Genomic DNA, 72089 nt, shown 5'->3' on the forward strand with positions numbered 1-72089 from the left:
CGTACTTTAGCGTAGACCATTGCACTTTAGCGTGGCCATCGCACTTTATAGTACCATCGCACTTTAGAGTCCTACATATACAATATGTGTTAATGTAATGTCATCTGTTGATGTAAAGGGTAGCTTAATTTCGGAACATTAAAAAAATCTTAAAATGCCACTAAACAGATAGTCATTATATCAGAAAAAACAAACAAAATATGTGTTTCATTTCTTATTGAAAATTGTCGCATTGATGTATACTCCTTAAACTACAATTACTCAATCTTGTATAAATATAAAGCAAACTGATTTAAAAAAAAATTCTACATAAACATATTATAAATTACAGTAAAAATATAGAAAATCGGGTCGGCCTTTTATGGTTTACTTTTTACAAAAAGAAAAAATGAAAACAACACGTTTAATGCTTCCGAAGCACTTTTCTTGATTTACCTTTATTCAGGAACGCTCAGAGCCAAATATTTACATTGCCATCCCTTTAAACAGAACAATACAATATCTTTTTAAATATAAGTATAAAAACAGTAATGGCTATTTAAAAATATTGTTTTTTTTTAAATAATCCAAATGATATTTGGGTGGTAATGTAAAGTATGTTTGGTTGAATCTAATAAGAACCCACAGCAGTTACATTTTTAAATACAAGAAATTTTATTTATTTATGCATTTAATTTGTGTCACTCATCCTAACCTTTATTTCGATTTGTTCGAATTATTTTACCTGTTAAAATAGGTAATTTTATACGAAATAGATTTAGGTATAAGGAAGTAGTATTTGAAATGAAAGAAAACCGTTATCGTTTAAATTCACATCAACTTTACTATTGCATGCTACGTTGTCACATCATGTTAGAATATTTAAGTGTTAAATCAAACATGTTTAGGGTTTTGATACCCTTAAATGTGATGCTATTTATTGAACTGGTATGGCTGAGAATAACAGATGCGTTGATGAATTCAAGCGAAGACGGAAATCGTATAACGATATCTTCTGTGTTGCATATGTGTATGGGAACTCAACTTTTGTCCTGATGGCCAAGGTTACATTGTTTATTATATCTCTTTTGTATTGGTATATTCTTAGTGAATCTTCCATTTATAGATGAAAAGTCTACTCTTCTGAGATTTGTAAACAAATTGAAATATACGATCAGCCAAGCTTAATGATAATCGAAGTTATTATTATTTAGATTGAAATTCTCAAGACAATGTTTGTACTTCATCTTCTGAAAGGCTGTTGCATCTATCAGCCTTATACCATTTCCAGTTAAAGATATTTTCTTTACGCAAATATTACCTATATATGCAAGTAGTTCTGTTGTTATAACATATTCCCCGTAATGTCTAAAATTATTGTTCAAATCCAATTCATCCATTTTCCGATTCTCAAACACTCGCAAGGCTGGTAATGTTTTTGATAATATTAGATAATCTTGACTTGGAATAATGAGACTAGAAAGAACTTTTAAAGGTGAAAAAGCATGTATTTCTATCGCCCGTAATCTGCCCACTATACTTAAATATTCCAACGGTGTACTTTTAAATGCGCTAAAAGAAGAGTTATGTAAAATATTATGTTCATAATCACTGTAGAAGTACTTTAGATTTTGCATAACAGAAAATATCTCCGCGAATGATCCATAAGCTGATTTATCTATTGCACTAATATTACAGCTGCTTATATCCAGATATTTAAGTTGTGTATATCTAGTAAATATTTCCTTACCTAGACTGTTAAGGTTATTTCTAACCAGAAGTAAATCTGTTGTGTTTCTTGGACATTCTGTTGGTATAAATGTTAAACGTCTTGAACTGCAGTCACATCTTATAACCTTTTCACTAAATATTACTTCACATTGCCTTGAATAAACAGAAGAACTGAAAAAAAGAAAAACTAAAACGTCAATCGCCAACATTTTGTTAAAATATTTTATCGGTAGCAATTCCGTTTCAAAAATTACCTTAACATCTTAATACAAGGACAATTTAAACATAAATTCATTCATAGGAATTTAAACATTCCGAATCAATGAGGCGTATTGGATTACGTTTTAATTGCCACAAAATAAAATGACTTTCTATTTAAAAAAAAAATATCCAATAACTCGTCTATTCACGTTTTTTTAGTGTTAGTCAGGTATTTATAACTGTACTGATAAATTGTTGTTAGTATTATACCTGATGATGATTTCTCTCGAAAGCAACTAATTGCAGTTTACCGAGAGAATGAAGAGGTTCGTGTAATATTTCATCTACAAAATCGATTAAACGAAATTATACTATTTTTTAATAGAACGGATATCGAGAAAATGGCTATTAGGGAATATATCTTGTCTTTTTGTTCTCTTTCATACGCTACTTATTCAAGGTTAATTAGAGAAGGATTGGTATCTTCAAACGATTTAAACCTGGCAACATTATGTGTGTCTGTCGCAAGTCATGAGTCTGTAGTGGCTATAGTTTGCTGCTATCCAACATATTTTTAATGTCGTGTGAAATTGAGAATTCATCTTGAATAATCCCTACTATTCTTTTTAGCTATATTTCAATAATTTCAAATACTGTCATCTTCTTACGTGAAGTCTAAAAAGCACGGTAAAATAATACTGAACAAGGTTATTGAATAGCCTATTATTATGGTTTCATCCACGTCTGTTTATCTGTAGTTGAGGAGTAGTTCCAGTAATAACCCTTTTTGGCTCAAAAATATATTACAAAATCTGTTTCCATGGTTACACAGGAACTTATCCATGATATAGAATGTTTGCTTAGCAACATCGCAATTCAGATATATTTAAGTATAGCTCTTTAACGAACCAGACAGAGTGCCATTTACATGTGACATATGAGAGTTTCCTTTTTTCTACACATGACCTGGTAAAAGAAGTAATTAAATTGATGAATTTTTATATAAAAGAGAATCAGAAGATACCTGAAGAATGTCCGTTGGATAAATTTAGTTGTATGAATGTTATATACAGTTATAAGATCTGTGAATATTTAAATTAATAATTATAAAAGAGGGACGAAAGATACCAAAGGGACAGTCAAACTCATAAATCTAAAACAAACTGACAACGCCATGGCTAAAAATGAAAAAGACAAACAGACAAACAATAGTACACATGACACAACATAGAAAACCAAAGACTAAACAACACGAACCCCACCAAAAACTAGGGGTGATCTCAGGTGCTCTGGAAGGGTAAGCAGATCCTGCTCCACATGTGGCACCCGTCGTGTTGCTTATGTGATATCAAATCCGGTAAATAGTATAATTTGGTAGGTCATATTCATGAAAGGGAAGGGGATTGTAGTTACGACGTAAGGAACACATCCGATATCATTTGTGAAACGGTTATTCCATAACGGTCAACCAACTCGTGATGGCGTCTGTAAAATTTACGAAGGGATGATTTCACCTTCACCATTTGAAACTCTTGGTTTAATAGCTTCCTTGTGAGCAGTAACCCTCTATCAAGAAAATCATGATAGGAAATGCAAGCACGGGAACTGTTTTAATTGGGAGATATATACCCCGTATGCAGGTGCTGCTGGAATGTTGCTACTTAGAAATGGAAAGTTCACAAATGGAAAGCTGAAATCATCTCTTTTGTCGTAAAGTTTTGTTTTCAACCGACCCTCATGGTCAATTTCTAGATGTAAGTCAAGATATGAAGCCGACTTAACTGTATCTGTAGTATCCTTTATCTCTAGTTTAATGGGATAGATGCGTTCAACATAGTCACCAAATTTTGAATTAATTAGTGAAAGAACATCATCTATATAGCGGAAAGTAGAGTTAAAGGATATTGCTTACTTCTTATCTTTCTTCCTAAGAAGTTCCTGCATGAAGTCAGCCTCATAATAATAAAGAAAAAAGTCGGCAAGTAGAGGGGCACAGTTTGTTCCCATTGGAATGCCGACAGTCTGTTGAAAAACACGTCTATCATTGTCTATGCTCTTTATAAGTGGGCATTATAACAGAGTAATACTTTATAACTGTTAATCGCGTTAAAGACGTCATTCGAACATTGATAGTTAGATGCTTCGGACGGGTAGCAAATTATGCTTCACATTACGTACCAGTGTAGTTGCTGTAGTTGCTCATGTTAGTATATAGCAGTTTTACAAAATCTCTTTCCATGGTTACACATGAACTTATCCATAATGCTTAGCAACTATTGCAATTCAGATATATTTAAGTACAGATCTTTAACGACAGAGTGCCATTTACATGTAATATATGTGAGTTTCCTTTTTTTCTATACATGGCCTGGTAGAAGAAGTATAATTAAATGTTTGAATTTTTATATAAAAGAGAATCAGAAGATACCTGAAAAATATCCGTTGGATAAATTTAGTTGTATGAATGTTATATACAGTTATCATGGTTATAAGATCTGTGAATGTATAAATTAATAATTATAACGTTGACTATGCTCTTTATAAGTGGGCATTATAACAGAGTAATACTTTATAACTGTTAATCGCGCTAAAGACGTAATTCGAACATTGATAGAATTAGATGCATCGGACGGGTAGCAAATTCTGCTTCACATTAGGTACCAGGGTAGTTGCTCATGTAAGTATATAAATGGGTTCGTGTTGCTTTTTCTTTAGTTTTCTATGTTGTGTCATATGTACTATTGTTTGTCTGTTTGTCTTTTTCATTTTTAGCCATGGCGTTGTCAATAGATATAGGAAGATGTGGTGTGAGTCAGTTTATTTTCGATTTTTGAGTTTAACTGTCCCAAAAGTCGACTTCGGGAGGTCACATACGTGAAAAATTAACGGGAAGGTTGTAACGACAATAGGAACATATATGACGCCTCTGGTCTGTGTTAGTCTTGTATGATTTTTAATTTTAGTTTCTTGTGTATAATTCGGAGTTTAGTATGACGTCCATTATCACTGTACTAGTATAAATATTTGTAGGGGCCAGCTGAAGGACACCTTCGGGTGCAGGAATACTCGCTACATTGAAGACCCATTGGTGGCCTTCGGCTGTTGTCTGCTCTATGGTCGGGTTGTTGTCGCTTTGGCACATTCCCCATTTCCTTTCTCAATTTTATGATGTCTACTATGAAACAGATATTCCATAGCTACATTGTAGCAACCAACTCGTGAAGGCGTCCGTATAAATTACAAAGGGATTATTTTAGCTTGATCATTTGTAAAGATTGGGTTAATCTTTATGAGCAACACTCTCTATCAAGAAACTCATGAAAGGAAAAACAAGCCCGGAAATATCGTAGAAAGTCGGATATATATACTCCCTATGCAGGCGCTGCTTGATGTTGCTACATATAAACTTCACAATTTGGAAGCTAAAATAATCTCTTTTGTTTAATATTTTGTCTGCTACCAATCCTCAGTGTCAATTTATAGATGTAAGTCCAGGTATGAATGCTTAACATTTAATCATTTGTTTTACATCGGCTGCTTTTATAGCCAACTACATGTATACTATATTGATTCAAAATTAAGAATGGAAATAGGGTATATGACAAAGCGACAAAAACTAAACCAAAGAACAGAAAACACCCGAAGACCACCAATGTGTCTACAATATAGCGAGAAAAAAAACGCCAACGAGGCGTCCTATAGCTTGCCCCTAAACAAAAGTATGTACTAGTCCATTGATAATGGACGTCATACTAAACTTCGAAATATATGAACTTTTCATGTGCGTTAATATCCGCATCATATATAAATGTACCAGAATATAACTTTTGCATTTGTGCAAGATGCGCGTTTGGTCTACAAAGACTCAGTAGCGACACTCGAATCAAACAAAGTTAAAAATTTAAATAATGTAAAAGGCATTGCTTATGGTCTGTAGTAGTCGTAAGTATTTGCAATACTACTACATTTTATTTGATTTTCATGCATAGAATTTAAAACAAATATTATGGGTTTTTCTAAACGTCCAAAAGTAAAGTTCTACTTTTTTTATGCGCATTGAATTATTGCCATGTTAAACGCTAGTCATTTGTACTTTCTATACATAGGTTGAACAAGTGAATCTTATATCAATACATTTTTCGGAATGAACAAACTAGTATGCATTTAAATTTTAAACGTTCTTCTTTGTAACTTCAATTTTTAAGAGTAAGAAATTATTTTAAACAACAAAAACATGTTTTGTCCGTGAGTTTTTGGTTCAAGTGAATACATTTTCAATATTAAATAGCGTACATATGGAGCGACCTTGATAAAGTTTTAGTGAAAAAACATTTTAGTGTCTTTTTAACATTTTAAATCAAGCAAATCCACAGTAATTGGTGTGGGCGTTTTGACAGAAACATTGTCAGGGTTTAAGGTTTCTTTCTTTTGCATATGGTTGTATTATTGTTTTGCATGATTGTGAATTGTATAATACAGTCTTATACTATAAACTAGGGATATCAAAAGATCTGAAATTTAATACTCGGATACTCGGTCAAGATACTCGAGTACTCGCGAGTACTCGGATGAATCTTAAACGTCTATTTAAAAGTTTACATTTAAGGTTTGATGCAACATTTTTGTTACTACCTTTCATAAACATATAAATGAAAGTCAAACGTACTTCAAACAAAGCTTGGTCCTCTGTTTTTTTTTTTGTCAATTAAACAATGAATTACCGACTGCCGTTTCTACAAATAACCTATCATAATAACAATAATTGTTTGTGTTCGTGTTAACAATAAAGTCCGACAAAGTAGACACTATAAGTAGCATCTGTTCCTGATGAGTTGGTATTTGTTATATTACGACTTCTCCATTAATTTGTCAGCAACAATATTGGACTTCAAATTACTTGTGCAGTTTTGTGTTGCTCAGTCTTACTTTTTCTGTGTTGTTTTGTTGCACTTTCGTCTTTCTGATTTTCTTTTTTTTGCAATGACGTTGTCAGTTTATTTTCGATGTTTAGTTTTGAACGTCGCTGTCGTACTTTCGCCTATCTTTAAATTGTAAATTAAACAATTATAGTTTCAAATACAGAGGAATTAAATCAATTTTATTATACATCTTATACCAGTCAAATTTACAAAGAAGTCTTGATAAACAAACAACGGTAAGTTTTTACGGCTTGTGATGTATTGAATATTAATCCATGAAGGTGTTGATCCGTGTACAAACACCGTTAAAAATGTCTTTACTAAGATGCGTAGGGTTCACCGCAGGTCACTTTGATTTTGTTCTTGTTTAGAAATATGATCTGGTGAACAATTTCAGACGAAAGACTGTTTGACTTTTTATTTTTGGTTTCTAAATGAGCACGTGAAAACATTCAGTGAAGGAAGGGGTGTTGCTGGTACTACTATAGCAAATAGTAGCCCCAGATAAACATATATTTTTGTTGTTAATTGATTTTATTTAGTATTACGAGGGTGATAATTCAACGGAACTAAAGAGAGTGGAAATTTGAAGAGAAATATCTCAAGATGTATAACAGGCCAACGAGTATCCGAGTACCAAAATTGTACTCGAGTACTCGTTGACATTCCTACTATAAACAAATATAAAAAGTAGTAATAACTTTTTACTAATACTGCATTAAATATTCAAAATGATATTTGGTTTGTAGATTTAAAGTATGTTAACATACTAAACATGACAAATAAAAAAGAATGTGATAGGAAGACGATGAAGATACTTTTGATCATTAATAAGAAATTTCATTTATTTTTTGTATTATAATGGTGTCATTCATTCAAACCTATCGACACATTCGAATAATTTTACCTGTTATATAAGGTAACTTTATACGAACTAGATTTGGGTATAAAGAAGTGGTATTTAAAATGTCGGAAAACCGTTACCGTTTAAATCACATGACACTTTCCAATTACATGCAACGTAGTTACATCCTGTTAGAATATTTAATTTTGATTGAACAAAATACATATGGTTTGCCTGCATCTTAAGAAGCACAGTCATCCTATTAAATATTTAACAGTTCAACCTTTAGAAGTAGTAAATAAGCAGCCTGGTGAATCTCATTCCAAGTTTGTACGATCACGAAAAATAAATTAATTAAATTGGATTAAAAAATTACAGACAGTCTACCCTCTCGGTCTTAATGATAATATCATGGGAATTGGCAATATATCAAGAACCGATTCTGTTAACATTTTGGATATAGTTTCTAAAACTGTTCGTAAAAATCGTTCTCATGGACGCAGAAAAAATCGCAATCAAAGAAAATTTCGGACCAACCATACAAATATTTCGGACCTAATTTCCATTTCAAAAAACAACGGCAGACATTATCTGTTAACCAAGCTTTGTTCTATACCTATAAATAAATTAAATAAAATTTTAGAGGATTGCAACACAATTTCATATTACAGTCCTAAGTATGAAATTGTCCAAATTATAATGGCATATTGTTATTCTAAACTGTTTCCAAAAATTGATCGCCCTGAAGATCATAAAAAACATTTTATTAAAATAAAGTATGTCAATAAAGGTTTGATTTTGTAAATATTGCCGGTATTTTTAACGACCATTCTGTTAAAGACCAAATTCCTGGATATTTTGATAATACTGAACTCCCTCTCATTTGTTATATTTACAAGAAATCTACCCGAAAATATGTGTTTAATTATAGCCAATTGTGTAAAGATGTAAATATCACTGAAAATACACCTATGTCGTGTAATTGCAGTAATTCAGAATACACCTATGGACCAATTTCCCATGTTATAACAGGAGACCTTAACATCGTTCGCGACCGAGAGTTAAAATCATTCCTCAGTAAAGGACCTAAATATCGTCCCCCGTCAACTATTAACTGGAATGAGTGTCGTAATATCATCAACGATTCACTTCGCGCCTACTGTTTGAAATGGGTAAAACGGGAAAAAGCTGACAAAAAATCTTTGGACTCTTTTTTTAATTCAGTAATGAAGATAGTTGATATTCGAATACAACATTTTAAAGAACATTTTACCCTCAACAAAAACTATAAAAACCCTATTTCGCGTATCAAAAATAAACTAACAGAACTAGCCAAGGAATTTGTTTTTGTCCCGGCTGATAAAGCTGCTAATAATATCATTATTGTTTGACGTAAATTTTATATAGAGGTTCTGCAAAAGGAAATCACGAATTCACCAACATTCCAACTGACTTCATTTTCAGAAAACGACATCTGTAACAAACATAAACTTTTAGCTACTTCTTTACAAGCAGAACCAAACACAATGAAAGTCCCAACTATGTACTGGCTTCCGAAGCTGCACAAAAAACCTTACAAATATAGATTTATTTCATCTTCCAGCCATTGTTCAACTACTAAATTGTCTGTTTTACTTACTAGTACACTTGGTACAATAAAAAACCTGATAATAAATTGTTCAAATAAGGCCTTTGAAAATAGTGGAATTAATTACTTTTGGAGTGTCAAAAACTCGTTGGAAGTACTTGATAAATTGCATGCATATATTGGTGATTTTGAATCTGTTCAAAGTTTTGATTTTTCTACCCTATATACTACTTTGCCTCATATTCTTATTAAGAAAAAATTCACATCCCTAATTAACTGGGCATTTAAAAAGTCGGAATGCGAGTACATATGTTCAAACTCTTTTAGATCATTTTTTAGTAGCAATAAACAAAAGAACTATGTCAATTGGACATGCTTTGATACTATTTATGCACTTGAATTTTTACTTGATAACATTTTTGTTCGCTTTGGAGATTCCGTATATCGTCAAGTTATTGGAATTCCAATGGGGACTAACTGTGCACCACTTATTGCGGACCTGTTTTTGTATTGTTATGAGTTACAATTTATGACTAAAATTAGCAAAGACCCATCAAAACAACATTTGATACAAACATTTAACAATACTTTTAGATATTTGGATGATATATTGGCTCTAAATAATGACGACTTCAGTATGTATACTAAAGAAATCTATCCTGTAGAACTTACTTTAAATAAAGCTAATGATAACAATGACCACTGCCCTTTCCTAGATCTTGATATCTATATCATAAACGGGAAGCTTAATACAAAAATTTATGATAAAAGAGATGATTTTTCATTTCCTATTGTTAATTATCCATTGTTAGATGGTGACGTTCCCTTGTCACCATCTTATGGTGTTTATATATCTCAACTTGTACGATTCGCTCGTGTATGTAACAATGTATTAGATTTTAGCGAGAGAAATTTATGTATTACTGAAAAATTATTACACCAGGGTTTTCGATATCACAAACTGGTCAAAACATTTACTAAATTTTATCACCGGTATAAGGAAATAATTCGTAAATATAACTCAACATGCAGACATCTTATACGTTCAGGTATTTCACATCCAAAATGTTATGGAAATATTCTTTATAAAGCACAAAAATGTCAGTATTCTCCTCAGAAACTAACAAAACCTTTAAATAGACTTATTAAAAGGGGATATAGTTACGATACTGTTGTCATGTCATTAAAGATTGCATATTTTGGCTTTAACATTGATTCACTGATAGGGTCTTTGCATCGGAACTTTTATTTCTAAAAAAACAGTTGTTGGCATGACACGGGTTATGTTCTTCTCATATATTTTATGATAGTATGATACTAAACCCCTAACGGGAGGGATTGTACCTGATATTCATATGATGAAGACATAATCTTTCAATCAGTTTAATTGAGGTCTGGAGCTGGCATGTCAGTTAACTGCTAGTAGTCTGTTGTTATTTATGTATTATTGTCATTTTATTTATTTTCTTTTGTTACATCTTTTGACATCAGACTCGGACTTCTCTTGAACTGAATTTTAATGTGCGTATTGTTATTCTTTTACTTTTCTACATTGGCTAGAGGTATAGGGGGAGGGTTGAGATCTCATAAACATGTTTAACCCCGCCGCAATTTTGCGCCTGTCCCAAGTCAGGAGCCTCTGGCCTTTGTTAGTCTTGTATGATTTTAAATTTTAGTTTCTTGTGTTTAATTTGGAGTTTAGTATGACGTCCATTATCACTGTACTATTATGCATATTTTAGGGGCCAGCTGAAGGACACCTACGGGTGCGGGAATTCTCGCTACATTGAAGACCCATTGGTTGCCTTCGGCTGTTGTTTGCTCTATGGTCGGGTGGTTGTCGCTTTGACATATTCACCATTTCCTTTCTCAATTTTATCACAGTACAATGAACTTATATAAAACACAATTTTACAAAAAAATAATGTTATATATTTCAATAACTGTCATCATGATCATGTGATATTTAGCTTGTTATTTTCGCCGGACATTAGGATCTTAGTGATTGATGCGTTGAATTTTAGTACTTCCTGTTATCCTTGTCCTGATAAATGAAATCTTTTAACTTTACATGATTTTATAAATATTTTACACTGCTTCAGCCTTCATTTTCTGAGTCATTCCGCATGAAAAAAGTATAATAAATGCAGAAGGAAATCTAGTGAAACAATATTACCTCCTCTGTCGATATGAAAAACTAGATCTTGTCAATGTTTGTCTCATTTTAGCAAGGACGGTATCAGTTATGTTTTTACGGAAAAACGTTCTTGTAAATAGTTAAAAAAGAAATGAGTAAAAATAAAAACAAAACTTCCATTCAAAATTATCATTTCCCCCCTTAAGTAGCAAACGATGACAACAGCTGATTTTGCGGATATACATATATAGATCGATCAGAGCAAATACGGGAAACAATTTAAAGGAATCGATAGATATGCAGAAAAGACTGGCACTTTTTAAATTAATATAAAAAAGAGTATGTGGTATGATTGTTAATGAGATAACTCTCCACAAGAGACCAAACTGACACAGAAATTAACAACTATAAGGTTACTTAGCCAAATAAATCATGCTCTATATCGATGTAAACTTTAAATGTGAATAGATCGAGAAAACGTAAATAAAAATATCGACGTGACATTTTCTTAAAATTGCACACAGATTAATAGGAAGATAATACTGTATAAAACTGGTTAACCTGCACAAAAAGACTTTTAAATGGTTATTTTCACGAAAAGACAAATAAATGTACACGTGACAAAAGCAGATAGGTGTGCTCGACAACTAAGGTTTAAAAATAAGTATACTTTCAAAATGTGTATCATGCTAATGATTTTTTTTTTGGAACACTCTGAAAATGGATGACTCGAAGGACCTTTCAATTAGGAATGTACATGATTTTTTGCCAAATTCTTTTATTAATAAAAGATTGGCAGGTATTAATTTTCAGGTTTTTAAGCTTCTTAAGCAATTATCTTAAAAAATACTGAACATAAACCATCGTGTATTTGCATGTATATTTCAAATAACATAGTTTAACATGTACATGGTTAACAAATAATAACTTTAAAATGCACAATCATTATTCAGATATAACTTTTGATCAGTATCGTCATCGATATTGCTTTGTTATTGTCTTTCTCCACCCTATCATAAAACGAATTTTCTATTATTTTCGTTCACTGAATGTATCAAACTGTTGTCTTTTTCTTCTTTTTTTTCTAATACAAAGCTCACTCATTAAAAGAGGGACGAAAGATACCAAAGGGACAGTCAAACTCATAAATCTAAAACAAACTGACAAAGCCATGGCTAAAAATAAAAAAGACAAACAGAAAAACAATAGTACACACGACACAACATAGAAAACTAAAGAATAAACAACACGAACCCCACCAAAAACTAGGGGTGATCTCAGGTGCTCCGGAAGGGTAAGCAGATCCTGCTCCACATGTGGCACCCGTCGTGTTGCTTAAGTGATTACAAATCCGGTAAATAGTCTAATTCGGTAGGTCATATTCATGAAAGGGAAGGGGATAGTAGTTACGACGTAAGGAACATATCCGATATCATTTGTGAAACGGTTATTCCATAACGGTCAACCAACTCGTGATGGCGTCCGTAAAATTTACGAAGGGATGATTTCAACTTCACCATTTGGAACTCTTGGTTTAATAGCTTCCTTGTGAGCAGCAAACCTCTATCAAGAAAATCATGATAGGAAATGCAAGCACGGGAATATCGTATCAATTGGGAGATATATACCCCGTATGCAGGTGCTGCTGGAATGTTGCTACTTAGAAATGGAAAGTTCACAATTGGAAAGCTGAAATCATCTCTTTTGTCGTAAAGTTTTGTTTTCAACCGACCCTCATTGTCAATTTCTAGATGTAAGTCAAGATATGAAGCCGACTTAACTGTATCTGTAGTATCCTTTATCTCTAGTTCGATTAGATAGATGCGTTCCACATAGTCACCAAATTTTGAATTGTTTAGTGAAAGAACATCATCTATATAGCGGAAAGTAGAGTTAAAGGATATTGCTAACTTCTTATCTTTCTTCCTAAGAAGTTCCTGCATGAAGTCAGCCTCAAAATAATAAAGAAACAAGTCGGCGAGTAGTGGGGCACAGTTTGTTCCCATTGGAATGCCGACAGTCTGTTGAAAAACACGTCCTCCGAACGTAACAAATATGTTGTCAATCAAGAAATCAAGCATCTTGATAATATCAGTTTCAGAGCATTTTTTGTTTGAATCAGAGTGATTCTTTACAAAGTAGGATTTATCCCTCCCTAAGACAAGATACTTGTATCTACGTTGGCCATTCTTTTTTATGAAGCAAAGTAATATCAACTCTTTCAATTTGTCTTTTAGTTTGGAATGTGGAATACTTGTGTACAGGGTAGAAAAGTCAAATGTTTTAATACTGTTACAAGATGAAAGAGAGTTAGATTGTATGTACTCTAAAAGATCTTTTGAATTTTTAAGTATCCACAACTGATTCACGCCACCTCTAGAATAGGCAGTTTCACAATAACTTTGAAGCCCGTCTTTGATTGCTGATAAAATAGATGTTAATAATTTAGAAAGAGGTTTCGTGGAGCACTTGGAAGACCCAGCAATATACCGTTGTTTGTAAGGACACTTATGTAGTTTAGGTATCCAATATAGTGATGGAAGATCCAGTTCTTCATCTTTGGTTGAAATTCCAAAGGAACATAGAACAGACCTATGATTATCCAGGATTTCCTCTTTGGTAAGTGTCGTGAGGGTATATGTTGAGTTACCAAGTGAATTGTCAATACCTAATTCGTTTATCAAGCAGTTGATGTAGTGACTTTTACACACAAAAACGATGTTATTTGGGGCTTTATCTGCATTAAGATAGCCCAGAATATTCAATGGAACCAGTTTAAATGTGGAAATTGTTTGATATTATAATGTTATCATCTATCATTTATTAATGACAAAGTTGTTATCATTAACGTTCCATGGATTTATCCAAACATTTCCAGAAAATGTTATTTTCATTCAATGTGTCTGTTTTACGAATGTGGTCATTGGCATACAATGACATCATTTGAAGAACACATTGCGGTATTTCTGTTTTGGTTATATTTTTTATGTTTATAACAATTATTCTTGCTTGTTATCCCAGAAAATGTTCAATCCCAACAGTAGCCTCATAGTATGCCCAATAATTGTTCAAAAACTCTTCTGAAATTACTAAGATTATCTTTTTGCATTTTGGAATTGAAATGTTTAAAGCGAAAAGTCTATGTTTTCCAGCAAGGACATCTTCTCTATCTAACAAAAGAAGTTTATAATTTCGTCTCTCTTCGAGAAATAAGCGCAAAGGTCCATATAACCATTTATAGTCGCCATCGCAATAAGCTACATATTCATCATATTCAAGTGCTTCTTCTTTTGACTTCCGGAAAAGTGGATTGGCCAATCCGATAAATAAACAGTATTGTAGGTGCAATTTGTAGCGATATCCAATTAGAATAAACAAAAGAAGCACACCGAATAAAGTTGCAGAAAAGATAACCCATACTGTCGTAATACATCTTATTCTTATAATTCGCACTTGATTGTAGACAACATTTGTTGTTGTAATGTTTCCATCGAAACACGAATAACTGCAATTGCTGTCTAGAATTTCACAATTATCATTCAATGATTCAACCTGGATTATTCTTCATGGAATTCATAAATTCGTGGTTTACTGTGACCCACGAAAACCACAAAAATTTGTATACCACGAATAAAAAAAAAATCCACAGTTACCGTATTATATTTTAGGATTTTTGTGGTAAACCGGGGGGTTTACTGTCACAAATATCCGTTTACCTGTCTCCGCGTCGCCAGGTAAACTCAATTTGCGACAATAAAACCCCTTGTTTACCCCCGCAAGTCCACAAATACAATACGGTTGTCTCCTAATTTAGACTTCTGTGCTGACATTTACTGTCATTGATATGGTTATATTTATAAATTTACTGTTTACAACCCTTTTGAAATTGTTCAAATACTAAGGCTTTTCTACCGCAGGAATAGATTACATTAGCTGTATTTGGCAAAAACGTTAAGGGGGGTTTTGTCTGATGCTTGGTCCGTTTCTGTGTGTGTTAGTTACATTGTAGTGTTGTATCGTCGTTCTCCTCTTATAATTATGCGTTTCCCTCAGTTTTAGTTTGTTACCCCGATTATGTTTTTTGTCCATGGATTTATGAGTTTGAACAGCGGTATACTACTGTTGTCTTTATTTAGGAATTTTGGTCTTCAATGCTCATCTTTGTACTTTATTGGAACTTTGTAATTTGTTTGGATTTGAGCGTCACTGAAGAGTCTTTTGTGGACGAAACGCGCGTTTGGCGTAAATACTAAATTTAATCATGGTATCTATGAAGAGTTTATATCAACACTTTGCAAGGAAGTCCATTTACCGACATTTATTACCGCTTTTGTTAAACATTGCGGAGACACAGAAGTCTCGGTTGCATATATAGGAGTACAAAAGAGGCAGATATTCCAGTACCTGTCTAATATTTAACAGAATGGACTGCTATCGTCTGATATCCTTTACATAATTAAAATTTAACTATTGAGAGTAGAAAAATATCGTATAACAAGAACAAACATTTCAGTATTGATGCGAAATTTGTTTCTTACACCGATCAAGACATGTGAAAAAAGCACCCTGTAATAACTCAAAAATCAACCCATGTCTGTAAGAATAGGCTTATTTATTTTCATATTACAGCAGCAATTACATGTAGGTTGCAAGTTATAGCGTATACAATTGCGATCTACGCATCTCAATATGAATTTCGTATGCTCCATCTCTCATCTCTTTAATCACCAACATAGTTATAATAACTTTGATTTTATCTATGCACAAACATTAGGTCAACAGAATGCACAAATCTTCAATTCAATAATAAAGTCTTTTTGCAGCAAACTTGCCGAGCATGACCCTCTATTTTGTTCTCGAACATGTTGTTTTCTGAAATGAAGTAACGTAAGCAAACAGAGTGCTCGACACAATAGACTAGCCCAAAATAAGGTCTAAGATTATCTGGCTTCCATACAGATAATGGTTATTTTTCAGAAAAGAATTGTTTTCAAGAAATAAGAACAGAGTAAATCTTTATGTTCACAGTATTTTGCAATAACATCTTGTAAAATATTTTTTAACACAGTAATTGGGTGTGCGTAAATGTGTTTATAAGAAACATCTTTGCCACTTAAAAAAGGTATTCGCCATTCTTAATCTTCTTTAGGTGATCCATGAACTCTTATCGGTATAAAAACTACCCCGTGGTATATAAAACTTTGCTTGACATTTTGCCTTGGACATGGGTTACCTATATCGTGTTATCCAATGTTTTGCAGGAGATACCCACGTTTACAATGCAGCAAGCAATCAAAATCATAAGTTCCTTTTTCATCAGTTATACACTGTCCATGAATTGTCATGCGCATATCCTTTCAAAACAAAAATATATAATTTTTATATCATAATTCACTCGCAAAATGGTGGTGACTTTTATCAGTTTAACAGCATTACACAAGTCTCCTTGCGGCAGAATTGAATAATTCATCCGGGTAGATTTCCAAAGACTGTAAGAAAGCTTGTCGTGCGGATTCTGTGTCGCCAAACAATTGTAAAGCTATTCCCAATAAAGTGTAGGCCTCCGCTATCCACTTCACATGTGACATCAAATATCCTTCTCCTATAACAAGTTTTAAACCTTGAATAGAATCCTGACATTGTCTAACATCATTGAGGTGATAATGACAAAGAACACTAAGGAAATAAGCATACGCTGTGGAGGGAATGAAATGCATTTCATTCCTTCCCTCCATTAAAAGTTCGTCTGGTGTTAACGTTGAATTCACTTTTAATTGTATATTATCTACGAATAGTATTTTAAAAAGATAACCAACACTCTTCTTGTTGAATGACAGCAGTTTAATTGACTGGTAATGGATATCAGACAGATTCATTCCAAAGAACAGTTTGTCGGGAGTACATTTCGATAGAGAATACCTTATGATGTGTAAAGCTTTTCTGTATTGCTTTGTTTTGTAAAACAATGAAGCTACCATAAGCCATCCAGAAACAGCGTCATGGTAGACATTTGTTAACAGAGTACTTAAACAGGATCTGTACTGTTTGTATAGGTATTTATTGTTGATAATTGTACCATCAAGTGGTAAACGCTGAGCTAGAATAGTACACCTTTGTGATATGTAGTATACATATAATTGCTTCAGTGAAAAATGGTGACACCATATGTTGTGTAATAATACTGTGTTGAATATATCTAACTCAGAATAAACTTCTAAGGATATTTTTGCACAATGCAAAATACTTGATTGCACTATTTTCTTAACGTCATTTATATATAATGCAAATGGTTCAATTGGAAAATTCCACATCGCTACATCAAAGTCAGATATTTGATCTGAAAATAATATAAATCGCCAACCATAGCTGTGTAACGTGTTTAATTTGTTTAAAAGTACATCACGAGCACGGCCCTCTATTTTATTCTCAAACATGTTGTTTTCTGGAATGAAGTAATGTGAACAAACTGAATGCTCGACATAATAGACTAGCCTGCTGAAACATCGCATAAAACAATCTATAATATTATCAGGCTTCCATACAGATGATGGTAGTTCTTCAGAAATCCAGAAAATAATTGTTTTAAGGAAATATAAACAGAGTTAATCTTTACATTCAGAATCATTTGCTATAACATCTTTCAAAATTATTTTTAAAAGAGCATAGCACATTAATTGGGTGTGAGTAAATGTATTAATTAGAAGTTTTTCAGCCACTGAAAAAGATACTCGCCATTCTAGATCTTCTTTTGGTGACCCGTGAACTCCGATCGGTACAAAAAGTACCCCGTGTTGTATAATACTTTGTTTGACGTTATGACTTGGCCATGACCTACTTGATCTTGTTATCCAATTTACAGCAGAAGATATCCACGTTTTACAATGCAAAGATCCGGCAAAATCAAAAACTCCATTTCTGTCAGATATACACGGTCCATGAATTGTTTCGCCTTTTTCCATATACAATAACATATTTCCCTTCCATAATGCACTCGAAAAATAATGTTTACCATTATGTTCTTCACAACATTCAAAATGATACTGAAGTCTGCTATATTCTAGCCTTAATTGAGTAAAACCAGGTTTTACATCGTCTGTATCCGTGGACAGATAAGTTATACTTGAATCAAAGTCGGGTTGCTTATCTGCATTCACCTTAATAGATTTTATTACATGCATTATATCTAAATCACTTCCTCGCTTTTCAAGTCCTTCTCCATAGCTTCCACTTGTTATCCATGTAAATGATTTGTGACTTGACAAATTATCTCTCATCGCATTCATTAATCTGATTGTGTTAACATGTTCTTCTGATCCGACGATGTTATGACACATATAGTTATACAGAGCCAGTGATATGTTTGATGTTATAAAATCTGTAATTAAAAAAAATTTCAAGGTATATATCATCAAAAACTGTATATTTATGATGTTTTTATTAATTTTGCTGACAGTTATGTTCTCCACAGTATATTTGTTTTGAACATTAAACTTAAATCAAACAAGATTTGAATATTCAGAAGAGGTGTTATATTACACTTATTAGTAACGTTAATTTCAAAATAATTGAAATTGATGAGGGAAAAGCTCTGAAATACATAAGAGGGCTTATAAATAGACAAGAATTAATTAGAGACATGAATAAAACGGAACGTTTGAAAATTTATTTATTCTTTCGTACAGTAAAAAAACATTTTTGATTTATGCTTTTCTCTTATATCGATTTTACCATTTTTTTTTCCAATAAAAGTTTGTATGACCCTTTTATTTTTCATACTTAAATATAAAAAAGAAGATGTGATATAATTGCCAATGAGACAACTGTCCACAAAACCAACATGACACAGACATTCATAACTATAGGTCACCGTACGGCCTTCAACAACGAGCAAAGCCCATACCGCATAGTCAGCTATAAAAGGCCCCGATAAGACAATGTTAAACAATTCAAACGAGAAATCTAACGGCCTTATTTATGTAACAAAATGAACGAAAAACAAATATGTAACACATAAACAAACGACAACCACTGAATTATAGGCTCCTGAATTGGGACAGGCACATACATAAATAATGTGGCGGGGTTAAACATGTTAGCGTGATCCCAACCTCCCCCTAACCTGGGACAGTGGTATAACAGTACAACATAAGAACGAACTATAATATTAAGTTGAAAAAGGCTTAACTCATCAGATGGACAAAATACAAGTGGACGTGGCCGGGTAATTATACATCCCGACACAGAAAGATACAATGAACAGATCTGAGAGTACTCGCAGTTATCTGACAGCTAATTCAAAGCCACTAACAACTAATAACAAAAATTATGCATCTAAGACTAAACTATCAATCCGTACACATCCAACATCCAATGGATTTAGAGTAAAGACGTCATAAACAGCCAGAGAAAAAACATGACCTTGTGCAATGACAAGTTACAGGTATCGACAGATTGTACATCCATGAATATGTATATGTATATAACATACTAGTAATATTTAGTTAGCTTTTAATCAATTGATAACAAAATCAATATTTATACCAATACAAACAATATTCAATGATCTTAATACATTATTGAAAAGGTAACCTTTTAGAATAAGTTGATTTAAAGGAGCGACAAGTTTACACGGATCATTTCTAAATTTCCGGGAACGGTTAACAACATTTCCGTAAAAATGAGGATGTGCTATCCCGTTTGAAACAAAAATAGATACAACCAAACTGCAAAACCAAATCTCTATATCTTCGGAAAAATTTAGTAAAGGTTTTAAGTAATGTATGGTAACGATATCCCTGGTTTAAAAATTTACCAGTAATACATAGATTGCGTTCGTTGGAATCAAACACGTCACAACAGACACAGGCATAGCGAACGAGCTATGAAATATAAACACCGTAAGATGGTGCCAAAGGAACACCACCATCTAAAAATGGAAAATTAATAATAGTCGTAAATTTGTATGTGGAGTTTCCGGTTACAAACCAAAATCCAGGAAAGGACAGTTATTACCGAATAAATTTGATTTGTTTTTAAGTAAGTTCCTTGCGGTAAATTTTAGCAGTATATTGAGAAAATTCTTGATTATTTAACGAAAAAATATCATCAAGTTAACGGTAAATTTGAGTAAAATATTGAGAAAATTCTTGATTATTTAACGAAAAAATATCATCAAGTTAACGGTAAATTTCAGCAGCATATTGAGAAAATTCTTGATTATTTAACAAAAAAACTTATCAAGATAACGGTAAGTGTTGTTGAATTTATCAATTGAATGAATTTAGGCATAAACTGTGATTCGTAACAGTACAAAAACAAGTCTGCTATTAAAGGGACACAATTAGTGCCAATGGGGATACCTACAACCTGTCAATAAACTTTGTTGCCGAAACGTACATAAATATCATTAAGGAGAAAATTAACAACTTCAATCATCTAATCACACCTCCAGTTAGTATATCTAGCATATTTACTTTTCTTATTAAAGAAGAAGGCTTTAAATCAGTTGCAGCAAATATATTTACATTCAGCTTTACCAAACGACCATTTAATTAAATAGGAAAACTTTTGTTTAATAAGATAGTGTGGAAGTGTAGTGTAAAGAGTAGAAAAATCATAAACGGTCAACAAAATCAAAAAGACCATCAAAAGCACGAAACTTATCTAAAACATCCAAAAAAAATGTACACTCCAAAAATTATTTATACCACTATGTTCATATATTTTATTACAATAGTTTATGATAAGCTCTTTAATAGTAGTTAATGAACTAGTTAAGAGCACTGAAAGATTAGTTTGTAGAACACTTACTAGAGGCCGAGATGAAACGATATTTAAATGGTTTTTTATTTAGTTTAGGTAGCCAATACATTGAAGGGACCTTCAAATGTTCAGAAGAAGCCTTAAGCTTTGTGATATGTTTGTTTACTATATGACTCTCTGTGAAGCAGATGGACTCGAATGTAGATGAATTGAAAATTTCATTCTTAAGAACGTCCGTGTAATATTTACGACATACCAACACCCCATTGTTGGCTGCTTTGTCGGCCGGTACAAACACAAACCGCTTTGAAAATTTTTGAAGTGTATTTCTTATTCTTGACATAGGTGTATTATGTACTCTATTATTTACTTCTAAATGATTTTCAAAATGTGATATTCTCTTATCTACCACATTCATACAATTATTTAAATAAGAATCAAGAGATTTTTATCAGATTTTTCCCGTTTACACCATTTTTTACAAAACGAGGAAAGAGCATCTTTGGTGACTTGAAGACACTCTTCCCAATCTATTTTAGATGGAGGACGATATGTTGGTCTTTTGTTTTTTAAGTTTTTAATCTCTCTGTCTTGGACGATATTGAGGTCCCCTGTAAAAACATGGCCATAGGGTGCATATCTAAACGACGATTCACAGTTTCAAGTTAAGGGAGTATTAATATCTAACTACGACTGATGTAACCGACATATAATAAAAAAACAACTTCTGCTGGGTTTTTTAGTAGGTGTATGAAATTATAGGTGGTTCTATATTATCAAAATAGGGAGGTATAAAGTTTTTAACGGTAGAGTCATTAAATATACTAGATAAGTTGATAAAATCAATACCTCTGCTTATATATTTAATTTGCAGAAAATCACGTTTATGATCTTGAGGTTTGTCGATACGCGGGAACAGCCTATGGTGGAAAAAAGCTGTAATTATACGAGAATATTCATACAGTGGGCTGAAGAATGAGATGGTGTCACACTCTTTGAAAATATCGTGTAATTTACTAATGGGTAGTTGACCCAGTTTACATAATAATCAATAATATTCACGTTATCAATAGAAGAAGTAGTAGATATGTTCCCTTATTAAAGTATATTGTCATTTAGACCCAGGGGGTAAGCTGTTTGTAGTTGTTTAATCCAAGACAGTTCGATATTTTTACGGGAATCTTCAAATTGTTTATGCGACTGCCCTTGTTGTTTCTGGACCGTTTCGAGCGGTTAAAATCTAATTAATTTAATATTGTGGGTGTGTTTAAATAAATGTTGATAAATTATACTTTTGAATTTCTTAGGTTTTCGGAAGCGGTGTAGATGTTCCTGTGTTCGTTTAAAAAACTCCCGTTCTGTTTGTCCTACATATTGTATACCACACTTTAGCTTTGTTCATGTAACCAGATAGATGAGGCTTTGGGTTTTTCATGTTATGTCACAGGAAAAGGAAAGCGAATAAGCTCTCCCGTTCAATGTTGACCTTGTGGTATTATCGGAAGATAATCTAGATCAGGTTTGTCATTTTCTGGCATTGCACGGAAATATTTGTGGATATCCACGTGCATTTTTATTAAATAATCTGGCTGCAGCTGCATTGCCACCTTTAACACAATTATAAAGACTGCTTAATTTAGATCGGGAATTTCGATTGACGGCGGTTGAATTAATATTTGGAATAAGGTTTTCTTTAAAGTCGTGTAAAATTGACCTACCTTGATTGATTTTTTTTATAATATTTTGTTTTAAAGTAATCTCTCCTTGTATGGCTCAGTTGGAAAGATTTTTTTTAACAAAACCAAATATCTGGGTTTTTTTTAAATATACTAGTAAAAAAAAGAACCGATACACGATTTTTTTTTTCGTATCAAAGATGAAGTTTTCCTTTTATAGGACCAAACTTGAAGGTAGAAATATTTAATGACCATGGCATTACAAATCTGTTTAAATCATTTTTTTTTTGCTTTCATGACGTCACTTGGCAATTTTTAATTTTTTTACAAAATTTTCATAAAACGATAGTTTGAAAAACTGAATTTCCAACTAATGATGCCATTCTCTCATTTATAGGTAAAGACAATGTTTGCAATCTACTCTTTTTAAAAAAAAATCAAACAGTTTCTTCGTTTATTTGTAAGGCAAAGTTCGGCCCAACGAGAAATCGTTAAAATGCATACATTATCAATGATTTACCATAGACAGTATGTGTAAAGTGAAATTAAAATAAACGGTAACAATTTTAAATAAAAATCTGATTGGTTCCAAATGTACAGTGTGTTGTTTCCATATCAGGAGCATTGATTTGTGGCGATATTTTTTATTTTTTTTTGCATTTTTTGAGATTTTATTTTAACCCATTTGTTACAACATGAACATAACTTGAATAGCATATTGAATATTTGTAAACAAATTTGAAAATTCATTTAGTGTGTATAATTTGCACCCTATGATCATTTACACGGAATTTTGTTACTTTCCCACAGATTTTAATTTTCATTATCGTATGTCCATACATTGCCAATGAAAGCTTTTTAAAATGGTGTATCTCAATTTGTTTCATATTTGATACTTTTTGATAATTTTATTCCAAAGTCGTGTATCGTTTCTTTTGTTGATTAATATAGTTTAAATATTGCATAAAACACTTGTGTTTCCTTGTTTATAAAACTGTGTCATACATTGTTTGCCAATCTGTTAAAAAATTTACCGATTTAAGGTGGTATGGGTGTCTTCCTCCATCTTGGATCGTAAAAAACAGAGAACCAAAGGTCTAGATTTTCCATCAAGTTAGCAAAATTTGATGCAGGAATGCAGATATTTAATGTGAATTTTCATTTATAAGAACTAATTTATAGAAATATGACTTATAAAATTAATATTAATATTTTGGCAAACGTTAACTATTTTTGGTTGTTTTTAGTTTTCTTTTTAAATTGGTATTTTAAGGGGAGGTAACTCTAAAACAGTCCATTTTCTGAAGGATTCTACATGGAATTTTCCAATTTTGTATTCTAGCCGGAAAAAACGTACGGTGATCCTATCTTTTCTTTTGATATTCTCAAAGCAGTGTCTGAAAGCTATATTTTCCTATAGTACTTAACAATGTTATCATTTTGTTTAGTTTTTAATCACAAAAGTGTGTATTTTCCTGTATAATCCATACACAATATGTCATTTTGTCCCGTCCTGCAGCTTGAGAAAATGCGGGGTGACCAATCATTTTTATTATATTTTTCGACATATATCAATAGATACTACGTTTTGGCAAAGTATGAACAAATTCTATAATTTTTATTTTAGACTCTCATACCACCTTAAGCAAAGAGCTTAATCTTATTATGTAATTCTATTATACAACCAAACATCGTGAATTATAGTTAATATATTTCAAAATAGAATAACCTGTTTTGTTTTGTTTACAATACAAATAAGTCATTTGCAAGCTATGGTGATGTTCCTTTAAATTATATTTTCTATGTGAACACAGAATAGTATAAAATAAAATGTTGCTCATACTCATTTGAAAGTTTGAAAGAAAATACAAATTTAAGTTGTTGATTAACTACAATCTCAAAAGCCTATTTTTATTTAGTTGCAATATGTATTTTTCTGTAAAAATGTTCGTTCCTATTTTAAAAAGACGTACTAATGATTCCGAATACCCAATATACTTTAACTTTGTAATTTTTATAAATGGCAAGAAACATTGCAAATGAAGTATTTTTCAAACTACCTCAAGATATAAATAATTGTGTTTAAATACATGGTAATTCATATGCAAAGTTGTAGATATAAAGTCGAGTTCTCTTTTATATGAACTATAAAGATAGATTCTACCACTGCATCGAGTGTAATACGATATTTATCCACTCGAGACAGTTAAATTTTTGCCCGAGCGTTTTAAATATTTAAAATTTAACTGTCGAGAGTGGATAAATATCGTATAACACGAGATTTGGTGGTAGAGTCTGTTTTTCTAATGATTTTCTAACATTATGCAGGCAAACGTATACCTTCTTTTCCAATGATCTGCAAACAGATGTGTTCTTTCTATGTGACGTCATCAGTCATGGTCGCCTTTTTTCATGCCGTCACAATAGGAATTTCAGAGAAAAGCAAGAAAATTCGACGTCATAATCGGATTTTAACCAATGAAGTACTGAGATCAAACGAACATCACGTTGATTACATTTTTTTATACAATGGGTGCAGAAAGGGATAAATTGACGAAGAATTAGAGAAATTACCTTACACAATATCTTTCTGTATACAAAACCATTCGAAAGTAAATAAAAACCTAGTTTAGATGTGCTTACAGGTACATATAATACATTCTCAGATCCATCTAGAACTCCGAGGAAATTTCAAAACGGAAAGTCCATAATCAAAATGCAAAATCAAAACCTCAAACACATCGAATATATGGGTATTAATCGTCATATTCCTGACTTGGTACAGATATTTTCTTATGTAGAAAATGATGGATTATAACTACCTAAACGTGTCACTTTTATGAAAGTTGCACAAAATGACCATATTTTGTCAACAATGTGTGAACAAAACAAAGAGACATATAAGCTGAAAATGTGAGAATTAGGGGTACATAAAGAAAGGCAACAGTAGTATACCGCTGTTCAAAACTCATAAATCCATGGACAAAAAACAAAATCGGGGTAACAACATCAGTCAACAGACAAATATAACAACATCAGTCAACAAACAAATATGTCAACAAAGAAACACAAAAAGGCATATAGACAAAGCACATCAGCAACACTGAAAAACAATCAAAGGAAGATGACGGGTTGTGATAATGATGTATTCGAGATTATTCATGTGTTTTAATCTATTCGTGGTTTTAAGATATAAGAACGTAAAGATTATATGAATTTTTTTATATGAAATAAATTTAAATTGTTTACCTTTTATTCTCTTAGTCTGTTATATACATTTGGGGCTGAACCGTGAATATTCGTAATATTTGCTTTCGTTTCCAATTTTAATAACATGTACATGTACAACACGTACACAAGATTTTACATTAAAAAAACAATAGCCGTTGGTAACTATTTTATCACATTATTAATAAGATTGTCTATGTAAAATAAAGTTAAATTGTTTACATAACACGTAGTTATAGCACCTACGCAAAAATTTGTAATTTGGATTTAAAAACCCAGGTACATTAAACATGGCGAAATAGAAAACTAAGATATAATAAAAAAGACTGTCTAAACACGTGGCACATTAGGTATTAGTGTGTGTGTTTATCTTCATATTAAAAACTTTAATACTAACCAAATATGTTTTTACATGGACAGCAAAACGTTAATACTTTATCAATTTATGTTTAAATTTCTTGATATAAATTTACGTTAAATTGTTTACTTGCCATCCTTTCAGCCTGTTATAGGATTTTATAAGAAATGTGTATTTCCGTTATACCAACTTTTGTTTCCATTTAACTTAAACCAACTTTTAACACCTGTATGTAGACGAAACTATTTTGTAGTTTGTATTTTAAAACTCCGGTACATTAAACATGGTGACAAACTAACATATCCATAAACAAAATTTGTTCACACGGGAGAATAAGGTTGTATATAGATCTGGTTTATAGATCTAGTTTGTGTTGTTATCCTCTTATAGTCGATGTGTTTCCCTCAGTTTTAGTTTGTAATCTGGATTTTTTTTTTCTCAATCGATTTATGAACTTCGGACAGCGGTAAACCACTGTTGCCTTTATCTATGTTTCTGTTGATATTTAAGATATTCAATATTTTGTAACGTAGGCAGCAGTTCATTATTATTCATAGTATATTTTTAAGATTAAAACCTACCTAAGAATGTGAATACAAACATTTAGAGTTGGATTTAAACATTTGCCTAATATTGATTATAGATAGGTTCCTTATAAGTAGTTACAGTTTAGAGAAGGAAGTGGGTTAATAAGAACATATCATTAATTTCTTTGTCAAACCATTGATATCACGACAATATATCTTAGTGATAATGTCAGACGATGGTACACACATATTGTCTTGGGGAGGGATAAATGGAACTTTTTAAAACATCGCTTCCTTAAAGGGGCACTAGCTATGAGATATATGAAAAACCAAATATATATCATTTTTTGTTGTCTCAAACAATAATAAAACACAAATAATGAAATAAGAGTTCCTTTTCAGTAGCCAATGAGGTGATAAGAGAACTTAAAGATAATAAGATTTTTTTTTTATGAAATAAATTTAAATTGTTTACCTTTGATTCTCTTAGTCTGTTATATACATTTGGGGCTAACCGTGAACATGGTGAATACTCGTAATATTTGGTTTCGTTTCCAATTTTAATAACATGTAGTTGTACATGTAAAACACGTACACAAGATTTTAAATTAAGATTAAACAACATCTTTTGGTAACTATTCTATCGAATTATTGATAAGATTGTCTATGTTAATTTAAGTTAAATTCTTTACCTGTCATTCTCTTAGCTATTTATAGGATTTTATATGAAAAGTGTTTTCCCGTAATATCAACTTTCGTTTTTATTTGAATAACACGTAGTTATAGCACCTACGCAATACTTGTAATTTGCATTTAAAAACACAGGTATATCAAACATGGTGAAATGGAAAACTAAGATATAATAAATAAACCGTGTGTACACACGTAGCAAATTTGATATTAGTGTGTTTGTTTATCTTCATATTAAACTTTAACACTATATAAATATGTTTTACATGGGCAGCAGAACCTTTCTACGTGATCATTTTATGTTTGAATTTGTTGATATAAATTTAAGTTAAATTGTACTGCCATCCTTTCAGCCTGTTATAGGATTTTATATCAAATGTGTATTTCCGTAAAACCAACGTTCGTTTCCATTTAACTTAAACCAACTTGTAACACCTGTATGTAGAAGAACTATTTTGTAATTTGCATTTAAAAATTCAAGTACATTAAACATTGTGACAAACTAACATCATTCACACGGGATGTTTTAGGATGTATATATTTCTGGTTTCTAAGAATATGAATAAAAACATTTAGAGTTGGATTTACACATCTGCCTAATATTGATTCTAGATAGGTTCCTTATAAGTAGTTACAGTTTAGAGAAGGAAGTAGGTAAATTAGAACAGATCATCATTTTTTTGGTCAAACCATTGATAACACGACAATATATCTAAGTAATAATGTCCAACGTAGGAACACACATATTGTCTTGGGGAGGGATTCATGGATTAAAAAAAAATCGCTTCCTTAAAGGGGCACTAGCTACGAGATTGTTTTTGGCTCAATCAGTAATTAAAAACAAATAGTGAAATAAGAATTCATTTTAGTACCCAGAAGGTGATAAAAGAATTTAAAGATTATATGATTTTGTTTTTATATAAAATAAATTTTATTGTTAACCTTTAATTCTCTTAGACTGTTATTTAAATTTGGGGCTGAACCGTGAATACTCATAATATTTGCTTTCGTTTACAATTTTAATAACATGTATATGTACATGTTCAACACTTACACAAGATTTTACATTAAAATAAAGCAACATCTGCTGGTAACTATTCTATCACATTATTGATAAGATTGTCTATGCTTATTAAAATTAAATCGTTTACCTGCCATTCTCTCAGCTTGTTATAGGATTTGATATGACAAGTGTTTTCCCGTAATATCAACTTTCGTTTTTATTTGAATTACACGTAGTTATAGCACCTACGCAATACTTTGTAATTTGCATTTAAAAACCCAGGTATATCAAACATGGTGAAAAGGAAAACTAAGATATAATTAATAAACCTTGTGTACACACGTGGCAATTAAATTAGATATTAGTGTGTTTGTTTATCTTCATATTAAACTTTAATATACATATGTTTTACACGGACAGCAGAACGTTACTACTTTATCATTTTATGTTTAAATTTGTTGATATAAATTAAAGTTAAACTGTTTACCTGCCATCCTTTTAGCCTGTTATCGGATTTTATATCAAATGTGTATTTCCGTTAAACCAACTTTCGTTGCCATTTAAATTAAAACAACTTATAACACCTGTATGTAGACGAACTATTTTGCAATTTGCATTTAAAAACTCAGGTACATTTAACATGGTGACAAACTAACATATCCATTAAAAATGTGTACACATGGGGTGTATTAGGTTGGATATAGATCCGGTTTGTGTCAGTGTTCTCCTCTTATAGTTATATTTGTTATTCTAATCGGATTTTGTATAATGCTTAGTTCGTTTCTGTGTGTGTGTTACATTTTTAATGTTGTGTCGTTGTTCTCCAGTTATATTGAATGCGTTTCCCTCAGTTTAAGATTGTTACCCCGATTTTGTTTTTCCCATCGATTTACGGGTTCTGAGCAGCGGTATACTACTGTTGCCTTTATAGTTGATGTGATTCCCTCAGTTTTAGTTTGTAACCTGGATTGGATTTTTCTTAATCGATTTATGAACTTTAGACAGCGGTAAACTACTGTTGCCTTTATTTATGTTTCTGTTGATATTTAAGTTATTCAATATTTTGTAACATGGGCAGCAGTTCATAATTATTCATAGTATATTGAAGATTAAAACCTACCTAAGAATGTGAATAAAAACATGTAGAGTTGGATTTACACATCTGCCTAATGTTGATTCTAGATAAGTTCCTTATAAGTAGTTACAGTTTAGAGAAGGAAGTAGGTAAAAAAGAAGAGATCATATTATATGATCTGTTCTAATTTACCTAGTATATGAGTATACGAATTCAATGTTAACGTCGTTTGGACATTAAAGATAATTTGACGCGAATTGTAATTCGAATTCGAATTGACACTAGGACGTAAAACGTTTCAAATGCGAATTAAACTAATACGAATTATATAATGCGAATCGAATTCGAATCACGTGTAAACTCAGTATAAAATATGTACATTTATATAAAAAATATTATTATAAAACAAAAACTTTGTTTAACATTTATCTTTTTTCTTTCACCAAAAAACGGAACTTCAGTGATATTTTATGTACACACTTCTTTTTCCGTTTTTTAATCAGTAAGTAATGATTTCCTTTGGTGTATCATATACGATACAAGAGACAACACCATGACCTGTACTGCTCAAGATAAGAGGTTTCTGTCATCTGTTGTTTTTAGACGTGATTCTCCTGCAAGTTCGGTGTAAAGACCAAAACAATTTATCCTTAGTCATCTCTGACACAAATATTGAATAACGGTCATAAAATTATTGATCATACTAATATAGATGCGGATTATACTTGTTATATTCTGAGTCTTTATAATTGACTTTACCTTTACCACTTTACCACTGTAGTCGGTAGTGGGAGTTGATGGACTGGGAAATTCTCTATATTGGTCCCTTGGCTAAAAACTCTCTTAGTTGTTAATTGGTAACGATGCCAAGGTTACCAGTAATAACATGACCAGACTCAAATTGTAGTGTGACGATGAACATGAGCAATACAGAGGCTTGGATTTCACATCTTTGTGGTTAAAGGCCTCTACAACTCTCTTGTGGTTAAAAATCTCGGATGCACTAGACTTGGTGTAAGTATAAGAAATAACAGGTTTAGCTTTATTTTTAATGTAATCAGGTAAGATTTTTTGTACAGATTGTTGATGGAAAATATTGCTAATATTTACAGCATTTACATGTAAATATTGGTGATTAAGGCAATCTTTTTTGTAAAAATATGCAATTTCGAACACATTCAATATTTTTATCTTTTAACCCATTTTTGAACATCATTGGAAACACCGAACAATGAATACGTGAGTAATTTTCAGTTTTTTGTGAATTTTACAGACAATTCGCTTGCAGGTAAATGCTTATATTGCTGTTTCATCGATTATAATAAAGCCTCAGATAGTGTTTTTCATGTAAAATTGTGGTTGAGATTAGTTAGATGTAGTGTTACTGGCAAACTTCTTACTGTAATTAGATCTATGTATTCGATATTAAAAACGTGTATAAAGTGTAGTGAAAATATTTAAGATTATTTTTATTGTAATACTGGCTTGATGCAAGGGGAATCTTTATCCCCTTTATTATACTCGTTGTATTTCAATGATATGGAAGTAGAGCTAATCAGTAATGGCTGTCAGTCATATGAACTGAGATCCTTAAGTTTATTTTTACGTATGTATACAGACGACACTGTTTTATTTGGTGAGAACATAGGTGATCTGCAAAATATGATAAATGCTGTTAACTCTTCTGCAGAGGAATATGGTTTACATATTGATATGTCTAAAACTACAGTGGTCGTGTTTAGAAATAGAAGTAGTGTAAAAGTCAAGAAAAATGGTTTTTGAATAACAACCAAATAGAGATATGTGACAGTTTTGTATATTTGTTGTTTTTTTTTTAATTATAATCATTGCAGTTTTTTACATACACAGATATGTTAGCCAATCAAGGAAGAAAAGCTGTTTTGCTAGTATATTTAATCATAGCTGTGAAGTGTGGGGTAATCATAAAGCTGATGATATTAAGAAATTACATTTATATTTTTAAAACGAGTTCTAAAGGTTACCCTTCCGGAGCACCTGAGATCACCTCTAGTTTATGGAATGGTTCATGTTGCTTATTCTTTAGTTTTGAATGTTTATTCATGTGAACTTGTGTTTGTCTGTTTGTCTTTTTAATTTTTAGCCATGGCGTTGTCAGTTTATTTTCGATTTATGAATTTGACTGTCCCTTTGGTATCTATCGTCACTCTTTTAGAAATTCTGCTGTTAATAACATGGTTTACTGTGAATTAGGACGTTATTCAATGTATTATGAAAGACAAAGAAGACTGATTCAGTTTTGGTTCAAATTATTAAATACTGATAACTGTATATACTTAACGCATGTTATGAAAATTTATGTTCCGCTAAACATGCTTAAGTCAAATTAACAACTAACACAAATTATATATGATGATGCAGGCCACAGATGTGACAGTTTATGTTTCAAAATCAATCATACCAAAAGATACATGTATTAGGTTGGCATACACTACAATTATAAGTACCAATTATGAATTTAGATATACAATACTTTCATTACAGTCTGAACCAATGAGCATATTATGTAATAAATGAAAAGACAAATGTCATCAATTACTGAAATTGAATATTTTGAAAAGTCATTTAATTTAGAGTTATTTCTCCTTGATTATTAATTTGTTAATAATAGTGTAACATCTCAACTTTTGGGAGAAGCGTCCTCATTCAAATCAACCATTAACGAACCTCTTTTCAAGGTGGAAGAAGGGGAAGGGGAAAGTGGAGGGGATAAAAATATTTTATGAAATTAAATGTCAACAAATTTCTGTACTTGTTTCTCCTTCGGCAGAAATTGGGAAAAGAGGCTGGATATTTAAACAGGTGCTTGAAGTAGCGCCCCATTTCAATTAGAAAATTCCAAAGAGTTTCAAGTCAGATAATCACATATGTACCTAACTTAACTATTTTTTACATATTTCTAAAATTTACAAATCATGGTAACACAAGACTGAATACAATTAAAAATGTACCGTAAAGTCACCTATGCTGCACATAAGTTTATATATTGGAGAGTTCATTTAAAAAAAACAATGAAAAATCGACTTTGACATGTTCAGTCAAAGATATTTTTTGTAGTTATGGTTTTCATGATGTTTGGCTAAAACAAAGCGTAAATAATGTTGATATATTCATACATGAGTTAAAACAAAGAATGAAAGATACTTTAATTACTGATGTTAATGCTTTTTTTAATAACTCTTCAAAATGTATACTTTATAGATATATATATGACACAGATATACTTCAATTTTATTTAGATAGACCTGTTAATCAAATATATAAACCCTTTTCATGTAAATATCGTATCTCCGCTCATAGTCTCAATATAGAAACAGGCAGATATTACAATGTAGATAGAGAAAAAAGATTACGTACTATGTGCAATAACAATATTGTAGAAGAAAAATACCATGTTATTTCAGAATGTAATAGATATAGTGATGTAAGAAAACTATACATTAAGAAATATTATTGGCAATATCCATTCACTTTTGAACTTATACAGTTGTTTTCAGTTCACAATTTGAAAGAACTTAATAATTTAGGTAAAAAGTAAAATCACAAAAATACTGAACTCAGAGGAAAATCCATAATTACATGGCAAAATCAAATAACAAAACGCATCAAAAACGAATGGACAAGAACTGTCATATTCCTGACTTGGTACAGGCATTTTCGAATGCAGAAAATGGTGGATTGAACCTGTATGCATTCTAAAAATATTTTAAATTGTACAGTCTATAAGCTGTATTGCTTCTGAATAAAGTATTATTATAATTACAGTAAAAATCGTTTATTATTTAGTATAAGTATATGATAAGAAAAAGAACTAATTAACATATGATTTTTACTGTATGACAATAGCATTAAATTAGCAGTCAATTACCATATTTTTGGTTTATGTTCAGTACTTGTTATGTACCTGCACACATCAACATCATACTGAATTGTCTGCAAACGAATTGGCTGAACAGTACTGATTTGACCGTAACAAAACAAAGCAGTGTACATGGTGTAGGCATAAATATCTTTGTTTCCGTGTCTAATGTATAACTATTACATTCAATCATTTTTACCTTTGAGATCTAAACTGAAGCAGTTTCTATAACTGTTGATATTTCCATTGGAAAGAAACAAATGTAATTCGTATTTTGATGTTATATTTACAGATATAGTAAACATACTTTTTATTGAAACCACATTTTCAATCAATTGCAGGAAAGGGCTTTTTGTTCATATTTATATTTCACAATCACACACTGTCTAATGCTCATTTTACAAACATATGATTAAATCTAGCGTAAATTTAATTTCAAGAGAGTATATTACTTTATCAAAAAAGATCACCAAGAACAAAGTGAATCGGACACATCATGCACATTATTAACTTGTTTTTCAGATAACCTTTTGTAACGTGGATCTTCGTCATTGATAAGCAAAAATTTGCATTTCATTTTTTTTATCAGATTAAAACAAAAACCCGTATATTTTACATGTAGTACATCCGATAAAGAATCTTTTAAAGTATGCCTCATTGGAGGGAAACAAACTACACCATGATATATTTTTATATTAGCGATAAAAAAAGGCAACAAAACATAATGAACACTGTTTGGAACAAAATGCTTTCTAAATCATGTTGGAACATAATAAATGCAAACTTAATACATGTATGAGTTTAGATTTTTTCCCCCTCTTACAATAGATATTATCCTGCATCATTTTGTGAACCAATGAAGTCTATTTTCCGGAATTTACCGAGTATCACCGGAATGCCATGCATTGTTACTGAAAGTCATGAGATAATACTAGAAACATGTGACAAATTTTGCAGCCAGCTAAGCACCATTTCGGATATACGGAATGCACGTAAATTTAATGCAATTATCATACTATAAAACTTTAATGTTATTTTTCCTTAAGCAAATTTCAGTTATCTCATTTAAGCAATAATTTGTCGTTTATGTTATCAAACCACGTATGGGAAGGAAGTATTTCATGTTTACTACGTTACCTTATGTTTTGTGAACTATGAACGAAAAACTTGTGACACTGAATTGTCATCTTGTCTTATTTCTTTTAAAGTGGGTTTACCTTTTGTAAAACACATGTTTAATTGTTTTGTTCAGCTATATTTAGTTATATGGGTGACGTTAAAGGTTACTATTAGTTTTAATATGCATGACTGGTTTTGATTATAATACAGCTTTGAACATTTAAATAACCTTATTATTTTTATAATCTAACAGTGATCATCCAATAATTTTTCGAAATGATTTTCTGTAAATTTCAAATGTTTATTTGGATTATTTGTGATAGTTCCTATGTACCGAAACATTGTGATATTACATTAACTAAGAAGGAAGTAAATTGTAACTGCAGCTCAAGGAATTTAACACATATACCAACAGATTGTCCATCAAACACAACAAATTTACATTTGTTTAATAATAATCTGGACATTATATCTAAGAAAGCTTTTGCTAAATATACACAGCTTAAATATCTTGATATAAGTGATTGTAACGTGAATTCAATTGACAAATCAGCGTTTGAGAATTTACCACATTTAACCGAACTGAGTTTATTCGATAATCCAATGAAAACGTTTCAAGGGAATATATTTGCACCACTAGATTACCTACAAGTACTTCATATATCACATGACTTGTTGTCAACGTATCCAAGAGAGACGTGGTCAGATGTTTTACATTTAACACAGGTGTTTACTTATGGTGGACCGTCAAATGGATCATTTACAGAGATATTTTCTGTCATGAAACTTCTAGAGTACTTATATTGTGAGATAACAATTCATGTTTTACGCAACTATTCGTTTCATGCCTTTGCAAAAACGCCATTAAAATATCTAGAGATAAAAGGCAAATTAACAACGATAGAAAAAGATACTTTTTCACCATTAGGATTTCTGTCTAGTCTTGTTATTCCAAATGCACGTTACCTAAAACTATCAAATACTTTGCCAGCGTTGCACGTGTTTAAAAATCGAAAGATGGATGAACTAAATTTAAACAATAATTTTAGAGTGCATGGTGAATTCGTTTTAACAAATGATTTTTTTACATATATCGGTAACATTTGTCTAAAGAAGTTATCTTTGACCTACAATGGCATAAGAATGATAAACGCCGACGCTATTCAGAAGATGAAATACAAACATTGTCTGGAGAGTTTAAACTTAAGTAACAATAACTTTGATTTTCACCAGCTTTACATCATATGGTATTTTAATTTGTTTACACATATAAGGAGATTATACATGTCAGATAACAACAATCAATGTAATCCAAATACATTTAAGAGAGATGAAATAAAATATACAAGTGATAATACGGATACATTTGCTAACAAATCCTTAAACATTATTCCTCCATTTTATCTCCCAGATATTGTATTATGGTTTCCTTCGACACTTGAAGTCCTGAATATCTCTTGTATTAAAGTAGTAGGGAACCCAATGAACAGCCTTATATTGAAAGGAATCAAAGACCTGTATATAATTGATTTAGCATACTCTTCATTGTTTGACTGTAATTACACAGTTAATGGACTTCAGAACGTGAAAATACTTAATATTTCACATTTCAAATGCGTACATTTAAATCACAACCTTCTTGAATCTGCCGTCAATTTGGAGCAGTTGATAATGGACAGCTCTTTACTAAGTATCGGCCTTAAAGATGATCACCACAGTAAATTCCTCTTTGGACTCAAATATTTGCAGTATATAGACTTTTCAAGAAATGCATTTACAAACCGATTCAGAATTTCAACATTTAAAAGTCAATTAAACAGTTTGCAATCTTTGATACTTGAAGGAAATTTATTCACAAGCATTCCATTATGTCTGGAAGACTTTACAAGACTAAGTTTTCTTAATATCAGAAACAACAAGATAGCCTACTTGACAACTCAAGAAATTGACGCCATTGAAGTGCTATTTGAAAAATCCAATAGAACAATGACAGTCTTATTAGAGGGCAACCCTCTTGTTTGTACTTGTGCTTCATTAGATTTTGTAGAATGGTTATTTACTACTAAAGTTAAATTTGACAGCAATGGTAGTTATTCGTGTGTCGAAAACGATTGAAATATTACAACAACAAATATCGTCTACAATCACTTGCGAATTATGAGAATAAGATGTATTACTACAGTATGGTTAATTTTTTCTGCAACTTTATTCGGTGTGCTTCTTTTATTCATTCTAGTTGGATATCGTTACAAATTGCATCTACAATACTTTTGTTTATTTATCGGAATGGCCAATCCACTTTTCCGGAAGTCAAAAGAAGAAGCACTTGAATATGATGCATATGTAGCTTATTGCGAGGGCGACTACACATGGGTATATGGACCTTTGCGCATATTTCACGAAGAGAGACGAAATTATAAACTTCTGTTGTTAGATAGAGGGGATGTCCTTGCTGGAGAACATAGACTTTTTGCCTTAAACAATTCAATTCAAAAATGCAAAAAGATAATCTTAGTGATTTCAAAAGAGTTTGTTAACAATGATTGGGCTTACTATGAAGCTACTGTTGGAATTGAACATTTCCTGGGATTACAAGCAAGAATAATTGTTATAAACCTGGAAAATATAATGAAAACAGAAATACCGCAATGTGTTCTTCAAATGATGTCATTGGACGCCAACGACCACATTCGTAAAACAGACATATTAAATGAAAATAACGTTTTCTGGAAATGTTTGGATCAAGCCATGAAACGATAATAAAGGACAGTGTCGTTATAGCTTTTTTTCAATTGATACTATTCAACAATTTCATTTTTTTTCATTCCACAGATGGTTTGTCATATTAATGCATATGTAATGCATATGTAAAGCATGTGTAAAGCATATGTAAATAAAGTAAACGGTGGTAATAAAGATATGATGAGCACCAAATTCAAGAAAGGAATAAAAGAAACCAATGATATCAAAACCCGACTAGATGTGCTTGCAGGTATGAACAATTGCTTTCCTCTGTTTGTAATTATAAAAAAAATGGCACATCATGTTGTCAAACAGACATGCTTGATTGTACGCTAATCATGTGTTTGTTATTTTAAGATTTAATATTTTTATATTTTAACAGGACGTAGCAATATTACATACAGTACAAGGTTAGGAAATTATGTAAAGTGAAGCGATGTTCTTTGTGTTTTCTTCCCATTTAAATACCACTTCCTTATATCAATATTAAAATCAAGATCTTAGTTGTTGAACATTACCTTATACATCAGGTAAACAAGTATAAACAATTTGAATTATAGGTTAAAATGAATGACACCTTTTTTAATACACGCATAATTTGAAATCCTTCCGTTTTAATAGCTCCTCTTTTCCTCCTTTATGTATTACAAAACTGAATGTGAATTGACTTATTCTAACAGTTTAATTGTTTTGTGCAGTGTGATAAATACAAATATACAACCCAAATATTAATTTGTATATTTAAATCAATATTCTTCCATAACCAAAGGTTGTTATTTTTTAGTTATTGATACAGTCTCTAATTATATTATATGCTTTCGAAGAATAAAAACCTGACAATATGTTGTAGAACATCACAAAAAGTCTTTCACAAAGGCGCTCCACGTTCTGTGACAAGCTCGCTGAAAAATGCTGAAAACATTAACTAAAAGTCTCGTCATTGAAAACCTACTCAATTATTGCTGCATTTAAAATTAATCAACCACTTACTATTTTAATTTCCTCGCTCGCACTCCAACTCACAGGCTTTTAGTTATTTCAATAGTCGAAGATTGATTAAAAAATATACAATAACTTCTTACACCTTTTAGCTTTGTTTGGTAATACATGTATATTATTCCTGAAAAAAAGTGTTGCATTTCGAATTCACTTGCTCTCTTCCATTAATGTAATAAATTGGCAAAAGAACAAGTTTTTATCATGGAATGGATTTAGTGCAATATATATGACGAACATGAAAATAGTGGACCTTACTTTATTATTTTATCGAAAAAGTAGTATGATTGCCAAACACTTCTTAAAGAGACTCGAGGGTACAACATATTCAGAAACAATTTAAACTTTTTTGAAAAAAAAAATTAATTATTACACTATCAGTTGTCACTCTATAATATGGTACAAAATCAACCAAAAAGATCGATTCGTTTTGGCGCCAGATTTCTTTTTAAATGTTTTTATCATTGAAAAAGCTCTAAAGGATCTCCCTTTGGTGCAAAATGAGATCACCCCTAGTTTTTTGGTGGAGTTCGAGTTGTTTATTCTTTATTTTTCAATGTAGTGTCATGTGCATTATTGTTTGTCTGTTTGTCATTTTCATTTTTAGCCATGGTGTTGTCAGTTTATTTTCGATTTACGAGTTTGATAGTCCCTCTGGTATCTTTCGTTCCCCTTTGAGGGGTGGAATAAATTATGTTTTTTTCATTCCACCGTGCAAGTTTATTTCCATAGTTGTATATCATCTCATTATCATGTCAATAATGCTAGACAATATCAGGATTTTATGAAGGTCTAGAACTGGTTACAGAAGAACTTTTTGTTTCTATACAACACAGGCTGTATTTTGAATTGCTGAAGAATTATTGACGGCAAGTACTCCTCGCAAGAAGTATTCTAACAGTCTGTATAATGAAACCCGGATAAAGCGTATCAATCTGCCACATTGAGACTGTTGTTATTGAATATGAATATGAGATCGGTATATTAAGTTTAACTTCCGAAATAAAGATGTAGCAACTACATAAAATCAAATCGATTTCAATGTGTTTGACTAACAAAAGAGGTGATATAAGAACTAACGAAATTCATACTGAGTTTCTTAGCTATCTGTTTGCATTGTATAATTTATATTTTAGTTGTAAAACGAAAATAAAAGAGCAGATTATTTAATATATGTTGATTAATAATGTATTCATGTGTTGTTAGTTTCGATATTTAATTTATAATTTCAAGCTCCTTGTCTTTACTTTTATGTTTCGTTTTAATCGAACGTTGTTACAAAAAAATGTCAAAAAAATACTGAACTCCGCAGAAAATACAAAACGAAAAGTCCCTAATCAATTTATTTTTCGAAACAAAGGTTATAAAGTAAATGAACAATATGTCTTTTTTTGGCGAAAGGAAGAAAAAACGAAACGTGTCTTCCCAGACAGTGTCACTGTCCATAATTTGTATTGACCAGGATACACGAAATCGAAAACTGTTTCCCCCACGTAAATAGATATAAGAAGATGTGGTATGAGTGCCAATGAGAACACTCTCCATCCAAGTCACAATTTATTAAATAAACTCATCATAGATACCATGATTAAATTATGTATTTACGCTACACGCGCGTTTCGTCTGAAAAAGACTCATCGGTGACGAAAAGTTAAAAAGGCCAAAATAAAGTACGAAGCCTTGGCTCACACCGAACCACACGCTAAAAAAAGGTCCCAAAAATTACTAGATAAGTGTCAAACCATTCAAACGGGAAAACCAACGGTCTTATCTATTACAAAAAACAAGAAACGAGAAACACTTATGAACCGCATCAATAAACGACAACTACAACATCAGATTCATGACAGGACAATGTAAACCAATTTAGCAAAAACGCTCGATATGCGACAATGAATGACCAAAAGAGAGAACTTCTATCAGGTGTGATAAATTAGGAAAATTGAAATATATTATAACAGGTTGTGGATATCTTAACGCAAAGTTATAATTTGATTTTGAATAACTATAGTTCAAGTTATATCCAAATTAATTGTACCTTAAACAGGGAACACACAAAATTGCTTGTGTATGCAACGCACGATCCTTGTGATAATTATTTTCTGATGTAGAACTGTTTGCTTATTAGAACTCTCTTTTTTGTCTTTTGAATTTTTGAAATACTAAGGTTTTTCTACCATAGGAATATACTTCGGTAGCTGTATTTGGCAACACTTTTAGGAATTTTGGTCTCAATGCTCTTCAACAATATTCAACTTCGAATTTTATTGACCTTTTTAACTTTTTGGGAATCGAACGTCACCGATGAGTCTTTGGTAGACGAAACGTGCGTCTTGCGTTAATACAAAATGAAATCCTTGTTTCTATGATAAATTTATTGTCAGAAAGATAGTCACTTAAACAATAGTAGCTCAAGCATAATTTAATCTTCAACTAACTAGAGAGGCGAAAGAAACCAAGAACATATTGAGGCTAATAAGTCAAAAACATACTGATAATCTAATGGCATAGAAAAACGACAATTCACCAAAAACAAAGAGCTGTACAGCAGTATGAACCCCAACGACCATGCTACACACACAGCATCAATTAAAGTGGGAAATAGTTATCAAGTGAAAACTTCCACGAATAACCAATAACGTTTAAACAGTAGGACCACAAAACTACACTCAAGTATTTCACAAACGTATCCATGTATATAGTATGTGTTTATGTAATGCCATCTGTAACTGTATAGGGTAGCTTAATATTGGAACATTAAAAAAAACCTTAAAATACCACTAAACAGTTAGTTATTTTATATATTTAATAGAAAAACGAAAATTATGTGTATTTCATTTCTTGGTGAAAACTATCTCATTGATGTATACTCCTTATAATACAATTACTCAATCTTGTATAAGTATCAAGCAAACTGATTTAATTTTTTTTCTACATATACATGTCATACATCACAGTAACAGAATTCGGGTCTTGCTTGGCCTTTAATGGTTTACTTTTTACAACAAAAAAAAATTAAAAACAACACGTTTAATTATTTAATGAGTCCTAAGCGCATTTCTAGATTTACTTTTATCAGTGACGTTCAGAGCCAAATATTAGAAAGCCGATGATGTATAAATACCAAACCAGTTGAAGAAGTATATAACAAAAAATACCTAAATAAAGCCGATGATGTATAAATACCAAAACAGTTGAAGAAGTATATAACTAAAAATACCTAAATAAAGCCTAATCCATCCAAGGTAAACTTTGCCGGAGAGAGTTGAAACCTTAGTGTCTTTATTATTTCAAAATTTATCAACGGCCAATTTTAGAAAGGTTTGTTATAATCATGTCAGTACCGTACGTAGTACTGACTACTGACCTGATGCTACCCTCGGGGACTGATTGTCCACCAGCAGACGTATCGACCCAGTGCTGTAATTTACCAAAAAAACAACACGTTTAATAATTTAGTGCGTTTGAGGCGCTTTTCTGGGTTCATCTCCAATTGTGAACTGGATAAAGAGTAGTTTCATTAGCACTCATACCACATGTTCTTATCTGTGATTTTTATAGAAATAAAGTCAATAACCGATCGCTTTAAAATCTGTTCAATTTTGTATTTAAGATATTAATTTCAAATATTAGTGAACACTTTAGTAACAATTTACTTTCTCCTTGTAGCATCTCTGTTGTTACTTTTGTATACTCTTGTAACTAAAGATAAGCGCAATGCAAGTGCATACGGGCATCTTTGGTTACTTATATGCATTTCATTTAGTCTCTAGTGGTCTTCAGTGGTTTTAATGGCAATCATACTTCCCTTTGTTTAATTGTTAGTGCATATAATTTTTAAAGATGCGGCTCATTCATCGCCAAAAAGTAAGCTCTTCTATAATAATCATGTTTATCATGTGTATTGAACTAAGACCATGCTTAAACTATTTATTTATACTCGATGTATTGAGATCCATAAATTCAATACTTTTTTTTCGATATGAAAATTAAGCAATTCACAAGGCATGTGATTAATATTATGTAGCTTGGTTTTGTGTGTATTTTAGTCTAGGCGCCATCTAAATAACTATCGAGCTCGAGATGACTAATAAAACAACCGACGTTCACATAACACGATATAAACATAAATATAACTAGATATATGGACCTAATGCAAATGGATATTTCTATGTCATTGTGATTTCAATTTTGAGGTTAAAAGGATGTACATTTTCGATTTTACCTGTATTAGAACGGTTTTTAGTTGATTGAATCAGACACATCAAATTATTTACCTCTGTTTCACTTTCAATGAATGCTGACATTCTTTTCCATTATATATCATAACAATCATTAGTCATGTATAATCCATCTCTAGCTAAAGGGTTAAATTAAAGTTCAATTGGATACGAATTCAATGAGGTCTTATTATTCTCTTGCAAGTGAATAATTCATCATCGATGTTTTTGTAGCTTATTTTGACAAAATATAAGCATTCTGACTGCTAATAGCGAATTGTATTTATTTCAGTTTAATAAATGATTGAACAAAAGTTTGTATGTATCTCGTAGCTTGTGTCCTCAGAACAATGCACTATCATTATATATATATATACGTATAAAAACAGTAATGGCTATTTAAAAATATTACTTTAGATTTTCCAAATGATATTTGGTGGAAGTGTTAAGTATGTTATCTTGAATCTAATAAAAGGACACAAACAGTTACATTTTTAAATAAAAGACATTTTACTATTTCAAACCTTTATTTCAATTTGTTCGAATTCTTTTACCTGTTAAAATAGGTAATTTTATACAAAATAGATTTAGGTATAAGGAAGTGGTATTTATAATGAAAGAAATACGTTACCGTTTAAAAACATGAAACTTTACTATTGCATGCAACGTTGTCACATCATGTTAGAATATTTAATTTTCATTGAACAAAATACACATGGTTTGTATGCGTCACGTTTACAAGGAACTTATATCAAACACATATTGTACAAAATAATTACACATTTTTCAATGACAGTCACGTGATCTTTGTTTATTTTTTTCGTTGGGTACTTCAATATTGGTGATTGATGCGCTGAGTTTTGGTACTTCCTATTTTCTTTTTTCGTTGGGTACTTGGATGTTGGTGATTGATGCGTTGAATTTTGGTACTTCCTCTTTTCCTTTTTCGTTGGGTACTTGGATGTTGGTGATTGATACGTTGAATATTGGTACTTCCTCTTTCCTTTTTCGTGTGAAAACTTTGATAAATACAGTTATCGTTCCAAATAGATGTAAAATTTTATCTCTACATGATTTAAAAAATATTCGACAATTATTTTTCTTAGGGGTTAGTGTTCCCCATTTAACAAAAAATATGAGAAATGTAATATATTGATGTCTTTCTCTTTTTTTATATACTAATACAAAGCCCACTAATTTATATATCTCAGCATATATATAAATTCAAAAAGTATGAATTCAAAAATTATTTAATATCGTAATTTAATCATCTATCATTTTTAAATGACAAAGTTGTCTTCACTAACGTTTCATGGCTAGATCCAAAGTTTTCCAGAAAATGTTATTTTCATTTAATGTGTCTGTTTTACGAATGTGGTCATTGGCGTCCAGTGACACCATTTGCATTACATATTGCGGTATTTCTGATTTGGTAATACTCTCCAAGCTTATAACAATTATTTTTGCTTGTAACCCAATAAAATGCTCAATTCCAACAGTAGCTTCATAGCTCGCCCATTCATTGTTCACAAACTCATTTGAAATAATTAAGATCATCTTTTTACATTTTGAAATGGAATTACTTATGGCAAGTCTACTTTGACCAGGCCGTACATCCCCATCTCCTCTGTCTGACAAAAGAAGTTTATAATTGCGTCTCTCTTCTAGAAATGAACGCAGCGGTCCATACACCCATTTATAGTCGCCTTCGCAATAATATTCATAATCATCAATAAAAACTGACAATATCATGAACAAATCCCCGAAAAGGACAACTTTAGGCAGAATAAAATGAACTCAAGTTATAGCAGATGCTTCGGAAGTGTAAACCTTCTACTCTCCTGATGACAAACTCGTTTTAAATTTCTTTCAAAGATGTCACATTTGAGAAAAAAGAAAGTCAACAAGATTTAGGTGGGTATTTTGATTTCAGGTTAAAAGTCTTGAACTACGTATCCGTTAAAACCTCTGAATAACAAATGAATGATGTTTTTCAAAATGATGTATAGCAAAAAGTCAAAAAGTAGCGGGATCTACTTAATATAATTTATTCTATGTGTAAGTATCCTGAAACGTCTTGTCCTAGTTTTCGTAAGATGTATTTCTGCTCTGTTACGTCGATCTGATGATCTTTTTAAATGAGTTTTTATAATTTGTTCTTATGTTGTACTATGACACTATTGTCCAAGGTTAGCGGGAGTGTTTTTGCCTTCAAACTTATATATATTTGTCACAAGTCAGGTGTAGGTAATTAAATATTAATCACTTGTTGCTGCATATCATATTTGCTTTTCGTTTGTCATTTTTAAAATAAATCAGGCCGTTAAATTTCTAGTTTAAATTGTTTACAACTGTAACGGCGAGAAATGTATCCCACTTCTTTTTTATATCATAAGTCGAAAATAAACTGACGACGACATGATTAAAAGAAAACCAAATAAACAACAATAGTACACAAAACACAACAACGATAACTAAAGACAGAGCAACACAAAGCTCATATTTATCTGGTGCTTATCTAAGGGGCTCCTCAAGGGTTTGCAAATTACACCATAAGTTGCTTCTATTCTACTTATCACATCAGTACGATTCTGGTGATCATTTTAATTCGGTACGTCACATTGTATTGAAAATACAGAGTGTCAAATTGAGTATTAAAAGTAAAATCACAAAAGTACTGAACTCCGAGTAAAATTCAAGAAAGGAAAGTCCCCAATCAAATAAGAAAAATTACACGTCAAATATAAACAACAAAAACTAACTTCAACACTAAAATACCTGTAATCTGTAACATTTAAATTCAAAACAACTCTTTTTTCGCATCACTTTTCTGCCTACTATAGGAATTCCAAAGTAAAATTACATCTCGACTAAGATTTAGCGGCAGAATAGTTTTTTTTTACTCATTCCACTCATTTTTCTTCGTGTCTGCATGTCAATTTTGTATTATGCTAAATTTAACTGCAACTCCCTTAATTCAGAAATGATGAAACTAGAACCAGTTATAAATCATCAACTTAGAATGTGCACGATAGATTACAGTTTGTATGTCCGAAACCCGAGTAGTGATGAAGATTTAATCGTACTTACTATCTCACTTGAATAATTCAAGTTGTATATATTGGCTATCATAAGATTACATGTTTCGTAACTGTTAAAACATAGAAAATTGTCAAAATGTTTAACTTGTTTCAATTTTATAGAAAGTTTACATCATGCTAATGATTATATGAGTATTACTAATCTATCGAGAAGTGTGTTTCTGAAAATGAACAAAACAATTGATTTGACATACCTTATTCATTTTTATCTTTTACAAAATGGTCAACTCAATGTTAGAAATGCAACGAAAAACATTCCTCAAAGCCAGATGTGATATTTGAATATCATCCAAAATTATGCTTTTTTTTCTGTATATTTATCTGTTTATGACTGCTTAAGAGGATAATAGCAAAACCTAATAAATTATTTTGTTTGAAAGATCAGAGAATTAATATAAAAAGATGTATGCAAAATCTTTTTTTTTTTGTATAATTTAAACAAAGATTCTTAATGGAACAACTGTTTAATGTGAGACATAATCCTGACAAATCCATTCAGAAGAATGTTTATTTCCTTGAATTTCACAAATATCTTGAAGGGGCATTGGCTGTCAAATTCATCTTCACCGATTTAACTTAAATTCTCATATTTGAATTATAACATACTAAAACGTATATTGAAATTATTAAAAAAAAACGGAAAAATAAACATTTTCTAAGGCATGGGCTCGATAACAGGTGTTAACGTTTTGTGTGTATTTTATTCTAAATGCCATCTAACATGTCTAAGTAACTATATATGGAGTTGACCTCTTAAGACTGAAAGCCGTCATATCATCGATACAATTAAATATATAGATATACAACGATAGCAATAGAATTTTACTAGGTGTGTGTACGTATACGTTCATAATATAGATTACAAATATTTGATAATCATCGTGTGTACCTGTATAAGAATGAGGTTTTGTATGTCTAGTTTTGTGGATCAAATGATTTACCGTTGTTTAACTTTCAATGTTGACATTCTTTTCCATTTGATAACTAAGAACGCGAAATTCATGCCACATATTCTTCTAATAAGGGGTTAATTGAAGTCACATGAATACGGATTGAATTAGATAGAATTATTCACTTGCAAGTTAATAATTTATCATCGATGTTTTTTCTTATTTTAACAAAATTGATAATGGCTGTTAAAAGCAAATTATTATTTAATGATTGAACAATTTTTTTTTTTTTTTTTTTTATAGAATATATATCTTTTTGGCTAACCATAAAACGCGGTTAAATCCACCATTTTTTTTTCTAAATGTACTGTAACAAGTGAGGAATATGGCAGATGTTACCAAATACTTCGTTTTTACGTACGTTGCATTGGCGTTTGTTTTTGTTGCACTCCAGGCACTCTGTTCTCAATGGCAAGTACAGCTGATCGAGACCCAATACGACTGTGCGAGGAAATAAAACAAGTTTTATATTAAAAAATACCTGCTATATGACACTTTTGTCATCTTTTTTATCCATAATTCCAAAAATTAACCTCAGAAGTTGATTGAGGATATACAAAAAAAAACGACAGCAGGTAGACTCATACAGGATCACTATAAACTATTTCCGTTAATCATAATCTCATTGCAAGGGATACGGAATAATACTTTAATTAGTAATGTGCGTTGAACAACCCGTATACTACCGGTAAATAACGGATCATAAACATTTGAGCCTATTGCTTATCTCCGGTAATCTCCAATAGTGACGCATATATAAGATACACAATATGTATGGATACTAGAAAAAAATATGTTTTAACCGCGTTTTCTGTATCGGACATTTATAAACAACATATCATACACATGAAGTTGTATTTAGTGGATTATGTGTTTTAAGTCATTTGTTAATGATAATACATAAAAGTCAAATATTAAGTACTTAACCAAGCAGAAACCAAAGCTTAAATGTATTATCTGAAATAATGAAGCGTTCATTGAGGTTGTAACATTATTTTGTATGTCCGCCTACGATAGAAGGAAGCATTATGGTCATTATAATGTGAATAATGTGAACTTTTCATACTATATAACGTTTTTGACCAATATTATAGGGTTTACAAAAAGCGGAGCTTCAGAAAAATAAAAAAAAACAATGCATAGTTTGATTGATGGCATGCATGTATACACGAATATATTTAATACAGAAATTCATGAAAATGCAATAAAAACGTATACAAACACAAGTAAACTAGATGATGCGGGTTATAATAGAATAAAAATGTCCTTCTCATTGTTAAGTTTTTCGGTCTCCATCGGACCCGGATTCAAAATCATAACCCCCACTCCTTGCGAAAAATAACAATCTTTAATCCTGAATTGGCTGTATGCAAATACAAGCCTGGAATGTTATCTTAAGTTTTCCTATAAATGGATTTTTGGTTTGATAAAGATGACTCTTATCAATATACAAGGTCCCCATTTTCCTTCGTTAATTTCTTAAGACGATTTAATCTTTTTTCATCAAATTAAAGCTGTCAGTAATCATCAGAGGCCATTCATGACTTACCATTTCTAACAGATGTAGTAAAATATTTTGCTGGCTAGAGACTTAAATGATATAAAATCAATGTTCAGAGGAAATTTGCCAAGTCAAATCGCCTTGTATATAAATAATAACGATGCAAGCTAGTCATGTTAAAAAAAAGTGACAGAAAAAACATTGTATTCTGACATGGCAATAACTTCTTCTCAACAATCCAAATCACATGTTTTATCCGCCAAAATATTTTTTTCAGGTTTGTCACAAAATTCCTACAGAGTCCATACTACTTAGTTAACTCGGCCACTGTTTTTAATCGCGAAATTGTCTGCACCCGTGCTATATAGTGCAGAAAACTTTCTTTTACATTTAGTTTAACAATTATGAGGGTATTTATAAGGGTCCTTTTTATTTTTATCCTTTGTTTGTTTTACCATTTTACTCTATTCTATATTTATTTTGTCCATTATTCTCTATTCTACATATGTTACTACCCTATTTATTCTCTATTCTATATCTTGCAGCACCCATTATTTTCTAATTTTTTTTTATTAATTTTGCCTATTTTGTTTTATTCTTTTATCCCCCCCCCCCCTTTTACCCCACACATTTTGCCCATTGTTCTGTACTCGAAAAACCCTACCCAGATCCTCAATTACCTCGTTGTACACAAAATCCATCTGCAACAAATAGTTAAATTTCGATATTGTGTTAAAAGTGTTATGTATCCATGTATACATGACTGGCTATAATGTGTTAATACCCAACGTGATATTTTCAATGATACAAGTTTTACATTTATTAGTCAGTGATATGTGAATTTCACTACAAACCATTAAAGTCTGAAATGGCCTATATCTGTACTCGACTGTACTGATTTTTACTCGACCAGTCTGAATTGGTCTGACTTTTACTTAACATTACTCGACCCCAGTCTTAACCATACTTAACTGTACTGAATCGTACTTGACCCTTATCCTTGCCGTTGAAAATTACTCGACCAGTCTGAAACAGTCTTAACCCATTCTCGACATATACTCGACCTATTTTTTCAGTCTAAACCATACTTAACCAAAGGTCTGAACAATACTCGACCAGTCTGAACCATACTAGACCAAACAACCTCTACTTTTTTAACTGTTCAAATAAAAAAAAATTTAACTGACATATATAACAACAGCCAACAAAATTTATAAAAAAATTTAACTTTATAAAAGGAATATATCTCTGATTATATTTAGGATAAAAACATATATATTATATATAACTTATATCAAAAAGGGATAAAATTAAATAAATAAATAAAATTGGTTTTCTGATTAGTGGTAAAATATAAAGTATAACCTCTGCTTGGGTGCAAACTCATAAATAAGATCACACCTGGTCAGAGGTATTAAATTCTAAATAACATTGATTCAAAATTGCAACATCCTGTTTAATATAATAACAAGGCCTTTCGAATATACATGTATGTAAATAAAGGCAACAGTAGTATACCGCTGTTCAAAACTCATAAATCCATGGACAAAAAACAAAATCGGGATAACAAACTAAAACCGAGGGAAACGCATTGTACTAGATAAGTAATACACGAATTTAAGAACATAGGGCTTTCTTTTTACCTGTAAAACACACAAGTACTGAGGTAATTAGAACATATTAAAGTGCTTTATGTATGCCATTTTAATTTGACAAAAAAATACTTAAATTAATTGAATTTTTTTTCACTGTTACTTTGGAATACATTTCCTTATTTTAAATGGTTATCAAGGATTGCTATGGAAATTCTATTATCATGATTATATTAAATTCTTGGTTTCATAAAACAAAACAATTTAGCTCTCATCTTTTTTTAAATTTATTAAGTTGTTTTATATACTATTTTATATATATCTTAATAAAAAAACATTCACTGCATTATTACCTGAACTCAACTGACACCATAAATCTATACTAGGCTTAAGTTAATGTTAATAGTCCAGTTACCATAAAATACTTCCGAAATATTCATAAAATTTTGAATAATATTGAAAATATTAGTCACAATTCATTTTTTTAGATTATTTGAACAGCTTGTTTTATTTATATTTTAAAAGTTGATATATATTTTTATGTAAGAGTTAATTAATATTGAGTTGAATTTATATTATGACTGATTATTGTGAAATTTTTATTTCAATACTGTATTGAATACATTTTTAGTTTCAAGTTGTTGTTCAAATTTCATTTTTATCAAAAAAAATCCTAAATTGTTAAATACCAGTTGATAGATACAAAGAATAGGTCTAGGTTGGTTAAGACTTGGTTGAGTATGGTTCAGACTAGGTCGAGTATGGTTCAGACTAGGTCGAGTACGGTTCAGACTAGGTCGAGAACGGTTCAGACTCGTATACAATGGTTAAGTACTGGTCAAGTACATATTCAGACTGTTAAGTATGGTTCAGACTACAGTCAAGTATTATCAAGTAAATCTCAGACGAATTCAGACTGGTCGAGTAAAAATCAATACAGTCGAGTACAGATATAGGCCATTTCAGACTTTAAATGGTTTGTAGTGTTTTGACCAAAAAATTCTGCAAAATGTTGTCATTTTTATTGTTTCTTTGTGTTAACTGCTGTTGGTCCTTTGTTTATTCCAGACATTGTGAAATCAGAATCAGTAAGAGGAATATTAAATGTGATTGTAGTTCAAGAAATTTAACATTCATACCAACAGATTGTCCATCAAACACAACGGATTTATATGTATTTACAATAATCTAAACACACTAGGTAAGGCCTCATTTACTGGATATGCACAGCTACAGTATCTGGATATAAGTCACTGTAATGTTTATTCAATCGAAAAATTAGCTTTCGAAAATTTGACAAATTTAAAACTATTGAATTTATCCAATAACCCAATGAACATTTTTCTTTCAAACGTATTTCTACCACTTGACATGCTTCGAAATCTCTATCTATCGCAAGATTTGTTGTCAACATATCCAAGAGAGTCATGGTCAGATTTGTTCAATTTGACAAATGTTGTGAGTTATGGTGGACCATCAAATGAAACATTTGCGAATATTTTTTCTGCCTTACAAAATTTAAAGTACTTCCATTGTGAAATTGAAATTACTGTTTAACCTAACTATACGTTTCGAGCCTTTAAGAGTACACCATTAACATATTTAAGAATAACAGGCAGATTACGTGTCATAGAAATAGATTCTTTTTTACCTTTTAGATTTCTTTCTAGTCTTGTTATTGCAGATCACTTTTTTCTGAAACTCTCAAATACATTGCCAGCTTTACACGTGTTTGAAAATAGACAAATGGATGAATTGGATTTGACCAACAATTTCCGAAGATATGGCGAATACATTATAACAGCTGATTTATTTAAATATATTGGTAATGTTTGCGTCAAAAAATTATCACTGAAGCATAATGGTATACAGATGATAGATGCATCCGCTTTTCAGAAAATGAGATACAAGAATTGTCTGGAGGATTTAAGTTTACATAAAAAGGACTTTTCATATCACCAGGAATTCATTATAGGGTATTTCAATTACTTTATAAATATAAAGAAAATTGATATATCTTCTATGAAAACATATTTTATTCAAAATACTCGTGCACAAATAAGTCATAGTATAGAAAACTATGGCGATTCAACTAATTACCAAAACATTTTCACCAATCAAACAAGCGATCAAAACGATGTATTAATTAGACTTCCATCTTCTCTTGAATTCTTAAACGCATCCTGTATTTCAAACCCTACCAAATCACCTAAGAACATTACTGTGAAAGGCATAAACCGACTGCAAATACTGGACCTAACATACTCTTCGTTTCTCGACTGTAACTACACTCTAAACGGATTTCAGAACGTTAAAATACTAAATATATCACACTTCAAATGCAGTATTTTAAATCATAATATTCTCCATTCTTTTGTCCATTTGGAACAGCTGACAATGCAAAGTTCTTCATTAAGCATTGGTCTTAAAAATGACCATCGCAGTGCTTTCCTTCAAGGTCTAACACATTTAAAATATATAGATTTAGCAAGAAATGCATTCTAATATCCATTCACAATTTCAACTTTTAAAAGTCAACAAGATAGTTTGCAATCTTTGATACTTGAAGGAAATTTGTTCACACGTCTTCCTGTGAATATCGATGATTTTAGCAGGCTCAGTTTGCTTGACATCCGAAACAACAAGATTGCAAACTTGACAAAGATAGAAATTTACACCATTGAACAGTTATTTAAGAAATCCAATAGAAGTCTAAAAATATTCTTAGACGGAAACCGGTTTGTTTGCAATTGCAATTCGTTAGATTTTGTGGAATGGTTATTCACTACAAATGTAGATCTTGACAGAAGCGGTAATTATTCGTGTGTCAACAAAGATGGAAATTTAACAACAAATGCCGTGTACAAAGACTTGAGAGATATACGTATAAATTGTATTTCAACAATATGGTAATTTTTTTCCGCTTCATTATTTTGCCTTCTGGTTGTATTCTCACTAGTTGGATATCGCTATAAACGGCATATTCAATACTTTTGTTTGTTTATCAAAATCACCAATCCACCATATAGGACATTTAAAGGAAATACACTAGAATATGATGCTTATGTTTCTTACTGTGACAGCGACTATGATTGGATAAAAAACCATCTGTTCGAATTTCTTGAAAAGAGACACAAATACAGACTTTTTCTTTACAAAAGAGATGGTTTCGCTGGTTTAGAAAAACATTCCGCTTTTAAAGAATCTATTTCAAAATGCAAGAAAATAATCTATGTTATTTCAAGAGATTTCATAAATGATATAGATTCAAACCAAGAATTTACTATGAGACAACAACCATTCCTTGGGTTACAAACAAAAATTATTGTTATAAACTTTGAAGGCATAAGACTAACAGAGCAGACATGTGTACTGAATATAATGTCACTTGATGCCAGTAACGAAGTTAGTAAAACAGAAAAATTGGACGAAAATAACACTTTCTGGATTAGCCTGCATAATGCTATGGAGCGTTAAAGACACCGATTGTGATAAATTATCAAGTTATAATGTTAAACAGGTCCTCACAATTGAGACATCAACTGAATAATATAAACTTTAACCGCCATCTAGAGGTCAATATTATACCTAACATGTGTTTTTTCTTTCATAATTAACAAAATATGAAATATGTTTTCCGGAAAGAAAAATACATTTTTACAATTATTTGTAATATTACAGATTTAAATGAAAACAGAAATACAGTACAATAACATTATATTATCTTTATATATAGTTATAGACATATATGATCATACATTCATTTACATTTAATTTACAATAATTATAGTGGATTGAACCCCTCCCCCCCCCCCCCCCCCAAGGTTGACTGGGGAATGGAAATACGGTCACTTGGTCTTCTTCCGACCGGCAGTAAAACGCTTGCCGAAGTGGGGCGTCCGTTGGCTGTGCGGGATGTATCAAGTTCGCAGTCACGTCCGGTCAGATTGGGGACGTTAAATCCGATGCCTCGTGTAAAGAGAGTGCCATGCTTTTTGCACGTTAAGAACCCTTGCAACAACTCTTTGAGGGGTCCGTAGGTGACCTGTTGCAAGGCAAAATTTCTGTCCCTATCCAATATACCCTCAATTTCCAGTGGCAGTCCAAATTTCCCCGACCATCATCCCGAACGGCCTCTATTATGACAAGGCCTATCTATTGTATTTATTGTTAACTTGTTCTCGTCCTGAATATGCATGAAACATTTGCCACTGGACGTTAAGTAACCAACAACAACAATCAATCGTGGATTGCGTTGGTATATGATGAACTACGAAATTAAATGTTCAACGAATGACAAATTGTGTAAAGGCTTGTATAAAGACTTGGGCAGAACCACGAAATAATATGTCTACGAACATTCAAGTGTTCCTTCATCCACGAAATTTGGACCCCACGAAAATAAATGAATCCACAGAATCATATATATTTTTTGGTACAAATTACTTATTTTATTTACTCTGGTATAAGATGTTGATCAATTAAAACAATACTAATCATGTTATACTTTGTATTACCTATTGTCACTATACCTCTATATTACAGATGGGTGCGGTCCTAACCTTGACAAAAGTTAACTTGGCGTTAACTTATTGACTGCTTTCTAAGTTAACTTGAGAATTTTTAAGCAGTCAAGCAAGTTAACTTCGTCGTTTGTGGACCAGACCTATTGTCTGATTTTTTAGGACTGCTGCAGACCTATCGACAGGTCTGCTTCAGACCAGACCTGTGGACAAGTCTGCTTTTAACCAGTCCTGAGGACAGGTCTGCCCCAGACCAGACCTGTGGACAAGTCTGCTTTTGACCAGTCCTGGGGACAGGTCTGCCTCAGACCAGACCTGTAGACAGGTCTGCTCCTGACCAGACCTGTGGACAAGTCTGCTATTGACCAGACCTAAGGACAGGTCTGCTTATGACATATTATAATAATATCGTGTTTAAGAGTTTTCATATCAGACTTGAGATTTAATTAAAATATGTAAACAACATTCGCATTGTTTTTCTACAGATATCATTTATTATTTACTCGCAAGACTCTACTAGTCTATTATACAAATTCTCTTTTTTCTTATTTGATATACATGTATTCTTATATAAATAAAAAAATGGCTATACAATCACACAGAGAGTTTTTTTTTATTAGAAGGCGGATAGAAAGGTTATCCAACGCATCGGAACAATATTCTTATATCACGGGATATCAACAACATTGTCGACGTTGCTTCGTTCCCCGTTTTTTACCTGTCCCTTGAATTCCTAAAAGTTGTATGCATAATTTATACATGCATGGATATTTCATTGTTATTCAACTTGTTTGCATTGGATTTACTATTCTATTTTCCGCAGAACATTCTAACAGAAATTGTACAGTGTCCGTAAGCATACGGTGTGGTGAAACTATCAACAATCTCGCCAAATTCGTCAGATTTATCGAGAGCTTTGTCTTTGCCGATTATGATATTGATATATGGTCATATATGGGACTTCCCAAAATTATACTCAATGCGAACTTAAGTTAATGAAATAGTTGTCACTTGACGTTTAACTATAAATAAAATCAATCAACCGACAAAATAGATAAACAGTATACTATTCCCAGAAGAGAACCTCATATACTTTGTTTTTATTTAAAAATCATTGTGAATAGTACAAATGAATTTAGAAATGTCAGTCATGTCAGTGTTGGTACTTTGGTGATGCGGCATAATAGTGTTGTTTTACACACCATCATGAACTACTATATATGTAGTAACTGTTAATATGAATAAAGAGATGAAATGCTAAAACTCTCAATTTATTCAGAATTTTTTTTGCATTAATTTAATAGTTTTCCAATATATTGATTACGTGTACATTTTGGGTCCTACTCAAATGTGCGCAGGAGTACAAAGAGAGGACATTAAGGCGCTCGGTACAATACTATACTGGTATATAGATTTGCAAATAAAAGTGCACATATGGTCAGTTATTATTAAATAATTTTGTTGTACAAGTCAGCATGGCAGGGGCGGATGCAGGAATTTTCGAAAGGGGGGTGCTAACCCAGGGCAAAAGGGGGGGGGGGGGGGGTGCAGGGGGGGTGCAAAACATATGTCCCGATACAAATGCATTGATCGGCAAAAATAAAGGGGGGTGCGCACCCCTGGAACCCCCCCCCTGGATCCGCCACTGCATGGGGTATCAAAACTACTGAAATTTTGTTACGTATCAATATTTTGAATAAAAAGAGGACATGCTGGCACCCTAAATTTATGCGAACAAACATTTGTAGTTATTATATTGCAATATTGCTGTAGATTGTATTATACATTGAATCCTGACATGAAAAATATGGTTGATTTACTATGCGGGTATATAGATTTACAAATTAAAGTGCACATATGGTCAGTTTTGGTCAATGCAGTCAAAAAATTTTGTTGTACAAGTCAGCATGAGGTATTAAAACTATTGAAAGTTTGTAATGTATCAGTATTTTGAGTAAAAAGAGGACATGCTGGCACCCTAAATTAATGCAAAAAATATTTGTTGTTATTATATTGCAATATTGCTGTCCATTGTATTGTACATTGAATCCTGACATACAAAATGTGGCTGATTTACTATGCGGGTACATAGATTTACAAATAAAAGTGCACATATGGTCAGTTTTGGTGGATGCGGTCAAATAATGTTGTTGTACAAATCAGAATGAGGTATCAAAACTACTGAAATTTTGTTACGTATCAGTATTTTGAGTAAAAAGAGGACAACTGTCATGCTGGCACCCTAAATTTATGCGAAAAAAAATTTGTTATTATTATATTGCAATTTTGCTGTCCATTGTATCATACATTGAATCCTGACATAAAAATATGGCTAATTTACTATGCAGGTATATAGATTTACAAATTATAGTGCACATACGGTCAGTTTTGGACAATGCGGTCAAATAATTTAGTTGTACAAGTCAGTATGAGGTATCAAAACTACTGAAATTTTGTTACGTATCAATATTTTGAGTAAAAAGAGGACATGCTGGCACCCTAAATTTATGCGAAAAAAAATTTGTTGTTATTAAATTGCAATATTGTTGTCCATTGTAATTATATATTGAATCCTGACATAACAAATATTGCTGATATACTATGCGGGTACATATATATAGATTAACGAATAAAAGTGCACATATGGTCAGTTTTGGTGGATGCGGTTAAATAATTTTGTTGTACAAGTCAGTATGAGGTATCAAAACTACTGAAATTTTGTTACGTATCAGTATTTTGAGTAAAAAGAGGACATGCTGGCACCCTAAATTTATGCTACCAAAAATTTGTTGTTATTATATTGCAATATTGTTGTCCATTGTAATTATATATTGAATCCTGACATAACAAATATTGCTGTTATACTATGCGGGTACATATATATAGATTAACGAATAAAAGTGCACATATGGTCAGTTTTGGTGGATGCGGTTAAATAATTTTGTTGTACAAATCAGCATGAGGTATCAAAACTTATATAATTTTGTTACGTATCAGTATGTAAAGTAGAAAGTGGACATGCTGGCACCCTAAATTTATGCGACCAAAAATTTGTTGTTATTATATTGCAATATTGCTGTCCATTGTATCATACATTTAATCCTGACACTAAATTATGGCTAATTTACTATGCGGTATATAGATTTATAAATTATAGTGCACATATGGTCAGTTTTGGACAATGCGGTCAAATAATTTAGTTGTACAAGTCAGCATGCATGAGGTATCAAAACTACTGAAATTTTGTTACGCGAAATTCATGCCACATATTCTTCTAATAAGGGGTTAATTGAAGTCACATGAATACGGATTGAATTAGATAGAATTATTCACTTGCAAGTTAATAATTTATCATCGATGTTTTTTCTTATTTTAACAAAATTGATAATGGCTGTTAAAAGCAAATTATTATTTAATGATTGAACATTTTTTTTTTTTTATAGAATATATATCTTTTTGGCTAACCATAAAACGCGGTTAAATCCACCATTTTTTTTTTCTAAATGTACTGTAACAAGTGAGGAATATGGCAGATGTTACCAAATACTTCGTTTTTACGTACGTTGCATTGGCGTTTGTTTTTGTTGCACTCCAGGCACTCTGTTCTCAATGGCAAGTACAGCTGATCGAGACCCAATACGACTGTGCGAGGAAATAAAACAAGTTTTATATTAAAAAATACCTGCTATATGACACTTTTGTCATCTTTTTTATCCATAATTCCAAAAATTAACCTCAGAAGTTGATTGAGGATATACAAAAAAAAAACGACAGCAGGTAGACTCATACAGGATCACTATAAACTATTTCCGTTAATCATAATCTTATTGCAAGGGATACGGAATAATACTTTAATTAGTAATGTGCGTTGAACAACCCGTATACTACCGGTAAATAACGGATCATAAACATTTGAGCCTATTGCTTATCTCCGGTAATCTCCAATAGTGACGCATATATAAGATACACAATATGTATGGATACTAGAAAAAAATATGTTTTAACCGCGTTTTCTGTATCGGACATTTATAAACAACATATCATACACATGAAGTTGTATTTAGTGGATTATGTGTTTTAAGTCATTTGTTAATGATAATACATAAAAGTCAAATATCAAGTACTTAACCAAGCAGAAACCAAAGCTTAAATGTATTATCTGAAATAATGAAGCGTTCATTGAGGTTGTAACATTATTTTGTATGTCCGCCTACGATAGAAGGAAGCATTATGGTCATTATAATGTGAATAATGTGAACTTTTCATACTATATAACGTTTTTGACCAATATTATAGGGTTTACAAAAAGCGGAGCTTCAGAAAAATAAAAAAAAACAATGCATAGTTTGATTGATGGCATGCATGTATACACGAATATATTTAATACAGAAATTCATGAAAATGCAATAAAAACGTATACAAACACAAGTAAACTAGATGATGCGGGTTATAATAGAATAAAAATGTCCTTCTCATTGTTAAGTTTTTCGGTCTCCATCGGACCCGGATTCAAAATCATAACCCGCACTCCTTGCGAAAAATAACAATCTTTAATCCTGAATTGGCTGTATGCAAATACAAGCCTGGAATGTTATCTTAAGTTTTCCTATAAATGGATTTTTGGTTTGATAAAGATGACTATTATCAATATACAAGGTCCCCATTTTCCTTCGTTAATTTCTTAAGACGATTTAATCTTTTTTCATCAAATTAAAGCTGTCAGTAATCATCAGAGGCCATTCATGACTTACCATTTCTAACAGATGTAGTAAAATATTTTGCTGGCTAGAGACTTAAATGATATAAAATCAATGTTCAGAGGAAATTTGCCAAGTCAAATCGCCTTGTATATAAATAATAACGATGCAAGCTAGTCATGTTAAAAAAAAGTGACAGAAAAAACATTGTATTCTGACATGGCAATAACTTCTTCTCAACAATCCAAATCACATGTTTTATCCGCCAAAATATTTTTTTCAGGTTTGTCACAAAATTCCTACAGAGTCCATACTACTTAGTTAACTCGGCCACTGTTTTTAATCGCGAAATTGTCTGCATCCGTGCTAAATAGTGCAGAAAACTTTCTTTTACATTTAGTTTAACAATTATGAGGGTATTTATAAGGGTCCTTTTTATTTTTATCCTTTGTTTGTTTTACCATTTTACTCTATTCTATATTTATTTTGTCCATTATTCTCTATTCTACATATGTTACTACCCTATTTATTCTCTATTCTACATATGTTACTACCCTATTTATTCTCTATTCTATATCTTGCAGCACCCATTATTTTCTAATTTTTTTTTATTAATTTTGCCTATTTTGTTTTATTCTTTTATTCCCCCCCCCCTTTACCCCACACATTTTGCCCATTGTTCTGTACTCGAAAAACCCTACCCAGATCCTCAATTACCTCGTTGTACACAAAATCCATCTGCAACAAATAGTTAAATTTCGATATTGTGTTAAAAGTGTTATGTATCCATGTATACATGACTGGCTATAATGTGTTAATACCCAACGTGATATTTTCAATGATACAAGTTTTACATTAATTAGTCAGTGATATGTTAATTTCACTACAAACCATTAAAGTCTGAAATGGCCTATATCTGTACTCGACTGTACTGATTTTTACTCGACCAGTCTGAATTGGTCTGACTTTTACTTAACATTACTCGACCCCAGTCTTAACCATACTTAACTGTACTGAATCGTACTTGACCCTTATCCTTGCCGTTGAAAATAGTCTGAACTATTACTCGACCAGTCTGAAACAGTCTTAACCCATTCTCGACATATACTCGACCTATTTTTTCAGTCTAAACCATACTTAACCAAAGGTCTGAACAATACTCGACCAGTCTGAACCATACTAGACCAAAAAACCTCTACTTTTTTAACTGTTCAAATAAAAAAAAATTTAACTGACATATATAACAACAGCCAACAAAATTTATAAAAAAATTTAACCTTATAAAAGGAATATATCTCTGATTATATTTAGGATAAAAACATATATATTATATATAACTTATATCAAAAAGGGATAAAATTAAATAAATAAATAAAATTGGTTTTCTGATTAGTGGTAAAATATAAAGTATAACCTCTGCTTGGGTGCAAACTCATAAATAAGATCACACCTGGTCAGAGGTATTAAATTCTAAATAACATTGATTCAAAATTGCAACATCCTGTTTAATATAATAACAAGGCCTTTCGAATATACATGTATGTAAATAAAGGCAACAGTAGTATACCGCTGTTCAAAACTCATAAATCCATGGACAAAAAACAAAATCGGGATAACAAACTAAAACCGAGGGAAACGCATTGTACTAGATAAGTAATACACGAATTTAAGAACATAGGGCTTTCTTTTTACCTGTAAAACACACAAGTACTGAGGTAATTAGAACATATTAAAGTGCTTTATGTATGCCATTTTAATTTGACAAAAAAATACTTAAATTAATTGAATTTTTTTTCACTGTTACTTTGGAATACATTTCCTTATTTTAAAAGGTTATCAAGGATTGCTATGGAAATTCTATTATCATGATTATATTAAATTCTTGGTTTCATAAAACAAAACAATTTAGCTCTCATCTTTTTTTAAATTTATTAAGTTGTTTTATATACTATTTTATATATATCTTAATAAAAAAACATTCACTGCATTATTACCTGAACTCAACTGACACCATAAATCTATACTAGGCTTAAGTTAATGTTAATAGTCCAGTTACCATAAAATACTTCCGAAATATTCATAAAATTTTGAATAATATTGAAAATATTAGTCACAATTCATTTTTTTAGATTATTTGAACAGCTTGTTTTATTTATATTTTAAAAGTTGATATATATTTTTATGTAAGAGTTAATTAATATTGAGTTGAATTTATATTATGACTGATTATTGTGAAATTTTTATTTCAATACTGTATTGAATACATTTTTAGTTTCAAGTTGTTGTTCAAATTTCATTTTTATCAATAAGAATCCTAAATTGTTAAATACCAGTTGATAGATACAAAGAATAGGTCTAGGTTGGTTAAGACTTGGTTGAGTATGGTTCAGACTAGGTCGAGTATGGTTCAGACTAGGTCGAGTACGGTTCAGACTAGGTCGAGAACGGTTCAGACTCGTATAAAATGGTTAAGTACTGGTCAAGTACATATTCAGACTGTTAAGTATGGTTCAGACTACAGTCAAGTATTATCAAGTAAATCTCAGACGAATTCAGACTGGTCGAGTAAAAATCAATACAGTCGAGTACAGATATAGGCCATTTCAGACTTTAAATGGTTTGTAGTGTTTTGACCAAAAAATTCTGCAAAATGTTGTCATTTTTATTGTTTCTTTGTGTTAACTGCTGTTGGTCCTTTGTTTATTCCAGACATTGTGAAATCAGAATCAGTAAGAGGAATATTAAATGTGATTGTAGTTCAAGAAAACTAACATTCATACCAACAGATTGTCCATCAAACACAACGGATTTATATGTATTTACAATAATCTAAACACACTAGGTAAGGCCTCATTTACTGGATATGCACAGCTACAGTATCTGGATATAAGTCACTGTAATGTTTATTCAATCGAAAAATTAGCTTTCGAAAATTTGACAAATTTAAAACTATTGAATTTATCCAATAACCCAATGAACATTTTTCTTTCAAACGTATTTCTACCACTTGACATGCTTCGAAATCTCTATCTATCGCAAGATTTGTTGTCAACATATCCAAGAGAGTCATGGTCAGATTTGTTCAATTTGACAAATGTTGTGAGTTATGGTGGACCATCAAATGAAACATTTGCGAATATTTTTTCTGCCTTACAAAATTTAAAGTACTTCCATTGTGAAATTGAAATTACTGTTTAACCTAACTATACGTTTCGAGCCTTTAAGAGTACACCATTAACATATTTAAGAATAACAGGCAGATTACGTGTCATAGAAATAGATTCTTTTTTACCTTTTAGATTTCCTTCTAGTCTTGTTATTGCAGATCACTTTTTTCTGAAACTCTCAAATACATTGCCAGCTTTACACGTGTTTGAAAATAGACAAATGGATGAATTGGATTTGACCAACAATTTCCGAAGATATGGCGAATACATTATAACAGCTGATTTATTTAAATATATTGGTTATGTTTGCGTCAAACAATTATCACTGAAGCAAAATGGTATACAGATGATAGATGCATCCGCTTTTCAGAAAATGAGATACAAGAATTGTCTGGAGGATTTAAGTTTACATAAAAAGGACTTTTCATATCACCAGGAATTCATTATAGGGTATTTCAATTACTTTATAAATATAAAGAAAATTGATATATCTTCTATGAAAACATATTTTATTCAAAATACTCGTGCACAAATAAGTCATAGTATAGAAAACTATGGCGATTCAACTAATTACCAAAACATTTTCACCAATCAAACAAGCGATCAAAACGATGTATTAATTAGACTTCCATCTTCTCTTGAATTCTTAAACGCATCCTGTATTTCAAACCCTACCAAATCACATAAGAACATTACTGTGAAAGGCATAAACCGACTGCAAATACTGGACCTAACATACTCTTCGTTTCTCGACTGTAACTACACTCTAAACGGATTTCAGAACGTTAAAATACTAAATATATCACACTTCAAATGCAGTATTTTAAATCATAATATTCTCCATTCTTTTGTCCATTTGGAACAGCTGACAATGCAAAGTTCTTCATTAAGCATTGGTCTTAAAAATGACCATCGCAGTGCTTTCCTTCAAGGTCTAACACATTTAAAATATATAGATTTAGCAAGAAATGCATTCTAATATCCATTCACAATTTCAACTTTTAAAAGTCAACAAGATAGTTTGCAATCTTTGATACTTGAAGGAAATTTGTTCACACGTCTTCCTGTGAATATCGATGATTTTAGCAGGCTCAGTTTGCTTGACATCCGAAACAACAAGATTGCAAACTTGACAAAGATAGAAATTTACACCATTGAACAGTTATTTAAGAAATCCAATAGAAGTCTAAAAATATTCTTAGACGGAAACCGGTTTGTTTGCAATTGCAATTCGTTAGATTTTGTGGAATGGTTATTCACTACAAATGTAGATCGGCATATTCAATACTTTTGTTTGTTTATCAAAATCACCAATCCACCATACAGGACATTTAAAGGAAATACACTAGAATATGATGCTTATGTTTCTTACTGTGACAGCGACTATGATTGGATAAAAAACCATCTGTTCGAATTTCTTGAAAAGAGACACAAATACAGACTTTTTCTTTACAAAAGAGATGGTTTCGCTGGTTTAGAAAAACATTCCGCTTTTAAAGAATCTATTTCAAAATGCAAGAAAATAATCTATGTTATTTCAAGAGATTTCATAAATGATATAGATTCAAACCAAGAATTTACTATGAGACAACAACCATTCCTTGGGTTACAAACAAAAATTATTGTTATAAACTATGAAGGCATAAGACTAACAGAGCAGACATGTGTACTGAATATAATGTCACTTGATGCCAGTAACGAAGTTAGTAAAACAGAAAAATTGGACGAAAATAACACTTTCTGGATTAGCCTGCATAATGCTATGGAGCGTTAAAGACACCGATTGTGATAAATTATCAAGTTATAATGTTAAACAGGTCCTCACAATTGAGACATCAACTGAATAATATAAACTTTAACCGCCATCTAGAGGTCAATATTATACCTAACATGTGTTTTTTCTTTCATAATTAACAAAATATGAAATATGTTTTCCGGAAAGAAAAATACATTTTTACAATTATTTGTAATATTAGAGATTTAAATGAAAACAGAAATACAGTACAATAACATTATATTATCTTTATATATAGTTATAGACATATATGATCATACATTCATTTACATTTAATTTACAATAATCATACACATATTTGTGTTACCCGGAAAAGAGTTCAGAGCAACAAACAATGTATCATACTGTGGATGCATTATTATTCGTTGGATACCAATTTCCGTGGATTGCCCCCCCTCCCCCCCCCAAGGTTGACTGGGGAATGGAAATACGGTCACTTGGTCTTCTTCCGACCGGCAGTAAAACGCTTGCCGAAGTGGGGCGTCCGTTGGCTGTGCGGGATGTATCAAGTTCGCAGTCACGTCCGGTCAGATTGGGGACGTTAAATCCGATGCCTCGTGTAAAGAGAGTGCCATGCTTTTTGCACATTAAGAACCCTTGCAACAACTCTTTGAGGGGTCCGTAGGTGACCTGTTGCAAGGCAAAATTTCTGTCCCTATCCAATATACCCTCAATTTCCAGTGGCAGTCCAAATTTCCCCGACCATCATCCTGAACGGCCTCTATTATGACAAGGCCTATCTATTGTATTTATTGTTAACTTGTTCTCGTCCTGAATATGCATGAAACATTTGCCACTGGACGTTAAGTAACCAACAACAACAATCAATCGTGGATTGCGTTGGTATATGATGAACTACGAAATTAAATGTTCAACGAATGACAAATTGTGTAAAGGCTTGTATAAAGACTTGGGCAGAACCACGAAATAATATGTCTACGAACATTCAAGTGTTCCTTCATCCACGAAATTTGGACCCCACGAAAATAAATGAATCCACAGAATCATATATATTTTTTGGTACAAATTACTTATTTTATTTACTCTGGTATAAGATGTTGATCAATTAAAACAATACTAATCATGTTATACTTTGTATTACCTATTGTCACTATACCTCTATATTACAGATGGGTGCGGTCCTAACCTTGACAAAAGTTAACTTGGCGTTAACTTATTGACTGCTTTCTAAGTTAACTTGAGAATTTTTAAGCGGTCAAGCAAGTTAACTTCGTCGTTTGTGGACCAGACCTACTGTCTGATTTTTTAGGACTGCTGCAGACCTATCGACAGGTCTGCTCCAGACCAGACCTGTGGACAAGTCTGCTTTTAACCAGTCCTGAGGACAGGTCTGCCCCAGACCAGACCTGTGGACAAGTCTGCTTTTGACCAGTCCTGGGGACAGGTCTGCCTCAGACCAGACCTGTAGACAGGTCTGCTCCTGACCAGACCTGTGGACAAGTCTGCTATTGACCAGACCTAAGGACAGGTCTGCTTATGACATATTATAATAATATCGTGTTTAAGAGTTTTCATATCAGACTTGAGATTTAATTAAAATATGTAAACAACATTCGCATTGTTTTTCTACAGATATCATTTATTATTTACTCGCAAGACTCTACTAGTCTATTATACAAATTCTCTTTTTTCTTATTTGATATACATGTATTCTTATATAAATAAAAAAATGGCTATACAATCACACAGAGAGTTTTTTTTTTATTAGAAGGCGGATAGAAAGGTTATCCAACGCATCGGAACAATATTCTTATATCACGGGATATCAACAACATTGTCGACGTTGCTTCGTTCCCCGTTTTTTACCTGTCCCTTGAATTCCTAAAAATTGTATGCATAATTTATACATGCATGGATATTTCATTGTTATTCAACTTGTTTGCATTGGATTTACTATTCTATTTTCCGCAGAACATTCTAACAGAAATTGTACAGTGTCCGTAAGCATACGGTGTGGTGAAACTATCAACAATCTCGCCAAATTCGTCAGATTTATCGAGAGCTTTGTCTTTGCCGATTATGATATTGATATATGGTCATATATGGGACTTCCCAAAATTATACTCAATGCGAACTTAAGTTAATGAAATAGTTGTCACTTGACGTTTAACTATAAATAAAATCAATCAACCGACAAAATAGATAAACAGTATACTATTCCCAGAAGAGAACCTCATATACTTTGTTTTTATTTAAAAATCATTGTGAATAGTACAAATGAATTTAGAAATGTCAGTCTTGTCAGTGTTGGTACTTTGGTGATGCGGCATAATAGTGTTGTTTTACACACCATCATGAACTACTATATATGTAGTAACTGTTAATATGAATAAAGAGATGAAATGCTAAAACTCTCAATTTATTCAGAATTTTTTTTGCATTAATTTAATAGTTTTCCAATATATTGATTACGTGTACATTTTGGGTCCTACTCAAATGTGCGCAGGAGTACAAAGAGAGGACATTAAGGGGCTCGGTACAATACTATACTGGTATATAGATTTGCAAATAAAAGTGCACATATGGTCAGTTATTATTAAATAATTTTGTTGTACAAGTCAGCATGGCAGGGGCGGATGCAGGAATTTTCGAAAGGGGGGTGCTAACCCAGGGCAAAAGGGGGGGGGTGCAGGGGGGTGCAAAACATATGTCCCGATACAAATGCATTGATCGGCAAAAATAAAGGGGGGTGCGCACCCCTGGAACACCCCCCCCCCCTGGATCCGCCACTGCATGGGGTATCAAAACTACTGAAATTTTGTTACGTATCAATATTTTGAATAAAAAGAGGACATGCTGGCACCCTAAATTTATGCGAACAAACATTTGTAGTTATTATATTGCAATATTGCTGTAGATTGTATTATACATTGAATCCTGACATGAAAAATATGGTTGATTTACTATGCGGGTATATAGATTTACAAATGAAAGTGCACATATGGTCAGTTTTGGTCAATGCAGTCAAAAAATTTTGTTGTACAAGTCAGCATGAGGTATTAAAACTATTGAAAGTTTGTAATGTATCAGTATTTTGAGTAAAAAGAGGACATGCTGGCACCCTAAATTAATGCAAAAAATATTTGTTGTTATTATATTGCAATATTGCTGTCCATTGTATTGTACATTGAATCCTGACATACAAAATGTGGCTGATTTACTATGCGGGTACATAGATTTACAAATAAAAGTGCACATATGGTCAGTTTTGGTGGATGCGGTCAAATAATTTTGTTGTACAAATCAGAATGAGGTATCAAAACTACTGAAATGTTGTTACGTATCAGTATTTTGAGTAAAAAGAGGACAACTGTCATGCTGGCACCCTAAATTTATGCGAAAAAAAATTTGTTATTATTATATTGCAATTTTGCTGTCCATTGTATCATACATTGAATCCTGACATAAAAATATGGCTAATTTACTATGCAGGTATATAGATTTACAAATTATAGTGCACATACGGTCAGTTTTGGACAATGCGGTCAAATAATTTAGTTGTACAAGTCAGTATGAGGTATCAAAACTACTGAAATTTTGTTACGTATCAAAATTTTTAGTAAAAAGAGGACATGCTGGCACCCTAAATTTATGCGAAAAAAAATTTGTTGTTATTAAATTGCAATAGTGTTGTCCATTGTAATTATATATTGAATCCTGACATAACAAATATTGCTGATATACTATGCGGGTACATATATATAGATTAACGAATAAAAGTGCACATATGGTCAGTTTTGGTGGATGCGGTTAAATAATTTTGTTGTACAAGTCAGTATGAGGTATCAAAACTACTGAAATGTTGTTACGTATCAGTATTTTGAGTAAAAAGAGGACATGCTGGCACCCTAAATGTGTGCTACCAAAAATGTGTTGTTATTATATTGCAATATTGTTGTTCATTGTAATTATATATTGAATCCTGACATAACAAATATTGCTGATATACTATGCGGGTACATATATATATATTAACGAATAAAAGTGCACATATGGTCAGTTTTGGTGGATGCGGTTAAATAATTTTGTTGTACAAATCAGCATGAGGTATCAAAACTTATATAATTTTGTTACGTATCAGTATGTAAAGTAGAAAGTGGACATGCTGGCACCCTAAATTTATGCGGAAAAAAAAATTGTTGTTATTATATTGCAATATTGCTGTCCATTGTATTATACACTGAATCCTGACATAAAACTATGGCTAATTTACTATGCGGTATATAGATTTACAAATTATAGTGCACATATGGTCAGTTTTGGACAATGCGGTCAAATAATTTAGTTGTACAAGTCAGTATGAGGTATCAAAACTACTGAAATTTTGTTACGTATCAGTATTTTCAGTAAAAAGAGGACATGCTGGCACCCTAAATTTATACGAGAAAAAAAAATTGTTGTTATTATATTGCAATATTGCTATCATGGCTGTCCATTGTATTATACATTGAATCCTGACATGAAAAAAATATGGCTGATTTACTATGCATGTACATATATTTACAAATTAAAGTGCACATATGGTCAGTTTTGGTCAATGCAGTCAAAGAATTTTGTTGTACAAATCAGTGTTATTATATTGCAATATTGCTGTCCATTGTATTATACATTGAATCCTGACATGAAAAATATGGCTGATTTACTATGCGGGTATATAGATTTACAAATTAAAGTGCACATATGGTCAGTTTTGGTGGATGCGGTCAAAACATTTTGTTGTACAAATCAGCATGAGGTATCAAAACTATTGAAAGTTTGTAATGTATCAGTATTTTGAGTAAAAAGAGGACATGCTGGCACCCTAAATTAATGCAAAAAATATTTGTTGTTATTATATTGCAATATTGCTGTCCATTGTATTGTACATTGAATCCTGACATACAAAATGTGGCTGATTTACTATGCGGGTACATAGATTTACAAATAAAAGTGCACATATGGTCAGTTTTGGTGGATGCGGTCAAATAATTTTGTTGTACAAATCAGAATGAGGTATCAAAACTACTGAAATTTTGTTACGTATCAGTATTTTGAGTAAAAAGAGGACAACTGTCATGCTGGCACCCTAAATTTATGCGAAAAAAAATTTGTTATTATTATATTGCAATTTTGCTGTCCATTGTATCATACATTGAATCCTGACATAAAAATATGGCTAATTTACTATGCAGGTATATAGATTTACAAATTATAGTGCACATACGGTCAGTTTTGGACAATGCGGTCAAATAATTTAGTTGTACAAGTCAGTATGAGGTATCAAAACTACTGAAATTTTGTTACGTATCAATATTTTGAGTAAAAAGAGGACATGCTGGCACCCTAAATTTATGCGAAAAAAAATTTGTTGTTATTAAATTGCAATATTGTTGTCCATTGTAATTATATATTGAATCCTGACATAACAAATATTGCTGATATACTATGCGGGTACATATATATAGATTAACGAATAAAAGTGCACATATGGTCAGTTTTGGTGGATGCGGTTAAATAATTTTGTTGTACAAGTCAGTATGAGGTATCAAAACTACTGAAATTTTGTTACGTATCAGTATTTTGAGTAAAAAGAGGACATGCTGGCACCCTAAATTTATGCTACCAAAAATTTGTTGTTATTATATTGCAATATTGTTGTCCATTGTAATTATATATTGAATCCTGACATAACAAATATTGCTGATATACTATGCGGGTACATATATATAGATTAACGAATAAAAGTGCACATATGGTCAGTTTTGGTGGATGCGGTTAAATAATTTTGTTGTACAAATCAGCATGAGGTATCAAAACTTATATAATTTTGTTACGTATCAGTATGTAAAGTAGAAAGTGGACATGCTGGCACCCTAAATTTATGCGGAAAAAAAATTGTTGTTATTATATTGCAATATTGCTGTCCATTGTATTATACACTGAATCCTGACATAAAACTATGGCTAATTTACTATGCGGTATATAGATTTACAAATTATAGTGCACATATGGTCAGTTTTGGACAATGCGGTCAAATAATTTAGTTGTACAAGTCAGTATGAGGTATCAAAACTACTGAAATTTTGTTACGTATCAGTATTTTCAGTAAAAAGAGGACATGCTGGCACCCTAAATTTATACGAGAAAAAAAAATTGTTGTTATTATATTGCAATATTGCTATCATGGCTGTCCATTGTATTATACATTGAATCCTGACATGAAAAAAATATGGCTGATTTACTATGCATGTACATATATTTACAAATTAAAGTGCACATATGGTCAGTTTTGGTCAATGCAGTCAAAGAATTTTGTTGTACAAATCAGTGTTATTATATTGCAATATTGCTGTCCATTGTATTATACATTGAATCCTGACATGAAAAATATGGCTGATTTACTATGCGGGTATATAGATTTACAAATTTAAGTGCACATAGGGTCAGTTTTGGAGGATGCGGTCAAAGAATTTTGTTGTACAAATCAGCATGAGGTATCAAAACTACTGAAATTTTGTTACGTATCAGTATTTTGAGTAAAAAGAGGACATGCTGGCACCCTAAATTTATGCGAACAAACATTTGTAGTTATTATATTGCAATATTGCTGTAGATTGTATTATACATTGAATCCTGACATGAAAAATATGGTTGATTTACTATGCGGGTATATAGATTTACAAATTAAAGTGCACATATGGTCAGTTTTGGTCAATGCAGTCACAAAATTTTGTTGTACAAGTCAGCATGAGGTATTAAAACTATTGAAAGTTTGTAATGTATCAGTATTTTGAGTAAAAAGAGGACATGCTGGCACCCTAAATTAATGCAAAAAAATATTTGTTGTTATTATATTGCAATATTGCTGTCCATTGTATTATACATTGAATCCTGACATACAAAATATGGCTGATTTACTATGCGGGTATATAGATTTACAAATAAAAGTGCACATATGGTCAGTTTTTGGTGGATGCGGTCAAATAATTTTGTTGTACAAATCAGCATGAGGTATCAACACTACTGAAATTTTGTTACGTATCAGTATTTTGAGTAAAAAGAGGACAACTGTCATGCTGGCACCCTAAATTTATGCGAAAAAAAATTTGTTATTATTATATTGCAATTTTGCTGTCCATTGTATCATACATTGAATCCTGACATAAAAATATGGCTAATTTACTATGCAGGTATATAGATTTACAAATTATAGTGCACATACGGTCAGTTTTGGACAATGCGGTCAAATAATTTAGTTGTACAAGTCAGTATGAGGTATCAAAACTACTGAAATTTTGTTACGTATCAATATTTTGAGTAAAGAGAGGACATGCTGGCACCCTAAATTTATGCGAAAAAAAATTTGTTGTTATTAAATTGCAATATTGCTGTCCATTGTATTAAACATTGAATCCTGACATAAAAATATGGCTTATTTACTATGCAGGTATATAGATTTACAAATTATAGTGCACATATGGTCAGTTTTGGACACTGCTGTCAAATAATTTAGTTGTACAAGTCAGTATGAGGTATCAAAACTACTGAAATTTTGTTACGTATCAGTATTTTGAGTAAAAAGAGGACATGCTGGCACCCTAAATGTATGCTACCAAAAATTTGTTGTTATTATATTGCAATATTGTTGTCCATTGTAATTATATATTGAATCCTGACATAACAAATATTGCTGATATACTATGCGGGTACATATATATAGATTAACAAATAAAAGTGCACATATGGTCAGTTTTGGTGGATGCGGTTAAATAATTTTGTTGTACAAATCAGCATGAGGTATCAAAACTTATATAATTTTGTTACGTATCAGTATGTAAAGTAGAAAGTGGACATGCTGGCACCCTAAATTTATGCGGAAAAAAAAATTGTTGTTATTATATTGCAATATTGCTGTCCATTGTATTATACACTGAATCCTGACATAAAAATATGGCTAATTTACTATGCGGTATATAGATTTACAAATTATAGTGCACATATGGTCAGTTTTGGACAATGCGGTCAAATAATTTAGTTGTACAAGTCAGTATGAGGTATCAAAACTACTGA

General features: G+C 31.6%; 2 protein-coding genes across 2 annotated transcripts; both read left to right on the forward strand.

Moving 5' to 3' along the window:
- Positions 1-35011: 35011 nt before the first annotated feature.
- On the forward strand, positions 35012-36850 carry LOC139501922 (toll-like receptor 3). Its single transcript, XM_071291224.1, has one exon. The coding sequence runs from the start codon at positions 35012-35014 to the stop codon at positions 36848-36850; it is 1839 nt and encodes a 612-aa protein (XP_071147325.1).
- Positions 36851-37021: 171 nt separating this feature from the next.
- LOC139501924 (toll-like receptor 4) lies at positions 37022-37495 on the forward strand. Its single transcript, XM_071291225.1, has one exon. It carries the CDS (start codon positions 37022-37024, stop codon positions 37493-37495), a length of 474 nt encoding a protein of 157 aa, XP_071147326.1.
- Positions 37496-72089: the final 34594 nt, after the last annotated feature.

The sequence above is a fragment of the Mytilus edulis genome, chromosome 13 (genome assembly GCF_963676685.1).
Source record: "Mytilus edulis chromosome 13, xbMytEdul2.2, whole genome shotgun sequence".
NCBI lineage: Eukaryota > Metazoa > Mollusca > Bivalvia > Mytilida > Mytilidae > Mytilus > Mytilus edulis.

Coding starts and splice junctions, on each gene's coding strand:
- LOC139501922 (XM_071291224.1), top strand. CDS start 35,012: ATGATTTTCTGTAAATTTCAAATGTTTATTTGGATTATTTGTGATAGT.
- LOC139501924 (XM_071291225.1), top strand. CDS start 37,022: ATGGCCAATCCACTTTTCCGGAAGTCAAAAGAAGAAGCACTTGAATAT.